The 63,838-nt window shown below is 42.5% G+C and overlaps 3 protein-coding genes and 1 long non-coding RNA gene across 4 annotated transcripts in view; 1 reads left to right on the top strand and 3 right to left on the bottom strand.

The window, feature by feature from the left end:
* Positions 1 to 642, bottom strand: part of LOC128137401 (uncharacterized) — a 7,750-nt gene extending 7,108 nt beyond the window's left edge. Inside the window, exon 1 of the long non-coding RNA XR_008233686.1 lies at positions 562 to 642. This is a non-coding gene — a long non-coding RNA (uncharacterized LOC128137401). The remainder of the gene's footprint in view (positions 1 to 561) is intronic.
* Positions 643 to 7,163: 6,521 nt separating this feature from the next.
* CTSL (cathepsin L) lies at positions 7,164 to 12,537 on the top strand. Its single transcript, XM_052778290.1, has 8 exons — positions 7,164 to 7,249; positions 7,739 to 7,874; positions 8,199 to 8,321; positions 8,401 to 8,556; positions 8,910 to 9,134; positions 10,691 to 10,859; positions 11,204 to 11,321; positions 12,118 to 12,537. The coding sequence occupies exons 2-8, from the start codon at positions 7,749 to 7,751 to the stop codon at positions 12,215 to 12,217; spliced, it is 1,017 nt and encodes a 338-aa protein (XP_052634250.1). The 5' UTR covers positions 7,164 to 7,249; positions 7,739 to 7,748; the 3' UTR covers positions 12,218 to 12,537.
* Positions 12,538 to 24,369: 11,832 nt separating this feature from the next.
* On the bottom strand, positions 24,370 to 46,569 carry LOC128137398 (fructose-1,6-bisphosphatase isozyme 2). The gene is made up of 7 exons (XM_052778288.1): positions 46,198 to 46,569; positions 43,311 to 43,473; positions 42,305 to 42,397; positions 36,470 to 36,610; positions 35,114 to 35,251; positions 28,927 to 29,046; positions 24,370 to 25,103 (listed from the first exon to the last, which is right to left on the bottom strand). The coding sequence occupies exons 1-7, from the start codon at positions 46,368 to 46,370 to the stop codon at positions 24,909 to 24,911; spliced, it is 1,023 nt and encodes a 340-aa protein (XP_052634248.1). The 5' UTR covers positions 46,371 to 46,569; the 3' UTR covers positions 24,370 to 24,908.
* Positions 46,570 to 52,127: 5,558 nt separating this feature from the next.
* On the bottom strand, positions 52,128 to 62,607 carry LOC128137399 (fructose-1,6-bisphosphatase 1). The gene is made up of 7 exons (XM_052778289.1): positions 62,373 to 62,607; positions 59,853 to 60,015; positions 58,050 to 58,142; positions 56,292 to 56,435; positions 54,918 to 55,055; positions 53,555 to 53,674; positions 52,128 to 52,553 (listed from the first exon to the last, which is right to left on the bottom strand). The coding sequence occupies exons 1-7, from the start codon at positions 62,540 to 62,542 to the stop codon at positions 52,362 to 52,364; spliced, it is 1,020 nt and encodes a 339-aa protein (XP_052634249.1). The 5' UTR covers positions 62,543 to 62,607; the 3' UTR covers positions 52,128 to 52,361.
* Positions 62,608 to 63,838: the final 1,231 nt, after the last annotated feature.

The raw sequence follows: 63,838 nt of genomic DNA, 5'->3' as shown, positions 1-63,838 counted from the left end.
GCTCCATGGGTTGAGGGTGATCAAAGAGGGAGAGATCAAAAGAAACTCTGCTCTACTGATAGTGAGAAGATTCCAGTCAAGCCGGTCCTTGGTGGCCAGAAAGGCCCTATAAAAGACCTGGTGTAGTGTGTGTCTGCCACAGTGATTAAACAATTATTAAAGTATTTGAAAGGATTATGTAAATCGGACAGCAATTACCAGCATCCTGGTAACTGGGCTGAGTATGCTTCAACTGGCTCTCAGAGACAGGCAAGTCAATGCGTATTGCACTGATTTATATCACGTCTGTTCACGTTCCCAAAATGAGCTAACCCTTGCATTTATTTTGATTAGCAGAAGAGGGAAAAAAGACGCATTATGATTTACCATGGCCAACCTCTGCACTGAAGAGCCTAGAGTGATCTAACCACGGGTCACTCATTTGATTTCAGTGGCCACAACGGCGTGGTACTGCTTCTTTTTGCTTCAGTCTTCCCATTTGTAAAGCGGGAATAACAGGAATTGTAAGTCACCACTGCTCTTACCCAAAAAGCACATGCACGGGTCTCTTTTTCCTCTTACCTGATTTTCAGGAAAACAAACTTTAAACCAGTATTTGATTGTTTAAATTGCCTCTCTCCTCTTCTGCCAGCAGCTTTTGTTTAACCATCCCTCACATGATCTGTTAATGAAGCCCAGCCTGTAACTTCCAAGTTTAAAAATAATTCCTCACATCACTCACAGTCTCTAACCTTATCATGGGAAATGCTTTCCAGCATGTCAGCTTGCCCTTTAGACACCACTGCTCCAAGAACAACAGCAGACAGACAAACAGATTTTTCTTTTATGCTCTGCAACTGTTTACAACAGCTTGCAGAAGCACAAACATTGCACTCGAGCACCTGAAGATTTGTACTTCTCTGAGCTTTATTACTGCTTCTGTTTCAAAACAGAAATGTTGGATCATTGTTTTTTTAAATCAAAATGTGATTTCAAATATTAAATAGTATATGAAATACTCCCCAAAGCCTTCTTTGAATTCTGTTAAAATGCCTTTACTGTGATCTCTAGAGTAGAGATGGGCAGTAAAAAATTCATCTCGGTCAGAGGAACTTTACAATACAGACAGGATTTGCAACTTCCAAGTTGTTACAATAAAATTTTAAATTAAGGGAGTCAGGAAATAGTAACTACTCTTGTATAAAAATTGAAAAAAATATCCTTTTTAGTATAAGGGAAAAAAACCACCAATGTCCTTTAAATTTTAGAGAAACGTCAACACAATGTGGAAATTATTCTATATTTGTGAACTTCTGCATCACCAGTTTAATATGATACTTCCCCACATCCTCCCACTATTTCCCCAGGTTAGCTTTTAAAATCACAAATCTCCCCAGACTCAGAAATTACTATCTGACAGAAATCAGGAGGAGACACTGAGTAAGTAAAGAATGAGGAATCAATCAAATTGAGGTTCGAAATCAAATCAATCAAATTGAGATACGTGAGTTACACCGTGGTCAAAGCTTCAAAGCTGACTTCAGGTATGACTCAGGACTCAGTATTTAGCCTCCCTAAAAAAAATACAAGTCAAGGTAAAAGAAAAAAGAAACCAAAACAACTGATTTTTTCCATGTGTACAAAAATAACTTCATCAGGAAACCTCACAGGAAAATAATAGTGCTTTTGGGAAACCCTAACCCTGAAGCAGTGGCAATACTTAGGACCCCCACCCAGTCTTTCTCGGAAGGCAAGCAGTCCCTTGCATCATTTCCCAACTCCTGTGACCAGGTAAGACATTGAGATGCAAACGAAGTCGCCTTTGCCTCGTGGGCCAGCAGAGAAGCTGGAATGCAGTTTCTTATCTGGCACTTGGGTGAGGAAATGATGGTTCTGGGAGATCACAAGACCGCTGAAAACAATGAGGTGTTTCAGAAGGGTTGTGTCTGCTCCCCAGCCATCTCCCCAGGTCTTCAGAAAACTCTCAGAACCCTATCTATGTTCCCTTGAAGCAGATGCTGCTTCCTTTTCTAACCTAATAATGATGCAACTAACTTCATTACGGGTGCTCCAGCTGAAGCACTGTTTGAACCTTTTTTTTTCTTACCACGGAGAATCCAAAACAAAGATTCTTAAGTGGGTACTTATGAACGTCGTTAACGCTAGAGGGACATTATGAACTCCAGAGCCACCTCAGATCTTCGGTAAGGAATGCCCAAGTTGGGGAGGAAGGCTGGTTACTTTTCGTGGAGCTGCAAGGAAGAAGGGAAACGGCTCATGCTTTTTTGGTAGCCTTTTTACCAGCCATGTTCAAATCAAGTTAGGTAAAAAAGTATCTGCAGTTCCTAAAACTTTTCTGAAACTGGCAGTAAAAATAAGTCTTAAAGTGAGTAGCATTTCTTAAGATGGCATGGGGATATCTGTTCTGTAATTGTCTTCTCACATCCTCCTAGCTTTCTGAAACAGTCACTCTGGTGTTGGAAATTCACTGTGCTTTTTTTCCGTAAGCAGAATCTTTACCGCAAAATAGAAGAAAAACATGATTATGTTTCTGAAAAGAAAGTTGACCTGTTTTTTTGAAGTTTCATTTTCCTAAACACAAATATGACCCTGGCATTTCTTACATATAAACCAGATTCTGGCATGTAAAATCAGCACAGTGCTCACTGCAATATACCTGTGCTTTTCTAAACTGGATCAATGTTTGGGTGAACAGAAGCACATGAGATTGGATTTTTTTTTTTTTTTTTTTAGTAAATCTAATAAAGATTGGTCGGTGAAAGCTTGCTCTGAAATACAGTAATTTGCATCTGAGAGCAGACAACACTTTAAGATACACCTTGACTAAGAGCATGCTGCTGTAGAAGTCCATTCTTAAGTCATGGTGCAGTAAGCTAAAATGACAGAAACCAGATTTAAGCCAGAGGACTTTAACCTGATATAAACAAACATATTCACAGTCATAGCTTTTTAAGTAAGCCAGTCCAGTTTTTTTTTATTCCAGGAATGAAGATCCTGAATTTAGTCTTCATAGTAATAATGCAAAAATCGATGTTTACCTAAATAAAATGTCCTTCCTTTGCTGTTTGGATAAATGGCATCCAAACAAACCACTTGTTTTTATTTCAGTAAGGATCATGGCACTTGGGTTACCTTGAGATAGCTGGTCTGTGGGAGCTGCTGGTGCACACACTCTTGTCACAGTTAAGTGTGACCTAGCTTATTCTGTTTACATTGCACATACGTTTTTGATACACTGCCAGCCTGCTGTAGCTTTGCAACTCAACTACCATTACAAAGGAGCTTTGCTTTTCTGATTTCTGGGTCTTTTCTTGGCAGATACAGGTTGGCCCTTTCCTCTGCACATTTGTACTAGTAGAACAAAGAAGAAAAAGCATTTAAAAGTACAAAACAAGTTTCAGAAATCCTGGGTTCAAATAAGTAGAGTGGTTCCAGAGGGGGAGGATTGTGCTGCACACCTGGGATGCACAGTGGCAGCTGAGTTCATGTTGATGAGATGCTTCCCTGGAGATCAATGCAGAGTTCACCCCTCCAACTGGAGAGGCAACACACTGCTATGCGAGCTCTTGAGACTATTGAGAAATGCACGGCCTCTGTCATCTGGTAACTTGTAGGGCCAGATAAGCTACAGGGCGGTTGGCAATCTTTTGGCTGTTGCAATGAAAACATGACCAGTTATTAAAAAGTGTTGTTCCTGCATCTTAGAAGAGTGGTACACCTTTGGCAAAATAGTTGGAGTTTCACATATATAGAGTTCCTCAAAAGCTGGGTTTTTTTCAAAGCAATTTGGAAAGTTACCCTCCAAAAAGGAGAGATTCAATTTAATGGACAAGGGTCTTCTTCCTTCAAAGTTTTGATCTTTAGGTTATTGCAGAAAGGACTGTGACTACTGTGATTAGCATGGCTATCTAGGTCTCCTCTGGACCAGATGGCATGACTTCAGTTGAGCTTTTGAGCAGAGGGACTGAAGGAGCTCTTGACTTCACCCCTTCTCTCTGCTCACCTGGAAGGAGTGCTTTGCACACAAGACCCCCACGCAGCTGCTAGTCCCCACAGAGATGTTTTCAATAGAGCAAAGACTGCTGTGGCTGGTGTGACTGCAGCAGAGTGTCACAAGGTTGCACAGTTTGATGGAAAGCGATTTCTAGAAGTACCTGCCCAGTTAATACCTCTAACTGCTGCCACTGACCCTCTGTTCACTTCAACAGACCACTACCACGCTGGGCTTGCAGTTTGGCATGTGAACACAACATAGTGCACAGACAGTAGCAGTAGGAACAGTGCTGGGACAGAGGGATGTCTAGTAGCTGTGCACTATGGCATTTTTAACTTGGCTGAAATCATGAACAGTCTCTGCAGCATGGCTGGCAGTCTTCACAGTGATGACAAGATAATACAACTCTCGGAGAGTAAATGTTTGTCCAGGAGTTGGAGGTACTCCTAGGCCAGCTTCCTATCACAGGTTTCTAAATGGCACTCTTGTGATGACCAGGTTCTGACCATAGCTGTTGCCATGCTGACTTCCCTTGCATATGCTTATGTTTCTGCACCTGGGCTCCCAGTCTTCCTTCCCAAAATACCTGGGGAACTGATACGTCCATGCAACAGTTATGACTCAGTGCAAGCTGAAGTCAATGTGCTGAAAGTATTCCTGTCTCCTTCAAGAATTTCAACAAACTCTCAGTTAAGATTTCCTTGTGTATGGTAGTTAAATAAACTTGTAGGGTGAACTTACCTTCTTAGTAAAAATGGTGTCTGGCCTTTGTGTGTGGATACATGCACTAAGAGCATTCACAAGAAGAGGCAATGCACTGGTATCATGTTAGCTGACTACACGGTAACTTCCCCAAAGAGACAGGACCTCATACCATCTGGAAAAACATTGGTTTGTCTTGGTGCATCTCAGGGCACATTACAGAGCAATAGACATGTGATTTATGGTGCAAGACCTTCTGTAATTTTGACCTTACCTCCTATCATGCCAGCTAAACATCTTGCCCTTTTTGAACACAAGCCCTTGTCCATAGTTGATTGAGAACTTAATTGTAGCCTTTAAATGCTTAGTTGATACCAGATACAATTGCAGAAACAAAGCTAACCTAAACAGGACTAAGAAGTCCCATTGCACAGAAAATATCAGCAAAAAGCTGTTGAGTAAAAACTTTTCAAATCTTGCACAACTCAAAAAAAACCCAACCAAAAAACCTAACTATGAGTTAATCAAACTACACGAAGTTCATCTAACTCTCCCGAGGTACTTACTTGTGAATTGGTTAGGTAGTGAAAAGTTTCATGCTGGAAAGATACAGACACACAGTCTTACTCAGTGCATGCATTTTCATTTTCCTTTACAAATAAGGAAATGGGTCATTTTCTTTAGAAAAGGCTGGTCTGGAAACTGTTGTTTGACAACTGGAGATACAAATGGTTGAACAGAACACACAAGGATATCTAGCTTAATTTTTCAACCCCCCCCCCCCCAATTATTCAAACTTGTGCAAGCGTGCAATGTTGATTGTTGCCGTGTATGTCACACTCTTTTTCTTCCTTTCAGAAGATGTTTCCATGATGACTGGACAGTCAGTCACTAGCCATATAACACCTTAAGGCAAAACAAGAACTTTCAGAAATTTCAGCCACAAACACCACTAGAAATTTGATAACACAGCTTTGCAAAACAAGTAAATACTAAAATGATGAGCAAGTAATTCCTAAAAATTGTAATGCATCCAGTGTGCCTTTGCTGCAGTCCTATTTTGAAGGAGTCCTTTCCATGTTTTACATTCCTGCTCAAAGTGGCATGGCTGCACGTGTATAAACCATCCTGATAGATCAGTCCTGAGTGTTTATGTGCAAGCTTTCACTTAAGTAAGTAGTTTAGCTTTTAAATACCTTCTTTTCTCAGAGGTTTTACGAGGCTCGCTTATGATTACTTAACTAATCAAGAAGCACCATTGTTAGGTGTATTTACACATTTTTTGTGGAATCAGGACACTAGTTCGGTGGCAGAAGACTCACACGGGTGCTTTGAAAAGACAGGACAACCCCTCCAACTTCTTTTTATGTGTTTGGCTCTGTGGTGCTTCCTTGGGCCAAAGATTGCTCCTGGGATAATCTGGGTAAGGAAACATGTATCGCTTGTTTTAACAACACACTGCGTGTCTTAAGGCATCAAAAAAGGGAGAAGCACGTATCATATGATTTCTTCCTTTTTGCTGTTGCGCAACAGTCTACAAACCCTGTTTTTTACTCTAAATACGTGCTTTCAAGTTTGCAAGCTAAGGCCTTCGGCAACGCTGGCTTTACAACAGTTTAAGGGGGAACCTTGCACAGGTCTTGCAGTTATTCTACTACTAGGGGCACGGTCCCTCTTAAAAATCAAAGTCTGTCTACTGCTGGTTAGATGCGGACGAAATCCACGTGTAAATCTTTTAGTATCTCACCAGTGCTGCAGCTCTCGGTGTTACAAGCAGTGTTTTCCAGTAGACACTGCGGGGTGCTGCGCACATAAACACTAGCCACGCTGGTGGTGAAACACCAGAGAGTCACTCTCACCAGGCTCGGGTCCAAAGGCAGGAAAAAGCAGGTTTCGGGTATTAAATCAGGAGAGAGTAAAAAGGGCTTCCCTGGAAACGTTTCTCGTACCGGTGCAACCGCCACGCCGCTGGGACCCTGCCCGGGGGGAGATGCTGCCTCATACCTGCCCGGTGCCAGCCTGAGGGAAGTTTCCCTTCCAGCCGTGTCTCACCAAACCCGCAGCGCGCTGGCGACGGCCGCAGCAGCGGCTCTCCCAGCTGGCAGCTGGCTTGCGGCACGGCCTGCCACCCCTCCGAGGGGGCACGGGGTGCCGAGGCACGCACTCCCGGCCGCTGGGCGCCCGGGAGCGGACGGCACGGCAGCCGCCTCACCGAGCCGGCCCCAGCGACAGCCACCGGGCGGCAACATGGCGACGGGGCTGGGTCGGCTACCGCGAACGCCTCCCCATTTTTCTCCAGATCTTGGTTTTCTTTAGTCTGACAGTTGCCAGCCCCTCCGAGGCCTCTCGCCCCGGCGCAGACCCCCGCCCTCGGCCGCGGCCCGGGCCCCCGCGGGAGGCGCGGCGCGGCGGGGCGAGGCGAGGCGAGGCCCGGCGCGGCCACCAATCGGCGCGGCGGGGCGGGCACGGCGGCGGCGGGTATAAGAAGGGCCGCGGGGGCCGAGAGCGGCCGGGCCGGGGACTCTGGGGGAAAAGCTGCGGGGGTCGAGCGAGGTGAGCGGGGCAGGGCGGGGGCTGCGAGGCGGGGACGGGCGGGCGTCCCGCGGGCCTCGGCTCCGTCCTTGTTCTGCGGCGGGGCGGCTCCCGGCGGGAAGGGGTCGCCGTTCCGGCCCCTTCCCCGCGAGGCTCCTGGCCTGGCCGCCCCAGCTTGTTTACGGCCGCGGCCGAGGGCCCCGCTCCCCGGATGGGGGCAGGCAGAGGCCGGGTCAGTTCGTGGGGCCTCCGGGAAACGCTCGGCGGGGGTGGGGGGGCGGCCGGCCGGCCTCCCTGCGCGTCCGCCCGGAGGACTTCGTTCGGGGTCCGCGGCTTAGCTTTCTCCCCTCCCGTGACCGGCTTACGAAGGAGTCGGGGGACACGCGGTGCGTCGGCGAACGGGCTCGTTTCGGGCCCGGCATCCCCCTCCGCGCTCAGGGCTGTGAAGCAGAGGGCGGCGGCCTGCCGGCGCGCTGCTCTGCCTGACGGCCGCTCCTCCGTTCCCGGCAGATCTGCCAGCATGAGCCTGTGTCTGACCGCCCTCAGCCTCTGCTTGGGACTGGCCTTCGGTGCTCCGAGAGTGGACCCCGAGCTGGACGGCCACTGGCAGTTGTGGAAGTCGTGGCACAACAAGGACTACCATGAGGTGAGCGCCCAGTGCGCTCCGCTGGGCCCTGCCCGCTGAGTCACGTCTGCTTTGTCTTAACGCGGGCCGTGGTCCGCGCTGGGGAGGGATAACCCCCCTCTGCCTCGGTCCCCTTGCTGTGTCGGTGCGTCGACACAGCTGGTCCGGGCTCTTTGTTTTTTTTACGGGGGTGGCGAAAAGACCTTATCATGAACGGCGTTCGGGCTTCCCATTCGAGTAGTCTACGCTTGCCCAAGTATACAAGCCGTAACAAAGCGCATTATCGTGCCAGTGAACTTTTGTTTGAACAGCCTCCTTGAAGCATGTTGTTTTCTGGCTCTTCAGAGAGAGGAAAGCTGGAGGAGAGTGGTGTGGGAGAAGAATCTGAAAATGATTGAGCTCCATAATCTGGATCACACACTAGGAAAACACAGCTACAAGTTGGGAATGAATCAGTTTGGTGACATGGTATGTATAAAGGCGTGAAACACAGTTCTAAACAGCGGTGCGTAATAGATGGTGACTATGTGTCCTGAATTTTCTTCAGACAACCGAGGAGTTCAGACAGCTGATGAATGGCTATGCACACAAGAAGTCAGAAAGGAAGTACAGGGGATCCCAGTTTCTTGAGCCCAGCTTCCTGGAAGCGCCGCGATCAGTAGACTGGAGAGAGAAGGGATATGTAACTCCAGTTAAAGACCAGGTATTCTCTGATGGTGGATATTTACCCAGTTACAGGTCCAGTTTCCTGAATGCTACCTCAACTTCCACAGAGGAAAAACACTTTGGACTTCTTTAACGAAGCCTAGTGCAAGCTTACTAAATTAAGTGCCATTTTGATAAAACTGCTGGACCCCTTTAGGACCTTTCAGGAGTTCTGTACTAAATGTCCAAGAACTGAAAAGGCTGTAGTATCTTCATTTGTACAAGCTAGAAATCTGAAACTGAAGTTGGTCTTGTGGCCTTTGCATTTTTCATGTTCAGATCAGTGGTAAGGGAACTGTAATTGCCTAATCTGTCCGGATTTGTAACTTGTGATTTCATTTCTCGCTTCAGGGTCAGTGTGGCTCTTGCTGGGCATTCAGCACAACAGGAGCTCTTGAAGGGCAGCACTTCAGAAAAACGGGCAGACTTGTTTCGCTGAGTGAACAGAATCTGGTGGACTGCTCTCGCCCTGAAGGGAATCAAGGCTGCAATGGTGGTCTCATGGACCAGGCTTTCCAGTACGTGCAGGATAATGGGGGAATTGATTCAGAGGAATCCTACCCGTACACTGCAAAGGTAAGTGTAATAGCTGAACTTGTATTGCAGGTGTCACGTCTTTTGTGTGGACAAACTATGTGTTGGGGAAGCTCATACCTGGAAAGGAAGATGTCTAAGCAGTAATCAGTACATCTGTTCTTCCTGTTGCATCTTTCCTAAGAAAACTAGAATGACTGCTAGCCCCAGTAGGCATCACATGCTGCACTGGTCTCTGAGGTCAAAATTGTACCAGACCAGCTGGAAAAACTAGAGCAAATATTTTTATTCCTCCCTGTCATTGCTGCCCTCCTGTTGGACATCATGCCTTATCTTGGTTGACACACTAAACCAGGACCCAGCCCTTGTCAATGGTACTACTTAATTGTGGGGGTGCAATTCGGCTTCCCATAACTGAGATATTATGGAGTTGCTACCCATAGACCAGCTAGTTCTTGCAGCTAACATGATTTGGTTTTTAATAATAGTGTTTGGCAGTGCTTTATTTAAGTTCTGCTTCTGGACAACATGTGCAAAAATGCAGATAATGAGCAGACTTTTAAAATAACTCTAATGATCTACCAAAAGTTAAACAGACAGGAGAGAACAAAAGAGCAGTAGTAAATTGTGGTATCACTTGAGAGCCCGTGGTTTGGGCTTTTCACCACTTGGAGTTCTGCTCACTATAGAGCATCTTTCCTTGCAGCTTATTTTGTGTTGACTGAATGTGCAATAGCACTGCCATTTGTTGTGAGCAACATGGAAGCCTTTGGATTTGAGTTCCTGTTCACCTGTATCCCTGTAATCTCAATTTTTTTCCTGATCTTGGCTCTTCCAGAGATCCCAGTTGGTTATAGGAAGTGCCGAACTTGCTGAGTACAGTAAGCAACTGAGGTGTACTCTGTGTTCATTTAGTTGAGGGGAGGCAACTTAAGCACTAACCTTACCACACAGGTAAGGGCGGGATGTGCTTACTTCAGTCTGTTTCAATTTTACATGGCCTGACTTCCAAACTAGGCCTGCCTCCTGAGGTAAATGCTTGTGGCACTAACCGTTCAGGCTTTATTGAAAAAAAAAAAGTGAAGAAGCACAAAATACATGAAAGCTGTATATAAGGTCATGTAATACAAATGACTAACTTTCAAATCATTCTGTACAGTTTTTCAAACTATGACAGACTAAAATTTGTGAATTTTAAGTGCTTGCTCAATGAGCAGTTTCTGGATTGCTTTGTAATTAATGAATACTTGGTGCTCTTCCAGTGCCCATTAATGCACTCTGGGCTTCTTTCCTCCCTGAAAAGAGATTTGTCCTCCCCACCAAAGAAGGCAGGGTTCCAGGATGTGATAGTGCTTTGCATCCCAGTAAAACTTTCCTTTTGGGCTCCACTATCCTTTGGTTTTTCTGTACCTTTGAGAAACTCAAAAGCAGCTTCTGTGTTCTCCCTCTGCTCTTCTTTCAAAGCACTGCTGAGGCAATTGGATCCTCTTCAGTCCCTTGTTTTCAAGGCAGCAAAGTCACAGAATGTCTGGTAGTTCCTGTGCTCACCTGTGTGTTAAGTGGAGAACTATGTAATAACTAGGGCTTTCTTTATTTAGGATGATGAAGACTGTCGCTACAAGGCAGAGTACAATGCTGCTAATGACACTGGCTTTGTTGACATCCCTCAAGGACATGAAAGAGCTCTCATGAAAGCAGTAGCAGCTGTGGGTCCAGTGTCTGTTGCTATTGATGCAGGCCACTCTTCATTCCAGTTCTATCAGTCAGGTGGGGATTTGTTAGCAACTTGCATGCAGAGAACTCTTTTTTTTTTTCTGGATACTCAGTATTCATTACTGTTCAGTTTAATAGGTGAAAAAACACCAACTATGGTCTTGTGACATAGGACGCAATCACGAGTCCTTTTAATTCTAGTCCAGGTTCTCCATGCTTTGTACTTCTCTTGCATATGTGTGTACTTGTCCTTCAGTTTCTGCCATGATACACTGAAGACTCCTTTCTCTGACTCTCAAGAGGCTGTGCAACACTTAATTTGAAATACACAGCTTCTGGTGAGGGAGAAGGGTTTCCTGCAGATGAGCTTGTTCATGTGTGAACTTATGCCTCTGCAGGTGTCTACTATGAACCAGAGTGCAGCAGCGAAGACCTGGACCATGGTGTTCTGGTTGTAGGTTATGGCTTTGAGGGGGAAGATGTAGATGGGAAGAAATACTGGATTGTTAAGAACAGGTAAGATCTATCTCTGTGCCTTGTACCCTTTGGGGGTAGGGGAGAAGGGGAGGTAGTTTGTCACTTGTAGCGGGGGGTGGGAAGACAGCAATGATGAAAATCTGCATGTGGAAAATCTGGAGACTGTTCTCAGATTGTATTGTATGACAAAAGTTAAACCTGACTCATGCTGCTGCAGCCTAATAAAGTAGGCCCAAAGCAGCAAACTCATCCTCCTGCTTTTTCAGTTAATTCAAGGAAGCTCAGCACTGGAACAGCCCATGAAGATAGTAGATGTTAAAGTGGTGGAGCAGAGGGGAGCAGGAGGAAACCAGGTTGTGGGGGTGTAATGGATTTTTTTTGGAAGCAGAGCACTGCTGACTTGTGTGAAATGGGGTAACACGAACTTTAAAGATGGAGTTACCTCCTAGGTTGGAGGGAAAACAATAAATGCCAAAGGGCATGTCACATGAGCTTGTCTCATGTTCTCGGCATTACTGGGGCACCACCCTCATGCTGCTTGCAGTCTTGGTCTTCCTCTAAAGTTGGCTGGGAGCAGTGTCTGAGCTTCAGGCACTTGTAATCGAGGATTGCACATCAAGGTCTCCACCTAGTGAGAGGATGCCTGCACCCTTTATTTCTGTGAGCTTGGGGTACCTCTCCTGTAACACGCACTTAATTGCTGGAAAGCACTTTAGTTTGGCTGCAGCTATCTTGATTTTTCTCCACAAATGTGGATGGCAGCAGTTTACCTGTGAGGGGGAGGTAAATAAGTCTTTTCTGAACATGAAAACAAACCCTTTACTTCTGTTTTCAGCTGGGGTGAGAAGTGGGGTGACAAAGGATATATCTACATGGCCAAGGACAGGAAGAACCACTGTGGAATAGCAACAGCTGCTAGCTATCCACTTGTATAATTTGAAGACTGAACATTTCAGTGAATGAGGGGTTTTAAACTGAATGACCAAACCCATGCTCACACATGTGGTAGACTTGTATCCTTCAAAAGTCAACCTGATTTTTTTTAAGCTTTTGAAGTATGTTTTACATGTTGGCAACATGCCACATGTTTTAAATTGATGTAAATGTTGGTATGTAAACAGCTTGTAATATTGCTGGCTTTTAACTCTTAATCTAATAGATTCTTCTTTGTATTTTTTCCTTTTTTTTTTTAAATTGCGATGTGCCCAAAGGTTTACTTTTTAAATAAACACTTGAATTCCAGTGTGTACAGATGGCTTGGCTTTTTGGTCTGCATTTTTTCCACTTGGGACTTTTATGAAACAGGCATTTATAAACTGAAGCCTATATATGTGCCTCTTCATCAGTTACTAAAATGCAGCCCTAGCTGGGAATGGCTAACAGCTGTTATAAAATGGGGTGTAGTATTTGTAACAACTTATTTAAAATGGGGAGTGGAAAAATATCTTAACTAAAAAAGTGACTGAAAATCTGACCCTTATTCTTTGAAACTACTTGCTCCCCAGAATGTGTCTGTAAATGAATTTTGGCTTAGTATTGCCTCTAGGTCACAGGACTATCTCTGGTTCTTTGTATTTCAAAACAAAGGTCTTCAATCTTTTCATGTCCTGCATGCAGCATCTGATCTTCACTTAGCTTTAATACCATCAGTGTTTTCTTAATGGCATTTCAAAGTACCACAGTTCTGTAGTTAGAGCAGTTGTCCCCTTTTGAGCACTATAGGGTATAGGAACACCCCAAGCACCTGGGCTGTTCAAAGAGACAGCTTGTTTCTTGAGATATGTGGGACACTTAATACTGTCTTCTCCCTACATGAGCTTTGGCTGGGGAAAGAAGGGGGTGGGGGGAAGGAATGCTGTTCTCTGGAAAGTGAAGTTGGGCTACTGTGTTAATCCCTGTGTACTTAATCCCTGTGTACTTGATGGCTGAGTGGACTGTGGTGACTTACGCTGTGCCCTGTACCTCCTCCTCTGAGAGGACTTTTCTCCTCTGCAGGTGTCTGTGCTGCTGAAACATAATTACTAGTAACATACTGTTGTTTAGATGTGGTTTGGGTACCAGTAGTTTCTGCAGACTAGGATGAATTGGTAATACCAAAAAGAGCTGGGGGGGGAAGACTTGCCTTGTTTTTTTGGATGCTGACTGATTCCCTCTTGCATTTGGGCTGGAGGGGAAGGAAGCTAGTTCTGCAGCTTAACCAGCACCAATTCAGAATTTACAGACCCATAGGTTTTTATGCACAGTGTCTTTAATGAGTCTGATAGCTATGCACACAAGGGAACACTTGGACTAAAAGTTATGGAAGCAGAGTTTCATTATTGCAGGTAAAACAAGTTTTAAGCTTGCATTTCATAAATACTTCTGGAAAGAAAAACAAGCTGAGGTATCTAGAATAATCAAAATGTTAACTGCTGTTCATTTGTGAGTCTGTACATGTGCTGGTTGCAGATTAATTCTTTCAACCTGAATCTCCCTACAAGCTGGGGTTTTTTTGTTTGTTTTTTTAAAAGGAAGAGCCTCCCTCAGCCCAGTGGCTATTTAACAAACCACAGCAGAAATACCGGTTAGAATTTAGCTATTGAGTTGACTTGCTAAGCCTGTTATGGAGAGCATCCACGCTGCTTGGTGGAAGCTATGGAGGAAATGAATATGGAGCTCAACTAGTGGTCCTCCAAAGATCAAAATGCTGCCAGGGAATTGACTGCATAAACTCCTTGCACAGTAACTGCTTTTCATTCTTGCTGCCCCAGAATTAGGGGTGGACAGAGACCTGTCTCTCTGAATGCTTTTTAATCCTGGAAGCTGACATTACTGTGAGCTTAGTAGCACTTAAGGTGCTACTGGTTTTCTGTATTGATTAAAACAAGACAGTGAGAACATGCAGTGGAGGGTGAGACCAGTACAAAGCCTGCTAGGACTTGAACTGCTGCAAAAAAATGGGCAGTAGGGAAAGGTGTTTGCTTACAAAGGCCAAGGTTAATAAGAGTTGCTAAGAAAATGATATTTCTTTTATGAACAGATGGGGAAGTGAAAAGGAAGTAACTTTCCAAAGCATATGCACATGAATGGGAATGTGGCTCACAAAAGAGGCATCAGCCTCTGACTTTTTTAGAAATATGTGATAATACAGCTGTTTGTCTGCATTAAAACTTTCTGACTTCTGGCTGAACATCCTCTCTTCTGAGTGGAATAATCAGGAAGGGGACAGGGTAAGTCAGGTCATGCAGATAACTCTATTTACACAGTCGTCTTAAGTAACAGCTTTACCCAGAATTGCCTTACACGACACTATAAACATTAAAATTTTGTGTAAGTTGCAGTTAGGCGCACTGGTAGAAATTTAAAACCTGGTACATTTCAAGAATTACATTAAATCTGGATTTGTGATTCCACTGCTGTGGCCCTATCTTCTATAGAGCTGTTTCATTTAGTTTAGAAGGACTATTACAAAGTAGCAAATTATTCCATAATGGTATATGTCCTGTTGGGGAAAGCATCATCTCTCTTCAAAGTTGTTCCTTTCTGAAGATACAGCAAATGCACATTATGCATGCACACAGAAAGCTCCTGAGTTGCTCCCAGAAAATCTGTGGGTAGTTAAAGCTCTTGATGACTGTGTTGCAATATTTTTTTTCCAGGCTTTCTTTGGTTTTATATTCCTGCTGACAGATGAAGTTGCGTTTATTACAAGATGTATTATTTTTAAAGGTAGTAGTGCACATGTGTTATCAGTAAAACATCCTATCTAGGCTGCCCTGTTTAGGGCCTGTCTAAATTAGAGCTACTGTTGTTGTTAATGGGGTCTTGATGCGTATCTAAATATGTGATTTGGTCACTATGTTACATGCATGGTAGATGGCAGTTCTGTACAGCGATAAAGCTCTGCAGTCATTGCTTGCTTTCATCTTCATTGTGAAAATTAACTTTTATTTAAATCTGGGAACAAAAAAGATTTTGCATTTGGTTTCTGTGTGCTGGTGGTTCTTGGATAGACTGTGCTTGTCCTAAAGGTCTCATAAGAGTAACAGTTCCTCCAGCCTGCCTGGTGAATGACTGTATTTATCAGTAGTTGGTCATGAGTTTCTAAAGACAAGTACTCTTGAGGCAAGGAAAACCATGAAAAGAAATTATTCCACTTACACATGAAGTGCTTATTCTTTAAACTCCAGTGAGAAATGAAAGTAACTGTCATGTAGGAAACTATTTTCCCTTTAAAAACAGTCATTTTCTCATCCTCTCTGTGGCTGCTAAGTAGAATGGAAATTTGGGTTTTTCTAATGTGCGTTGTTTTTCATCTTTGCTAATGTTAAATCTATTTCCAAATATTAACAGTGGAATAAATCAGCTTATTATCCCCCTACACAATCCATTCAGGAAAGTAATTTTTAAAATATTTTGAAGGACTACACTGACAAAATATTTGTCATCTCACCCTGTTGAAATGTTACTGGGAAGCCAAACATGATGAGTTGTATCAGTGAATGTACGTAGTGAGTGATTAACTGGTGATCTGCATACGGGCACTCGGCAAACAACATTCTGAGACAACCGGAGGTATAGGAAAATGGGAATATCCACTTAAAAAAACAAGACGACAGAAACTCTAGCTTCTGAACATCACTTATGCAGTGTTTGCTCTTTAACTAGTCTCCTTGATGAAATAAATGATCTTGCCATGTATCTCTTAAGCTTAATACCAGTTAATCAGTTTTTACATATTAGAGATTAACTGCAGTTTCTGGCTATTAACCAGGGAATTGAGCATACCCTGATGGCTGTGGTAATGTAAGCTGATGCCTCAGCTTTCTAGCTCTCTTTGCACTTTATTAAGGTTTATGACAGATTCAGAGCCTATTTTTAATTGCAGTCTGTCCCTATACCCTTCACTTTTTTTGCTGGGAAGTTATAGCAGGAAAAGCTAAGACTTAACTAATAACGCTGTTTTGAAGAAAGAATGTTTAAGATGAAATCACTAATGGGGATGTTTTCTCTCATTCTGTAATCAGGGCTTTATCAAATCATTCGTGAAATTTCAAGTAAGTTCAGGGGCACCTAAAGCATTTGGAAGAAAGGATATAATCAGACACAAAATTTCATTTGCAAAGACTCAGTTCACAAAACCAAACCTGGATGATGTTCAGTAAGGCTCATCTGAAAACAGACAAGGAGCCCAACCTGAAACTTCGCTTTGGGGAGGAGAAAGGTTGGCCACATGGTGGAGACCTGATCCATGGATTGATTAGTTCAGATATATTGGGGGCCTCAGAAGAAGCCACCTTCACTTGTGTTCACAGAGAACTTGACTGCTTTTTTTCGTGCAAAGTTGCACGGAGATTTATTTTCCGGTGGTCTTAAAATATGGTTGCTGCAGCAGTTTTTGTTTCCATCAGGCTAGTGTCTGTTGAAGAGCTACCGCCAACCTTTGTGAGTAAAGGGGCAAAGAAACCGTGAAGACAGGCATTTATAGAATACATACTGGGTTCTTTTTAAAATGCTTCTTCCTTGTTTTGTTCACTTAACAGTTCTCACCACCTCCAGGAGATCCAAAACCTACTTCTGAGTGAAACTTAATAGCCTTTCCCAATAAAGTGATGCTGGGAAACACATGTTTTAGAAATACCAATGTGTGTTGTCAGGTGTGGTGCTGCAGCTCTGATACCTGCTACCTTACCTTCTGCAGTCCTTCTGCTTTGGGAAGAAGTGGTCAAAGATGGAGCAAAGTCAGAGAGTGAGCTATTCCCCTCCCCAGCCACCTTCAGAGGATGGTTCTGGATAAGGCTGGATTTTTGAGAGCCTCCAGGGAAAGGTTGTGGTTGGTCTGAGATCTGAGCAAGAAAGAGATGATTTTCCAGCCTGGTAGGGGTTGTCCATATGCTTAGTGACATCTGATCCGCTTCAGACATTCATTTGGAATTAACTTTGTGTTTCAGAGTTCTTTGTCTATGTTAATGCGTGTTCCTCCAGGGTGAGGGTGGTTTAGGTGTGCTCTCCTGGGGTGCCACTGGGGGCCCTCTGCAGCTATTACAGCTATTACTTTGTGCATCTACTAGGGAAAATTGCAATCTCAGGAACCACTGTGGAAATATTCTAAGTTCTGGTTTTAAAGATTAAGTTGATTTTTTTTTTAATTACTAGTGAAAGCTTCCTGCACAGCAGTGAGTGACATAAAACTGTTTAAAGTAAATGCTGGCCTGTTAGACACTTAAACTGGCTTAGGGTGTCTGGGAAGTTGATGCTGAAATGGGATGTTGAGAACTCCTTGAGGCTGTAGCACATGTCTTGGAACACATTTGATTTTGCTTAAAATCCAAAAGTCAAATGAAATAAAGGTGGCTTCAGAGCTGCTGAGTCACAGGTGGTTTTTCCCACTTATAAAGTAAGTATATCTCTAAATACATTTCTGTAATATATCAGTTTATGAGGCTGGTAACAAGTCGTGGGAAAAACCTAGATAGGGCTGCCCACAAAACTCTCAAAACAGTTCATTGCTGTGTCTGCAGGTGCCCAGTTTTGCTAGATATGTGTATAGCCAAGCGCATACCACAGTCTTTCACCATAGTGGCACAGCAGTGCAAGAATTGTGAATGCAAGTTCTTCTCAATAGCCCTCTTAACATTCCTTCTGCTCAGCCATGTTTACTAGATTGAAGTTTGCTTTCCTCATTCAAGCATGAAGCACTGGCTGACAGCAGGGTTTTTTTGGAATAGGAGATATATACTGAAAACATCAGCTGTGATGTGAAATTGCATTGGCTTCTGGAGATTTATGATAATACTCTCCTGCAGTTGAAAGAAACCTCTCTGTGTTTCTATAGAAATTAGTGCCTTGTGCAAAGGTTAAGAATAAATACTGCTGCTGTTTTGCTGTTAGTTGCTTGCTAGTCACAGGAAAAATTGGAGGGGACCTGTGTTTTCTGATTCAGTGCTGTTAAGAGGTTTGATCACATTTGTCTCACAATATAATAGAGCATTTCAGAAGCAAACTGGTGGTCACAGGAAGTCCGTTAGGAATTATTATGAAGGGTTATTTCAGTTGCAGTATTTCCAGACATTTCAACAAACTTTATAGTCCCATTTTGTTAGGTGCTCTGTAAACCGAAAAGCAAGAGAACCTCCCTCCCCACCAAGTTTCTAATCTAAACTGACACGCAGCTGGGGAGCGGGAGAGGAAAAAGGCTGAAAGCAGTGAGGCTGCCGGCCAGGGGCTGTGCAGCTGATGAGCAGCTGTGCATGTACATCTGAGAGAAAGCTGGCCTCCTCCTTTGGCTTTGTTTTCTCCCGGTGTAGCTTCAACAGGGCTAAAAGGTAAACATCTCCGTTCTTTTTCTGAGTTTAAATTTCAGATCTACGTTTGCCTGCATGGCCCTCTCCCTTCCATTTATGCTCCCTGCTTTCTTTTCATTCAAGCAGTCTCCTTTTTCTCTTCCTGTGCTGGAATAATAAATCATGCTGAGTTGTTAAAAAGAGGGAGAAAATTGCCCATGCAGGAGCAAAACAGGAAACCAGGCAATCAGAAGGGCAAAACGCAGATAGCGCGTCACCTGGTAAGTAAGCACTGGGCACGCTGGTGTCTCAGAGTTTGGACTTTTTGCAGCACGCAATCACGAGGCCAGTGCTGCAGCAGCTGGGCGTGGGGAGAAGTTGACTTCTTTCTTTCCCTGGCATGTGCTGACAGTGCATTTGAGCATAATGGTGAAACGATGAGACATCGCAAATGGTCATGCCCCGGGCTGGGATTAGGCTGGCCTCGAACATTCAGCCCGAGCACAGATGACCGGGTAGTGAAGTGGGTGTATTATCTCCTCCATGGAGGCATCTCTTCAAAAGTGATAAAATATTCACTGGGTGATCTGCTCAGCAGCTGACAAAAACGCTTAGGCCAAGCTCCGTTTATTGACATGAGAGTACATAGCTGTCCTGGCCAACACCCTCTGCAAGCTGGCTCACTGAACTCCCTTCGTCAATCGTCGTGGCCAGAACTGCAAAAGCTAGTACCAGAAGCCTGCTCAGCTCCTGATGAACAGGATCCTGCAAAACTATGATGCAAGTCATTGCCTAGAGTGAGAGCAACCCCCCCAGGGCGGATCTCAGTGGGAAAACCTATCTGTCACCTATCTCCATAAAGTATTAAAATCAATTCAGTGGAATCAGATCACGTGCTTGGTTTGTGATTTTTATTTTTCTGTTTTCTGAAACCACATCTGTATTTGCAGAAAGCTAGGAACAAAACCTGAAAGTGTTTTCAGTGGCAATGCATGGGGTTTGTGAGTATTGTCCATGATGATATGAAGCCTGAATGACAGGGACTGTCTCCTCAAAACTTCTGGGGTTCCGTACCTCTGGGTAACTGTGTGCAGATCCACTACCTCTGTGTTCATTTTGTTCCCCGCTTTACCCACATGTGGGCCTTGGATATCTCTGGAAAACAGATACTTTTATCTTTGCAGTCTTGCAGGAGTTAATGATTTTATCATCTTTCCTCTTGTTAATCCCTCTCTCCTCTTCCATAGGTACCAACCACCCTTTTCTCACAATGAGCCTAAGTGGGTAGTATAATTTATGTAAACTAAGAGCTCTTTCTTGTTCTCTGTCTGTAATTAGCCTGAAGCATACTGCTTCCATTTTATAAATGAAGAAAGGTCTTGCCTGATTTTTCCAGAAATATCAGTTGGCTTTATTAAAAACCCAACAAAACTCCCTGTGCGTACGTTTTGTGGAAAACGGAATAAGGTACCGACTTTTGATACCAATGCTCAAAGACGCATTTCAGCCAATGTTTCAAACAGCATCTCCGTTTCTCCGTTTCAGCTGCCTCGCTTTCTCAGGGAACGGTGAGCTCCCGCTGCAGGGGGGCCGGGATCAGCTCCCTGCGGCGCTGGGCTGGCAGGGCAGCAGCACAGGCAGGCTGGGCGCCGGGACACTGGCGGGAAGCCTGCCAGCCCCAACCTGTTCTCTGATCCCCCATCTTGTGATTGCAGTCACAAGGCCAGCTCTCTGCAGCTAGCAGTTCAGACTAACTTAATTTCCAGTCAAAGTAATTAGCGAACAACTGCTCATTTATTAGAGACTGGTGGGGTTTCTGTGTTTTCTTGTGTTACTGGATACCACCAGGTTTAGGTAGTTTGCTTTTATTTTGCTTCTGAAATAGGTGCAAAGGTGCCCTGATTTGGAAATAAGAATTAGGTTTGGCAACAAGTCTGAAACCAGTGCTTTAAGAACAGTCACGTTTGTTATATACCTGGTACAATACAACTGGAATACTTTCCTTTCCACATCCTCCTCCAAAAGTAATAGGAAATCAAGCTGGCCCTGGTTTATATAAAATTTTATGTCAAGAAACCATTAAATACTCATACAAAGGCACATGTGTGAACTAATATTTAAACCCATGTCTGTTCATTCATGTACTTGATGTTTCCATGTATTTTCAATTTTGTATCAACCTGATGAGTATCTGAGGAATAATATCAGGCGTCACCTTCTGTAAGCAGAGGCAGAGTCATGACTGCTGGTCCATGCCAGCTTCCCTGCTCCTCCCGGCAGTGTTGATGGCAGCTCATGGTGCATCCCCTTTCTCACTGCTCCAACCACTAAATACAGTCTCTGGATTCTTAAAAAAATATAAAAAATGCTATGTCTTGTTTTCTCAGCTGTCTGAATGCCCTCAGACACCCAGGCAGCTGACCATGAAGGGAAGTTGTTGCCCAGTATCACAAGAGCTTCATAGGTGGTGACCCTCCACCACAGACACCCTGCAGTTTGTGTTAGACAGCTCTGGAGTAATGGTCTGAAATGGTGTTGCACTGGGAAGGGAAACTTTAAACTTGACCTGAGGCTTTAAGAAGGCCTTCTACAACAGGGTTACAGCGCTGGTGGATAAGGGTAGAGCAACTGATGTCGTCTATCTGGAGTTGGACAAAGCAGTTGCCACTGTCCTGCACGACATCCTTGCCTCTAAATTGGCAAGACATGGATTTGACAGATGGACCACTCAGTGGATAAGGAATTGGCTGGGTGGTCACACTCGGAGAGTTGTGGTCAATGGCTCCATGTCCAAGTGGAGACCAGTGACGAGTGGCGTTCCTCAGGGGTCGGTATTGGGACCGGCTCTGTTTAACATCTTTGTTAGCGACATGGACAGTGGGGTTGTGTGCGTCCTCAGCAAGTTTGCCAATGACGCCAAGCTGTGTGGTGCAGTTGACATGCTGGAGGGAAGGGATGCCATCCAGAGGGACCTTGACAGGCTTGAGAGGTGGGCCCATGCAAATGTCACGAAGTTCAACAAGGCCAAGTACAAGGTCCTGCACGTGGGTTGGGGCAATCCCAAGTATATAAATACAGGCTGAGTGATAAGTGGATTGAGAGCAGCCCTGTGGAGAAGGACTTGGGGGTGTTGGTTGACAAGAAGCTCAACATGACCCAGCAATGAGTGTTTGCAGCCCAGAAAGCCAATTGCATCCTGGGCTGCATCAAAAGAAGCATAACCAGCAAGTTTAGGGAGGTGATTCTCCCCCTCTACTCTGCTCTCGTGAGACCCCACCTGGAGTCCTGTGTTCAGCTCAGGGGCCCCCTGTGAAAGAAGGACTTGGACCTGTTGGAGCGGGTCCAGAGGAGGGCCATGAAGATGATCAGAGGGCTGGAGCACCTTCCCTATGAGGACAGGCTGAGAGAGTTGGGGTTGTTCAGCCTGGAGAAGAGAAGGCTCCGGGGACACCTTATAGCGGACTTCCAGTACCTAAAGGGGGCCTGCAAGAAAGCTGGAGAGGGACTTTTTACACGGGCATGCAGTGATAGAACAATGGTTAATGGCTTTAAACTGAAAGAGGGTAGATTTAGATTAGATGTAAGGAGGAAATTCTTCACTATGAGGGTGGTGAGGCACTGGCACAGGTTGCCCGGAGAGGTTGTGGATGCCCCATCCCTGGAAGTGTTCAAGGCCAGGTTGGATGGGGCTTTGAGCACCCTGGTCTAGTGGAAGGTGTCCCTGCCCATGGCAGGGGGGTTGGAACTAGATGATCTTTAAGGTCCCTTCCAACCCAAACCTTTCTATGATTCTATAACTCTGTAGAGCAGTCCATTTGCAGGGTTGTGCTAGATGTAGCAGAGAACATAGTCCTTAGGAAAAGAGTGTAGGTGCAGTAGGTCAAAGTGGGACTCCAGTGAAGGAAATCCACATTTCACACTAAAGAAAGTCACTGCTTTCTTAATCTGCATTTGGGGTTTGCATGGGTTGTTTATACAGGGAAGATACTGATCTCTTTGTAGATACCAGCCACCCAGCGGTCCACAAACAGTGAGCGTTATCATTTAAGAATCAACAGCCACCCAAGCTGCAGTTACTTGTCAGATCAGTGACCCAGTGCTAGCTCGTTGACTAACAGGTGCTTCTGGTGCAAACTCAGGAAAAAAAAATCATGGAAAGTCTAACAGCTGGGATTATATGCAGGTTTTGCTGTGAAATCATACTTAAATGAAAGCAACTCAGGTGCTGTTATGCTGGCGCTAGGGCACTGAATGACTGACACGTTGCAATACGCAGATACATAGCTTAACTGGCAGCACAGTAACAGAGATCTTAGTCACTAGAGCATGTATACCCACTGCAATACAAAATTTAAGTATTTTCCTAAAAAGTGGTTGGTTTTAGAGGCACTGGGGAGTACCAAGTCCCTGTTCCTGCTCTGTCCTTAATCATATCTCGTGGCCCCTTGGAAGCAGGACCAGGTTACAAGTGATCTTTGTTCTGCTGCAGTAGTGGTATTGTTAGCTTACTAGACTAGCCTTAATTATGCTTGGGTTTAGGTTACCAGTTTAAAAAATGCAGTAGTTTCTCAATAAATTGGTGACATCAATAGCTATTTGTTTTCTTATATGGAGATTATGAGGGAGAGAGAGAGCACATGACTATACATGTATAAAATATATGTATAAACATATATATATTTATATGCACACATGCACTGTGTGCCTATTTTGTTTGCAGGAAACCTGATTTACTCACTTTCATAGACAGAGTGCAAAATTGCATTCTCCAGTATAAAGTTGGCTATTACCTAAACCCTCACAATTTTCCCTGCTTCCTCTTCATTCTCCAGGATTTAAGTGTTGCTTGTTTTTTGCTGTTGATAGCAGAGATTTGGGAAGCACATGACGAGGAACAGAATAAACAAGTACACGCTGTACTTGCTGATCCTGGGCAGTTGTCACTGTTACAGCTTTAAAGACTGTCAGATAAAGACCTGCAGAAAGAGTGCTCTGATACCTGAAGCAGTACTGAAATCACATCCTTGCCCCTGGAATAACAATACCTAAGGGTCAATACCTGTCCTGTATAATTTTCTGTCTGCCTTTATTCAACCTGCCTCTTCTTTACAAATAATAGAACACAGTTGTAAGTTTAAAGATAACCATTGGAGTTTCTTGGCAGGAGTATTTTTAACTCCTATCTATGTCCTAATGTAATTCACAGACTGTTCTTAATAAAGTCTTGTACCAGCATGGCTGGGGGCATGGAGTAGGGGTGAAAATGAGCAGATGGGGCAGGAGTTGCTTAGGACAAGATGGTTGCCAAAAGAAACGTCCATATAATGAGACAGGAGGGTTATAAAGGTATCGGGATGCCTAATACTTAAAGTGACCTAAAGCCCAGTTTTCACACCTTTATCACTTAACTTAATCACACATTTCTTTTAATCAATAATTTTTGCTCTCGTTAGTCAATGAATGCCTGCTAGTTTCAGAGCTGATTCCTGATCTCCTTAGGCAGTGTCAACTCTGAGACATGGCACTAGGGCACCAACAGGACGAGTGTGCTGGAAGTGGCTAGGAACAGCAGTATAATGTATATAAAAGGGCAAGCTTCAATCTGAAATGAGAACCTTTCTAAGTAGAAAAAAAAGGAGATGTAGCAGTTGCATTGCGGCAATAGCTCATCTTCTGTTGCAGAGGGCAAGGGATAAACAGGAAATAGGCATGATTTGAGTGTCGCATCCATAGGAATGGCTTATTGTAATTTGTGCCATTAAAGCTTACCTGTCTAAATAGCACAAGGCATTTTCCTGTTCTTATAAGAATTGAAATACCCTGGCAACATTGCAGCCTTTTTATCTTTATTAATTACCGAAGACATATATAATTTGGAGCTTAAAACCACTGTTTCAGACAGCATGAGACTTTTGGTCTTCTCAGGGCTGTCAAGATAAAAAGCAACTGCAACAACACCTCTCACAGAAAATCCAGATAATGGCATTGCAAATGTTGATGTGATAATCCTGTGTCAAACAATGCCAACCATGTAGTATCAGATGTAAAGCTTCAGATCAAATGGGGGTACTGACACAATCCACTTCCTTTTGTTAATATTATATAAAATAAGTCACTTCTGTTTAATAATCAGGCCTCTGTCTCTACTTTTGCACTGCATAAATCAGAGTTAAAGGATTTTTACATTTGTCTGCAAATGAAAATTTTGGTTTTACCATCAATCATTCTCACTATTTTTCTAGTTCTCATAAAGTAGGATTTTCACTGAGAGATGGGTGCTAATTGCTAGAATCCACCATCTTGAAAGGTACAGCTTTTCCTGTAGATTGAAGACGAATGAGCAAGGTCTGATGTGGAAAAGCCTTTAGCTGCTCTTCTGGTGTTTCTGTACACAAGCAAGGTATTCTTGCACGTCGTCTGGAGAACCAAGGATAAGAGGGACTCTCTGGTGAATACTCTCAGGTTTCACATCCAACACCGCCTCAGTCCCTGTAGTCGCCACCCCACCTGCCTGCTCAATGATGAAAGCCATAGGGTTGCACTCGTAGAGAAGTCGGAGCTAAAAAGAAAGAGGGAACACATGATTGCCTTTGGGGGAAATTACACCAAAGGACTTACCAGAACCTACCCTTCCTTTTGTGATTTTGGAAAATTTTTACCAAACATCAATTGACCTAGATAGCAATGTCTCTCAATCTGCCCCTCCTTCTTCCCTCTCCTCCTCTCACCTCCCTTAACACCTTCTGTTTTGAGGAAGAGTGTACTGACCCTGCATCCAAGCATCACCACCATTGTTTCCAAGCTGACATACTGATGTGCAGCACCAGCGAAGCTGTATGTTGTCAAAAAAGTCAAAAGTAGCTGTTGGGCCCACAGACATCAGCAAAACAGTTAAGACAGCTAAGTTAACAGTACCGGGAAAGAAAAGCCCAAATCTCTTCTCATGTACAGGCTTTATGTGTTACCTCAAAGCTTGGGGTAATTGCATTGTGTTTGGTCAGGATATTTTGGAGTTTGAAACTTGATGCTCCCAGTTTCACATTTCAGGATTTGATTGCTGCTCTTCAGAAACGTGCATAGATATTAGTGGCCTGAACTGCTCCGGATGGTGACTGTTTTCAGAAGTAACTGCAGTAACTATTAAAAGCAAATTTTCCCTTTTGGTATGGAGGCAGTTTTGGTTTGGACCTGATATCTGTTCACATCTTTAAAAATGTTTTCTCTGGGGTGCCTATGGTCCGGTGGAATGCAGACTTATTTGGGAAATGCCAAATATTTCTACATTTAAAAGCACACAGATGATAGCTGGTTATTTTTTAACAGACATTGTTTCTGTACGTTTAGTTGAATCTTTGATGGTCTATGAAGCGCTCATGTGCGACAATGTTAGTACACAGTATGTTTAAAGGGCTTTTCACAGGTGCAAAAGGAGAGACTGTTTTCTGGGGAAAAGGAAACGTGACGGAATGCAACTGTATATAGACAAAGAAATGGGTCGGTGTCCTGGTTTTGGCTGGGATAGAGCTAATTGTCTTCCTAGTAGCTGGTATAGTGCTATGTTTTGGGTTCAGTATGAGAAGAATGCTGATAACACACTGTTGTTTTCAGTCTGCTAAGTAATGTTTAGACTAGAAGTCAAGGATTTTTCAACTTCTCATGCCCAGCCAGCAAGAAGGCTGGAAGGGCACAAGAAGTTGGGAAGGGACACAGCCAGGGCAGCTGACCCAACCTGGCCAAAGGGGTATTCCATACCATGTGATGTCATGCCCAGTATATAAACTGGGAGGAGTTGGCCTGGGAGGAATTGCCACTCGGGAACTAACTGGGCATAGGTCGGCAGGTGGTGAGCAATTGCATTGTACATCACTTGTATATTCCAACCCTTTTATTATTATTATTATTGTCATTTTTTTATTGTCATTATTATCATTATTAGTTTCTTCCTTTCTGTTCTATTAAACTGTTCTTATCTCAACACAGGAGTTTCACTTTTTTTTCCTAATTCTCTCCCCCATCCCACTGGGTGGGAGGGAATTGAGTGAGTGGCTGTGTGGTGCTTAGTTGCTGGCTGGGGTTAAACTATGACAGTCAGACACAGGACTTTACTACCCATCATTCCTTTATCACGCTGTTTGTAATAAAAACATGATGTATCACAAACTTAAATAGTGCATATTACCTTCATTCTTATCTTTAAAGCCCACTGAAGTGCTACTTCAGGTACAAGGACTCCATCTGGCAGGCAACATAGGACCAATAGCCTTCATTGTTCCCCTTAGTGCGTGGCCAACTTTTGGATCATGAGCCAGAAAACAGCAGTGGTACCACTGTGGAACCATGTGCTGAGTTTCTTCTTGCTTAACTGTGACTACATGGCTTAAGGAAAGCAGTTTTCCTTCAGGTAGTAGTGCAATTGCACTCAGGGGTCTTCAGATGGTCTCTGTCTTCAGATAGGTTTTAACATTCTTCACCTAATAGAGAACTATAAGCCTTAAGTTCATAAAAAATATTATTTAACATATCTGATTTGAAAAGAGGATCTATTTGGCTGGTTCTGCATTGCTTATTAAGCATTTTGTTCTCTTTCTTTAACTTAAAGAAGGAGCGCTATATGCTGGGGCCTACATGCATGTCATTTACATTTGCTTGAAAGCCTTTGAATCAATTCCAGTGACATTTGGTTCCTCTCAGCTCTCTATCCAAGTGCATAGACTGTCTTTCAAGGGGATGATGTTCAGGGCACCTGCCGCAAAGGCATTATCTCTCCAACAAGAAGAGTTTTGTGTGAAAAGAACTGTATACACGTGCACTCTGAGAAGGAAAGAAGAAAACTTTTATTTGTAATGATAGTACAGTTTTGCTTCTTTCATTGCTTTCTATACTATGGGAGTGCACGATAGATGAATCCAGTAGTCAGTGTAGGCTAACTCTTGCAGAAATCTTGATTTCTATAAAATTATATAAGTACTTTGTACATTTGTTCTTTTGTCTTATTTCTCATCTTTTCTCTTCAACAATGGTTTAACACAGATTTCAAAACAAAAAGTTTAATTTGAAGAAGCCAGTCAGCAAACCCCCTTCTCTCACACACAGCAAATTCCTTTTTTGTATCTTGCTCTGCTACACAAACAGATCCAGACCATTTAATGGCGGTTTGGTTGGTTGGGTTTTTTGGTTGTTGGTTTGGTTTTTTTTGGGGGTGGGGGTGGTTCTGGGATGATGTATCAAATATTTAAACAAATTTGCCTGGACAAACATGTAGATATTTTCTGTTGTGTATTCTGAAGAGAGTTCTTTTCCTGTTCTCCTTGTTTCACAGACCACTTGGATCTGCTGTGTTTATGATAAATACGTGCTCACCAGGATGGAATCAGTAGTCCTCTGTCCCTAGACATCAGGATGTTCTGATACCAGTGTGGGAGATAGGGCAAGTAGTTTTATGAGGGCAGATTCCTGTACATACCAGCCAAGGATACAAAAACATTTGAGTAGAAGGTTTTAAGTATGGTATTGACCAGGAAAGAAGAAGGTCTTGAAGTCAGAACAACATGACTAATATATTATGCATTGAGCCAATCATTTCCTAATGATGACCTGCAGGTTACTGGTGGTCCATATATTCCATAGATCAGCTGTATAACCAGATCTCTTTTAAAATATATTTGTTAAGAAGTTTGATAATAAGGGTATCTGGTGTTGCAGGAGAAAAGTTGAGGTTGACTGTGGTCCATGGCCCAGCAGATTCGGGGATTCATTGCATTGCATTGCATTAAGTCACAGTCTGTTTTGTACAGGCATCCAAACAGGAGATGGTCTTTTCCCAGAATACTGATCTCAGCATGCCGGAAACTCACTATCCACCGACAGAGTTTTTCAGATCAGTTAGTAGAAGCTTGTGTTTGCAGGGTTCATGATAGCAAGCTCAGTACCTTTTGGAAACATTAGGTAGGCAAACTTGGTTGTCTAACGTTGGACAAAACCCTGTCTGGAGTTCAGCATATCCCACCTGGACTCTAGTTGCCAGTATAAAGTGCAGAGGTCTTCCATAGGCCTGTGTTATATCTGCCAGTTGTGCTTAGGTATCTGAATGGGTTTCTATGGTACTGGAATGTTTCTCTTTAGATAAATGAATAAAGCCCTTGCAGTGAAAACCATTTGAGTAGTTTGTAATATAAAAGCACACAGGAAAATTTCTGGCCTAAATTGGCAATTGGCTGAATTTCTTGCCAATTCGATTGCTGACGATCACGTCCATTAATAATTTTCTCCAGGGGTGGAAAATTGTTATCTGTTTATATATCTAAACTATTCCTTTACATCTCCAGGAAAACCAGAGGTATTAGGTTGACTAAGTTCACCAGAGAGTAAGTCAAAAGATTTACCTTTCCTTTAGGACTCTTCTGATTAGCAGGGTACATGAAGATCCCACCATACATCAATGTACGGTGAACATCAGCTACCATGGAGCCCACGTACCTGGCACCATATGGGGAACTGCCATCCTGAAAAACATAAAGCATTATATCTACCAGGCTAGACAGCTAGTAGCATGGCAAAATGTAATTTTGTTATAAAACAGGAATCAAAGCTGCTTAAATCAATGGCTGCTTATGGACACTGTAATGCCTAAACCAGCCTGAAGCTTAGCCTTTTGTAAGATGTAGTGATTGTCTATGGGGTTCTAAAATAAGCACTTTAAAGAGCTGCACTCACAGTATGGAAACCAGGGTGCCTGTAATTTAAGTGGACAATTTCGTGTCAACCCCCAGCCTGTGAAAAAAGCAAGGGCTGCAAACAGTGCGCGAAAACTTCTTCACATTATCAGAACAATGTACCCATTTGATTGCTGATCCTTCACTGGTTCCTAAGCCAGGTCATGAGGAGGGGTGTCACTTTTTGCTACACGTCCCAGAGGACATTCCCAGAGGACTCCAGCTTTTTCCTTCTAGCTTATTTGTCAAGTTGTAAAATTGGTCATAGCATTCGTTCTGCAGCTTAGTTTGGGAGATAGTAATTCATTAATGAATGTAGTTTTCCTTGCTTGCAGCTTAGAAATTAATGTTGTTGAAGGAGAGGTCATTTTAGTGAGAGCAATCAGGGAAGTATTCATATCAGTCTCAGGTTTGCTGATCATAAAAATGGTAAGGTAGGAAACATAGAAGACAAGCAAGGTGTCTTGCACAAATAGAAGTTATATACACCAAATAAGTTCCACCTGAGAAAAGCGACGTGTCACCGTACTTTTGTGAAAGAGAGATACACAATACAAATGTAAACTGAAGGAAAGCTTTTTGAAGCTACTATGCCAAGAAGTCTGTTGGTCTTTTAAAATCTCTCACTCTGTCTTCAATGAAGTAGAGGAGGAATTTGCGCCTTCCCAGAAAATTAATAGAGGATGGGACTTCATGCACATTTAGTACACATATATATTTGTGTATTGCAATGCTACAAGTTTGAAAAGATCTCTGCATGTTTTTTCTGCCTGGATCAGTTGTCTAATAAAAGATCTTAGTGCTTTCTGTAAAGCTCGCCTTGTGCTGATACTAGATCCAGAGAAATACATAGAAAACTTGTTCAGCAATGCCAGCTCCAAGACCTTCAGACATCACAAGTTAGTCACCCTTCCCAGCAAAATCATGAGGTTAGCTGGGAGAAAAAAAACCACAAGTGGGAGGAAAAAACACAGATAGAGAAAAACATCATTATATTTTGAAATCACTTTTTCAAACTCTTCCGTGCAACTGTGAGGTTTTGATGTTTACTCTCTTTTAAAATGGGAAGAGATTCTCTACACAGTATAACGCAACACAACACTAGGAAGTTGAGTCCTAAGCCACTAAATGTAAGACTTGGATATTTGATACAGCTGGTAGTAAAACAGAGAACTGTTCCAGCTAAGGTAATAATCCTTGTTCAACTGTAGTTGTGCTGTTTTCCACGCTTCTTTCTTCTTGTACGCATTAGGAGAACTATTGAAAATTCAGAGGAAAACAATACAAAGTATGAAAGACTCAATGGGTAAGACACAGCCTGGAGCTTTTATATTTAGTTTTGTTTAAACCTGGGCCTATTATTTCCAGGGACAACTGAACAATACTTTTAAGTATTTAATCCCCTTTTTTTCACGGCTTACCATCAAATAATTACATATTTAGACTTCAAATGATAGCTTTTGCATCTCACAGCTGTTTGCACTTGTGACTTTGCAACTGTGAAAATCTGAGTTCAGAACAAAACACCTTAAGAAGTGTTAAAGAGAGACCAAAGCAAGTTTGCAGTTTAATAAAAGACAATTTTCAGGGAAAGATGTGATTATAGTCTAAAATTACCTTCAAAAATACAGTCAAAGGAAGAGCTCTCTTTTATGGTTTCAGAAGGTGATGAAGCAAGTCTTAAGAAAAGTTTGTTAAACATTAAGAAAAGTCATAGCATTTCAACCATAAGCAGGCCCTGAAACAGACTGCTAAGGACAGCTTCTATGACATTATCACATAAGGAGTCTGCAACCCACATGCATAAAATTTACTGACCATGAGGTGCACAGCTGAGCCACCTGTGTACAAGTCATCAGATACATTTGGGACATGCTAGATTTCCTATTCACGTGCAGGTCTTTTACACAATTTATGTGTACATGGACAGTGTTATGTGAAGCTGATGAGATGCCACTGACAGTTTTAGTTGCTTCTTACCCTAATAGAAATTCACCTGCTAGAAATACAATGCTGAGACTGTGCTGAGAAAAATACAGAAGAGAAAATCCTCCATTCTGGTACAATTATCACTTGAACCACAGACTGAAATAAAGTTTTCACTTCCCTTCTTAGCATCCAGCTACCTGCATGGGAGGAATAAATAGTCCTTTCAGTTACTAGAAATGTTACTTCTTGTTTCTCTAGTTTGGTCACTCATGTATTTTTCTTACAGATGAGAAAGTTAATAGGTGTTGCATGTGTGTTGGCATATTGCCCAGGCTTTCTTCTCAAACAAAATAACAGAGCATGAATGCTAGGGATATTCATCCTGAGTTCTGAGTAATGATAATCTGTGTGTTTGCCCAGTGAGCACTTTGCAGTGGTTCAGCTGATGCTAATGAAACAGTTGGAGAACCTTGATGTTCCCTTGGTCAGTGTCCATGGTGTTTGCGTAAACTTGTGATTGCTCTTATATTCACCCTTTCTGCTGCTTTTCTTTGCTTAACCCAAAGGAACAAAAATGTCTTATAACAGATAGGTCCTGTGATTTTTTTCTTCACAATGTGATAGAAGTCACTTTTTCACTTCTTTATTCTACTCATTTCTGACAGCTATGTTCCTCCACAGCAGAACAGGACCATGTTTTTCTTGCATAACTATGATGACTAGGCGAGTGGGGGGAAAAAAGTCTTTACTACAGACTACAGCAGCAACACCCTGCATCCCTCGCTCCACATACAGATACAGTGACAAAAACACAGTGTTTTTATTAGCTTTTTTATGTCTCTTGGGCACAGCCGGGCTGGCTGGCAGGAGAATGCTTCATGCTGAAATGTGCTGTTGATGATAAGTTTTTGATGGCATTGCTAATACAAATCCTTAACCAGGGAGTCTCCATTGCATGACTCTCAACTTCTCTTGTGGCCGTAGGAAGCAAAGATAAAAATAAGTGGAAAAGCAAAGTACGACAATGCCCACAGCATGTTTCTGAGTTCTACCATCAGTGAACCAGTGCCAGCTAAAGGCTAGGGCCCTGCAAGCATTACTGGAATAAAAACCCACTTTGGGAAGGAGTTAGAGTCAAATTTGTGCAGAAACAATTTCTGGCCCAGCAGTGCCCATTACACAGGGCAGACTGGAGTAAATGTGTTGCATTACAGGCAGCCTTGCAAACAGCAGCTTGCTCTTCAAGATGGTTAAGCAGCAGGATATTTTGTGATGCTTAACAAAAAATCAGCTTTACTCTGGACTCTCGTTCCAGAAAAGACGTGTCTAGACAAACATTTCCCACTAAGATCCGTATAACAATGGTAGGAGGTTTACAGCTGACCTGCAGAACAGCAACAATTTTCCGGTGTTTTTAATTTGGAATTGATGCCTTAGGTGAATAATGGTCCACAAGAAACTTTGATGGTCAACATGGCTTTGTAGTCTAGACTGCCTGATCTAGGATGCTGTTGTTAGATAGTAAGGGAAAATCTCTCCTCTCCACATAAACAGTTGATTTGTAATATTTGGTCGCCAATGACAGTGATACAGTACTTGGGACATGTTGTGGAGAACATCCTACTTTGTTTGCCTGTTTTATTTTTAACTTTTCAGTTTTCTGTGGCAATGTTAGAGAGTCATCTGAACAGTCTGTTGACCAAGAACCACAGGAAGGAGGAAATAGAAGTAGGATCAAAGGAAAAAAGGGATAAGAAAGTGGCAAGTAGCTGAGATTAATGCTGAGTCTCTTGGCTTCTAGTGGCCAGAAGGCCATAGGGTGAGAGGCCTGCCTGAGTAAGAAGGGGTCCCCCATGCCCCACATGTCAGTTCCTCCTCAAGTCACAGGCAGAGGGTATCCAGCAGATACCCCCCACTGCCCTTCTGTGTGCTGAAGAGAGGAAGACAAAAGACCAAAGCTGTCTAATGGTCCACCTGGGCACTGCAGGGAAGGAAGGTGGGAGCATCACCAGTGTAGCTGGCAAGGCTTACAGATGATGCCAGGAAGCAGGTTTCATGCTATAGAAGAGTGGCAACACCTTCTTTCTCTTGTCCTCTCACAATGCAAATATAATGTCCTTTTTAAATCAAGGAACTGAGTTATGCTGTTTCCAAAACTCGGGTTCATAACAAGCTTTCAGATGGGCAGGGCACTTCCTTGTGCTTTGTGGCCATAACATTGGTGCCTTGTCTCTTCTCACGCAGACAACCCTACATCTCAGAGCAGCAAAGCAATGTGCTTGCTCAGCATCCCTGAGGAGGCTTCCCCTGCCCCAAATAACCCATGCAGTACTGTGCCCCTTGCTTTAAAGTAACAAAAACATGTTTTGCCAACTTCTGTTGCTTTAGTGCACCAACACTTTCAATAGGTTTTCTTCAAATGAAGCACAGATTTGAGATAAAATAATGTTTGCAAATGAGGTTTCTCCTGTATGTCCTAACCTACAGGATTTAGTGAATCACATGATAGAGCTGTCCTCACCGAGCCTGTGGTGAAATAACTCTGGTCTTTCCTCTGAGTTTGAAATCTCTACAGTGTTTTTATAGTTGCCTGGGGTTAACTATTTGTTTAAGAGTTTTACTTTAAACCACTTTGGTGGTTTGCAAAAACACAAATTAATAAATCCAGTGTCAGTGCATTATACTGAACACATAGCTCAGCAGCATAATGTGAGCAGAGTGAGAAGCACAGATCTCCTTCTCTTTCCCAGCTGGAGGAGTTTTCTGCTTCTCTCACAGCTGGACTGAAAGCAGTCTTCGAAGTTCCAAAATAATTTCAAATATTCAAAATGAAGATATTTAAAATGCTGTGATATGACACCCTCTGTAGCTACAATCTTGATAATGTGGAAAAGAGATTTTTGATAAGAGGTCAGCATTGTAGCTATATCCAATGTAGTAAATTCATATTTTTCAGCTCAGAAGCAGCTTCTCACAGGACTATGGTTTAAACTCTTACTTGGTACAGCACCCTGAAGTTTTCTGCTGGATACATTGATTTTTACATGAGCCCTGTGTAAGTATTCTTGACAACTTACAGTTTAAAAAATAATCCTATGTCTTTTTTTTAACAGGAAGAGCATTAAAACCAGTTTCCTGGGCAAATTCAGTCCTGAGCTATTCTAAATCATGATATTTCGTTATGACTTACTGGTCACATAACCACACTTTCTAGAGAGCTTCCAGCTTTCCACATTGAGAGCTTGTGTTGTGTCCTCCTAGCATTGACTAGAAGTCATCCAGAGCTGTATGTCCACATGAGGAGGTTCATCAGACATTGGATCCTCTCAGCTTTACGTCTCTGAGGGATACAGTATAATCCCCTTAACAACAGAATGTAGTGAAATTGTGCCTCACACCATTGGCTCTTGTCAGTCTATGGGTTGGTTTGTGCTCCATATGATGCAAGTAGACAGTGCAAGAGTGATACTGCATTTCTCAGATGCAAGCATGTACAGGAAGGAGAAGGTGATGCCACCCAGACCCCTGCAAGCACCTTCTGGGCAGTATGTGGAATCTAGCCCCAAATGCCTAGCTGCACATATGACTGAGCTGCATATTCAGATAAGCTAGAGAACAAGGGTACCCCCACATGTTGGTGGCACAGTTTCAGAGCTTTGTTGAAGAACCTGGTTCTTCATGTACAGCACATTTTCTTCCACACAGTGACAAACAAGCTATGAATTTACTTACTGAAGTCTTAAGTTATAAAAGACATCAGGGCACTGGAAAAAACCAGACATATACCTGAAATGGACCTGATGGCACGAAAGGCTTACATGGGGCTGAACTCAGTGAGGCCTTCAAATCCTTTTCCATCGGCCAGGACTCTGTGCTTGCTAGCGTGCCAGCACACAGTACATTGGGTACAGTGCTAATATTTTCTTACCTCAGGGAATTTCTTCTTTTGTAAATATTCTGTCATTGCAGGATCAAAATACTTTGCATAACCTTCATTGAGACTATATACTTTCCCTTTCTTCTTGATTTTAACATCTCTGTCCACCAAAATAAATTCACCAAGAGCCTACAGAAGAACAAGATAGACCAGCTATTAGCAAGCAGCAGAAAATTTTGTTGACTTTCCGTAACAGTTGTCACACTAGACAAGGCAGAAACACTAGCACAGCTTGGTCCTTTCAGCACTAGTCTTGTGTATAACTTCACAGTATTTCAAAGAGAGCAGCAAGCACAGAATCTGCATTAAGTTCATGAAAACTTGTCATATTATTACTATAAACAAAACCCAATTTGACTCTATTAGCATATCAAAAGAACACTAGTCAGCCCTGAAAGCAGATGGATTGTGAATCTCTATCCACAAATCATAAGGTTACAAATTAAGAATGGCCATCTGATCTTTGAACTTTTCTTGCCTGTCTTGTCTAAATATCTTAAAGTGAATGTGGTCGGCTACCCCCAGGTGTTGATGTCCGCAGGCTGAGTGCAACTTCCACCTTCTCTTCCTCTATCTCTAATCAGAGCAGTTCAGCTCCCAGTTCTTCCCACTTGGAATGAGACTATTTATAAAGGTTAAAAGGAGTTTTGATAATAATGCATCCTTTCATCACCACCCCCCCCACCCCAGCCCCCCACCCCCACCCCCCCCTCCATGTTATTGCCCACATCTAATGCTGGTTTCTTAAATGAGCAGTGTTATTCCTGCATTCCTCCAGCAATGCTTGTTGGGCTCCTGGTCTGGGCACCGAAGGGTGGCACATGTCCAATTGTATGGGTATGGTTGTTCTTTTGCAAATTGTTGGGTATGCAACTTAGAGGACTTAGACATAAAACTGAATTGCACTCAGGAAAGAAGACATCACTTTGCATGAACTGTATCAAAAAATGGTCCTTGCCGCAGGCTAAACACTTAACATGCTAAGGTTCTTCTACAGACAGAAAATGGAAGAACAAGAAAAAAGCAGAGTCCTTTAAGTGGAGGCAAAGACACTGTTCAGAGTAAATTTTCTTAAGTGTTTGTAAAAACCAGCAGTGTGGTTTGAATGAACAGGGTTTCAAACGCTGTTTAACTCTCACTGAGTAGAAAAATCAGAGGTATTGCAACCCACATACTCATGTATTATTAAATACTTGTAAGGTGGAGGTGGGATGCTCCAGGATGTGGGTGAAAAAAAGAATTGTGTATACTGCCTAGATTACAGAGACAAGGAGTAAAGAAACGAGTAAACCCATGCATGGAAAGGTCTAAAAGGTAGTGGCAATGTGATTAACACCGTGACTGTACCGGATCGAGCATGAAGCAGTCCACTCCTTGCCCCGTGGAGAGGGCTACCAGTGTAGCACTGCCATACAAGGCATAGCCTGCAGCAACAATATTGCGTCCGGGCTGCAAAGCATCTTTTTCAGAGGGCTCGTTGTCTGTTTCCTGAGGAAAAATTATCATTGGACTGAAGGTTAAATTCTTATGAGAAACAATAAAAACAACACTTCAATAATAATGTGGGGCAGATTTCCTTTTTGTATCTACACAGGCCTTTGAAACAACCGAAATAGAGATTGTTCCCACTAGTTCAGAGCAAGTTTGGTACAAGTACATATTCATGCTGGGACAGGACATTGAGAGTTTGTTATTTTATACATGTCATGCAATCAATATGATACCTGCAACAAAGCTGATACCTTAGCATTACAGCCCAGTCTATTAATTCAAGATCATCAGAAATCTGAGACAGAACAGAGGTACTAATTTTCTGTCAATGTAAACATAAGCTATCATACTGACACCCCTCAGAGGGAATAACTGTGAGGTGAATGCAGTTATTAACATTACAGAAAAGTTGCTTCCAGTAATGCAGAATAAAAGGTAGATGGTGCAACGCGATGGAACCAAGATTGTGCATTTGTCTCTGCTGGTGAACAGATGTGTAACTGAAATGATATAAATGTTCATATTATATATAAAAGAACAACTGCATTTGCATATGTAATGTGTGAGTATGTGCAGGTATGTGTATATAACTACACAGAACATTCACACGGCATTTTACTTCATGCTTTTAATCAATTTCTGACTTGCGTTTTGATTTGGCACTTTGGTTATCAGTGAACAACAATAGCCCAAGCAGACCTTATGCAAATATTTCCAGCCAGCTCTGGGGGTGTGCCTCAGCCACGGCTTACAAGAGTTTGACTGATGGGGTAAGAAAGGAGAACAGCCAAGAGTATTTGGGAGGACTGGCTCCAGCCTTCACCTCCTGGGACTACAAAGGAGGTAGGGAATGCTTGATACTAATGTTTCTTTAAAAGCTTGTCTGTTGTGGGGGGTCTTCTGTGGATGTTTTGGTGGTTGCTCACGAGGAATTAAAATGAGAACCCCCTCAGATCCTTTCTTCAGAACCTGGCTTAGCATTTTATTGTTCCAAACTCAGACAATTCCTCAGTGATTGCATGGGCTTAATTAGATTGAGTAGCAGCTAAATAGAAATAGCAGGTCTAGCCAAAAATATCTGGTTAAAAAAATAAAAATCAGTGGAGACTCCTTTGTGTAGGAAATAAAATATTTTATGAATATTGAGTAAATTCCTTAAATTCAAGAATGCTTTCCACAGGTATTTTCCAAAGGAAAACACCTCTCCTCCAACAAACAGAGAAATCCTCTGCTGTGCTGTGTGGCAAGGCGCTTTCCAGGTGCCCATCACGGTCCTAGCAAGGTGGAAAGCTAAGGGTAACCTGAGGATCCTGTTCATTGATGTATACCAACATCTAGAGGAAACTGAGATGTGGGACACCAAAACTACATCTTTCTTGGCATATGAAGATAGTAATTCCGCATCAAAATGTTTTCATTTTCAGCTGGAAGATTTTATTACTTGTATTACTTTCGCTTACAGTTTTTAGCTGTATTTTGCTCAAAATTTTTTATTATTATTATTTTGCGAAGTTATTCTGTGGAAGAAAATCCAGCTGCCAACCAGCTTTTCATGGGAGCTGAAATATAGCATGTACAAATACATCTGGTATGCAGTCTTTTGGAATTATGCTATGTCAAGCTTCTTATTCAGAGAGGTTATAATGCACATAATGAAGGAAGACTAGTTAAACCCCCTGTTTGTATATTCCAGAGCTTTGAATACTGACTGTTAGTGGCTAATCCTTTGCTAAACAATCTTTTACAGAACCAACTATTATGCTGTACATAGCACCTCCTCTTTCAAAAATGTATTGCCATGGTACATACATCTCAGCATCAAAAGCAATGGTTGCCTATAGTAGACAAATTATTTGCAACAGTAAATGCAGAATTAAACATACATTTACACAACTAGTTGCAAACATATTATAGTTCTCCTAGCTTTTTGTATGCTTTCCTCATTAAATAAAGAATAATTTTGTATAAATACAGTGAAGAGGTTTGTTTTATAGAACATGGTGTATATACAGTACACGTAACTGCTGGTTACACATGTTACTGATTTAAAATACATTTTTCTGAGATGAGCTTTTCAGTCCTATCTCTTAAATACATTTTCTATGTTTATATGGCTGAGAAACCACATATTTGTTGACTATTCTGAAAAAAATAGGGGAATTCCTCCCTTGGGAGACAGACAGTTGGGCAGAATTCACTTGTTTTTCCATCTGTGTTTCCAAGAGCCAGCTTCCAAAAGGAAGGAAAAAAGCTCAGCCTCAAACAAACATTTTGCAGAGCTTGTCAGAATGCAAAAAAGCTAGAGATCAGCTGATAATTCTTTGTTAGGACTGCAGGAGTTTTGTCCTGCCAAGTACCATGTACTGTGAAACAAACCAGGGAATTAAGCTGGCCGGCAGACTCTGATAGCTGCTGAATATTTTCACTTCTTTCTGGTGCACAGATGGATTTCCTTTCTATTATATTTTGACTATGAGATGGCGGTAGTGAAAGCTCTTTAGAAGTCCTTATGCAAGGCACTGAAATAGGCAGAGGAACTGCAGAGAAGCTCTGACAAGCATTGACACAGTCACTTTGGCTCGTTGTTGGTGTGAAGCAGATGAAACAAGGTCTACAGAGTCTGGCTATAGGGGTGGCCTCAGGTGATAGCTGAGTGTGAAAATTTTTGCATGTATGATTTGCCCACATCACATGAAGGGGTTCTCATCGGCACTGGGAGCAGCTCTGGAGGGACATGGTTTCCAGGTCTCCATTTGTATCATGTATTTCATGAGTATCTTTTGCATTTGCCCTGAATTTTTACACCTTCTCCACAAGGGACTACATGGAGGGGAGGACATTGTCCTCATGACAGTGCGGGGGAGGAAGTAAAATACACTTGAGGCATTGGGCAAAGTTACAAATTAAAACCAGAATGAAACAAAGCAGCAGAGTTTCATAGCGTATATGTGCAGTATGAGTTGAGAGTTGTAGATTCAGCTCAGTGGCATGAAAAACTGGGAAGAATCCAAGCAAAAAATATTTAATGCCACAACATCCCGACACACCAGCAGCTGAGAGCCCCTCAGCGGCAGTGACTGTCAAGGTCTTATCCCTTGCTCTGACTTCTGTTGATTCAGCAAGGCTCATCCCTCAGCCCCACTTTTCTGACTTTTCTTGTCTTTTTAACAATACCACCCATGCTTCAGAATGCAAAAGCCAGGTGGAAAATTTAATAAACCTAATATGGTATTTATTTCCCGGTGGTTTTTGCTAAGAAACTGATGTCGTGCTTTTCTGGCAGGAGGTAATGGTACCTGCCACCATGGTGGTGGCTCTGGATTGGGAGCAGCCAGAGAACGATTTTTCAGGTTTGAAATGTATTGGCCAAGTCTGGCCTTTGTAGAAAAGTGCTGATTACCTTTTTTTTTCCTAAAATGAGACAAATATTTCAGTTCTGGAGGGTGTGCCTTTGGAAATTAAATTAAGGTGCTGACATGGTGAGGAAATTAGTCATGCAGTCATCTGAGAATTGGAAGGTACCAAGTATCAGACAGGTGCTAAGGGTAATCCTTTGCAATTACATTTTTTCTAGCTTTTCCAGAATGATGTTAATGAACCTTAAATGGCTTGAAATTATATTTTTTTCTTAAGTGATTCTCATCGATTGGATAAACATCTCACTTTTATTCCTTTCACACTACCCTTCAGTAACAATCAATAAAGGACTTATTTCATTATTTCAAAGGTTTCGAAGTTAATAGTGTTTAAAGTTAATAGCGTTACTATGAAATTGCCTTGTCTGAGAGGAGAATGTGTTAATTAGTGTGTACTTTGGAATTAACATTTTAATGGAAAGAATTATACAAGTGAAAGTCTGTGAATTCAACATTGTTTCTAACTTACCAGGGAAAACTAGCAAGTTGCCCTTGTAATTGACAAACTGTGCTTCATCCTAGCAGCAGGGTTTTCATTTGGATATGAAGCATTTGTACAAAGTAATATAATTTTCTTTTTATGAAGCACTGAAGGGTATCCACCCACATGAAATCCAGTAACTTAGAAACAGTATTTACAACAAATATATTAATATATATTAGAACAACAAGAAGTATGGGAAGATCAGAAAATGAACTGAAAACTTGAGTATTTGGGAATGACAATTGTTATTTGGGAAATGTTTCTATTCTGAAGCAGAATCCTAGGGAAGACTGGGCAGTCTATGGTCTTTACACATTAGCAGGTGAGTTAAAGATGGTAGAGAAATCTAACCTGCATTTCACCAACAACCTGCTAAGCTATGTTAATCACACTGAGCACTTGCTTTTACAGCCAGGCAGAGTAACTTAACACAACACTTCTAAAGAGAAAGCTAATGCTTAGTATTTGTAGGATGGTGCTTACCACCTTTAAGAATAGTGGACAATGCAGCTGTTGCCTACTCTAAATGTTGGGAGGTGCTGTAGTCTTTTAGGCTATCTTTAGAGAGATAAATGAAAAGGGTAGGGCCCCTTTGCTTACCATAAGGGCATGGGGCATGGATTGCATCCATACAGCTAAGCTCTCATCCCTGCAAAAACCAAGGCAGTAGATGGTACTGGAGGTAGTCCCTGGGCTGCTCGTTCCACAAGCCATACCCAGGCATCATCTCAATGTTGTCTGGCCTGGGCTGCATCTGTGATGTGGGTTTGCACTAACCATTAACAGTGTGGACAGCCATATGCCAGCACTTGGCTTGTGCCATGACCCTGTTGAGATTGTGCCATAACTATTTGGTTTACTAGTAGATTAATATTCTCAACAGTGATGATTAGTGTATAGCCTACCAGAAATGTAAAAGAAAGAGGACTAGCCAGTTGAAAATGATGAGTTAAAAGATGAGAGTATACTTTAAAAACGTATCTTCATATGTTTGAATTGTATCACCTGAATCTGCAAAGGCTTCTTTGCAGTCACAAGAACAGTAAGTGTTACTTCACAATAGTAATGGCTGAGGGTCTCCCATAGTCATATGACTGTGAGCTCAGGCTTTAGGAGAAACACCAACTACTGGGAGATTAGCAGTCGAATCACAAGACTTGGCATGACTCTCACTATTAACGTTTGTTAGTTGGCTGCGCAGTTGCTGTTCTGTGCAGCCCCACGGGAGCAGACGTGCTGGCAGGGCTCCGGCGGCTGCAGGTGACTGCTTCCTTCAGCCTCAGGTGGCCTCCATCGGTTAGCCGGCTTATAAACTCCCATCCGTAACAGGCATAGCAACTCGCACCGGGAGGCCACCACACTGCTAACCATGACACAGTCCAGGCAGTGACTGTCAGCCCTCCCCAGTCTGTACCCAGGAAGGCAAATTACTGTGATTCGCAGGCACCGCGACACCCCTCAGCTCTCCTGCAGCAAGTAAAGCATCATTTGAAGGAGCTAACCGGCTGCCTGATGGTGAGAGGGTTCTATTTAAGCACCTGTGTGTCTGGAGAGGGGGGAGTGCTGCCACCTAACAATTTCATGGGGCTAAGTGTCCCCTTCCTGGGAATTTAGGCAGCATTTTAGCACTTGTGAATCTCAAGTGTTACCTCTTCTACTGTTTCCAAAGCTCTGTTGATCCCAAAGACACTTAAAGGACCTAGGAAAGAAACTGAGCAAGTTGATATACCCAAGACATTTTGCTTTCACCAAGTGAATCATGCCATGTGCACTTCGTTCGTAATGGCTTACCTTTTTGTAGACAGCAAATATTGTTCCTATTGGTGCCAAGCAGTCTATGTTGGATGAGCCATCGAGGGGGTCAAAGCACACCACATATTTACCCTACAACAGAAGTGGCAAGGGAAGCATTAAACGATATGTAGTCTTGTGCTATTATTTCTTTTTGCTTGACAAAACCCATGTTTTATGACTGCGTTTATCCCTCCAGGCATGCCTGACACGGCTTGTCAGAGAAGGCTGCACTGTTGGCCCAGCTGGCCCTGCAGCACAACACCCACTCCCTGCAGGGCCTGCCAGAGAAATAGGAGAGGGCACATTTCTGCTCAGACAGCACAAAATCTGATGATAAGAGAGGAGCAGCCATCTGCTGCCAAGCAATGCAAGAAATCGCTTGAAAGAAAAAGAAGTCACTCGTTCTGGAAGCCAGCATCTTCCTCAAGTAAATATGTTTTGTTTTGTTCAGAATGAAAGGATTTGCCTGTGATGTGAGATTTGATGATAAGAAGGCAGAAAGAAGATATCTTGGGGAAAGGGTAGGTTACATCAGCATGACTAGTATCTTGCTGCAACAGGATCCCTCCTGGGGCAAGCCTGATGAAGCAGTCAGGTGTTTCCTCTGGACGTGCAACATAAAACCCAGTTTGGCCAGCCTCTTATCTCATTTTATCTTGCCTAAATATTAATGTAATCCAAAACCGTTACACAGGCAGTCAGGGAATGTAATAGTACACTTACACCTGGGATCTGGGGTGTGTTAACAATCTCCAAAATAATTATTTCCCCTCACCTTCACAAAACTTTAATAATAATTTTACCCTCCACATCTCCTTTAGCTGTTGAAACCATGCCATCCACCACAGTTACTAATCAAAACAATGCAGTAATGGTGCAAATTTCCTGAATTCCCCCGGGAAGGGTTGGTTTTGGGGCCAGCCCCAGGTTTCATACTTGAAACAAGAGTGCCACCTGCTGCTGCCTGAGCCGATAACCCCCTGAAGGCAGGAGCTGCACAGACCCGCTTCTCTTTCGGGGTGATGATGGCCTCCTTGTTCTCCTCCGTGACCAGGACGCAGGTGCTGTAGGAAGACTGGAGCATATTAATCACCAGGGAGTTGGATAATACGTCCAGCTTCTTCACTTCGTCACCAGTCACGTTCACAGTGCCAGCTATACCAAACCTACAGAAAAGTAAAAATGTCAAGAAACCTGAGGGAAGCCAATGTTAAAGGTTTTTACGAAAAAAAAAAACCACCCTCAGGGTGGCTCCTTCCTCTCATCTTCCCACACCTCTAACCTTTGGATTAAACTGCTAAGATGCATTAGGAGACAGTTGCTGCTGCTGCTGGAACATAAAAGCGTGCACAAGAAAGACAAAGGGTGATGGCATTAATTTTTGGGCTTTACCTGCATCCTTTTGCTCCTGCTTGGATGGTCTCCAGGCCAGGACCAGGGCCCACAGCCTGGCTGGTGGGTGCCAGGCTTCCCTAGCAGCCCCACAAAGCAGCTGGCAGCAGCTTTGAGGAAGGAGAAGGGCCAGTTAGCATCTGCATTGTTTTCTGCCACTGGCTGCTCAGAGCTTTGTAGTGGTCCTTTAACCCACATCCACTCAGTCCCCAGCCACGCCAAAATCAGAAGTTTTAAAGACACCCACAGATAATTCCCCATGCTGAACTGTATCTCAGGATCAAGGTCTGTTTTATTTTGTGATCCTCAGCTGAATTAGAATGACGCTTCCATTCCCTATACTGATTTTAGCAATATACTAATGATGTACTATATCGTAGTGCATAGTACTATATATAGTAGTACACATATTTCTGAGATTGCTAGTTGATGAAGCACTGTTTAGACCTAATGTACATGGTCTGGGCATCTTAGAAGTATAAGGAATCATACAGGGAATAGATACCTCATTTTTATTCATTGCGGGGGGGGGGGGGGGGAGAAGGGGAAAGGGGTAACTAATTACTCCCTAGGATACTGGTCAGCAGCAGGACTTAGTTGGGGGCAGGATAGGGTTTTTTTGTCTTACTCAAAGCTCAAAGCTGCCCGAGCTTTTCAGAATTACTGAGCATTTTGAGCACTCTATTTTGGAGTGCCAAGTTTGAGATACTGGAAAGGACCATGATTTTCAGGGAGTGCTAAGCACCCATTCTCCAGTTAGTGCATTTTCAGGCACATTCCCAGCTTAAGTCTATGGCTTGGAAAAAGGTCCTCCTTTACTTTTGAATGGCAAATTTGTTAAAAATATATGCTGAGCTCTTTAACATTAAACTAGTCACTTCACAGTCTCCTGTTTAGAGGGGCTAGAAAAATCAGAGCTCTCTAACTTCACAGATGCAGATGTAGGCAAGCCAGTCACCGTGGTTGAAAGTTTACCATGGGCATTTCTGAAATTTCATGGTTAGTTGCAGTAATTTGAATCGTGCAAGTTACTCACTTTTGTGTATGGATACTTTAGATATTTCTGGTTCATCACCTGAAGCTTTAGTTTATAGAAAGAGACATTTGCTCCTTAACATAATGGATGTTTTCTTTCTGAAGGGAAGATTCATCAAGCACAGTAGCTGTGTGTTCTGGCAGCTAGTTGGCTATTCCACCTCTAGTCTATCAAACAGAGGTTCTCCCCACTTACTAAGTACTTCTGATATTGCATACTGAAAGATTAAAATGAGATAAAAGCAACTGTTTCTCTAAAAGTCAGGGAGGCGAAACAGCCCAGCTTCACCTAGTAAGTACGAAGTATAGTTTAACAGTTAGGGCATAGGAGCCTGATGCTGCTGTTAACTTTGAGTATGTCTCATGTCCTCTCTACATATTATGGTCCCTGCCTGTAAAGTGAGGGTGATATAGTACCGAGACATTGAATTCATGATTTACAAAGATCATTGAGGACTTCAACCAAATAGTTGACAGAAGCACAAAAAGAACCAGAGTGTCATACATTTTGGTGTTTCCATGGCAAAAAAAAAAAAAAAAAAATTACAAATGTTGTCTTTCTTACACAAATATATTCCCTGTCTTTTTTATGTATGTATACATATGTACATACACAGGTATGTACAGAAACATATCTTTCAATACATAACAAAACCTGTATATTTTAAATGCATAGTTTTATTAGGACGTTCCAGCTCTCTGAACAGTTTCAGATAGATCACCATTAAAAGAATGACACTGATGTCCATTTCACCTTGCTGTGTGAGGAACAGCTCGGTTCATCCCAGGCTTTGCTAAGGCAATTCTTTATTCCATTTGCTAAACCACTAGATGTCAAATTGCTATGTTTGTTTTTCATATGGGGCCTTTTAAAACTCCCCACCTGTAACCCTACTACTACTTGAGGAAGGAAGGGGAAATGCACTCGTGCATGGTAGTGTATGTCATTTCTCACAGGGCTGTAGCTTTAGACCATTACTTATACTGCAGTCAGGCAGAACATCAGCTTCCCAAGATAAGTCAAGCCCTGATTTGCACAGCTCAGCACCAGGCTTGGATGTTAGCAGACAATATCATGGTGTGATACTCTGCATTAAAAATACCATGTTGTGATATTTTGCAAATTCACAGTAGATTTAAGAATAGATCAGTATCAACATTTACAAGGGATAGCAAGGTGAGCAGTGCATTGAAGTTCTGACTTACATTTTTAGATTAAAATATTACAGAACAGCAGTTAGTTTAAATGCCTATCTTGCACCCAATATCAAAATACTCCAGAAAGAGAAATCTCCCGCTTCCCACTCTTGATAATCCAGGCTCTGACCTCACGCCTACAGTCACTTGGCTTAAAAAAGACATTTTGAATGTATTTATGAATCCCTGCCCACTCCCCAGCCTTGCTGTGCAAGCAGCTGTCTCTCTACCTCCTCTTCCTCCCCGTATCGCTAGGTAGGACTCACATGTGGGCAAGGCCTGCCTTTCTGACTGCAGAGGAAATGGCCTTTATGGCAGTCAGCATGGAGTTGAGCAGCTGTGTCAGCTCCCCTGTCGCTCCTTTAACGCGGCGTCCCTTCTCCATAACAAATCGCGTGAGCGTCAGCATATCCGTTTCGAAGGGGGTTTTGTCGGACATTTTTCCTGGGTACCAGAGTTCCTATATTCTCGGCTGGACGAGAGGCTTTCTTGCCACACTGAGATCCTGGGTAGCTGTTTTATTTTGAGGCGAAGCTGTTGGCTGCGTTGCCGGGCAGAGTTTATTAAGATGTTTCTGAGACCATGTGATTGAGTGCTCAGAATAACTGCACCCCAGGCTGGCTCCACCGCCCCTCCGGGATGCAGGAAAGGAGCCTGAGATGGGACTACAGCTGAGCAACCCTTGCTCATCTGTCCTCCCCACACACTGAAATTAGTGATGTGCAGATCTAGTAACATATTCTAATTGTGCGTTATACTGCTTATAATGCAAAGCTCGCGCTGGCCGCCTAGCTGGAAACTGCTTTCCTGTAGTTGCCACTCAGCAACAAGCTCAGCATAGCCAAGGGAAAGCACGCAATTTGCAAGGCACCAGAAATGAAGGCATGGGGCATCAGTAACCACGCGTGCCATCGTGCCCCGCGGCAGAGGACACACCATGCTGTGACGCTGGGCGTTGAAGTTCCCTTCCCATATCACCTTCGTCCCTGCTTGCTCACCCTCTTTTGGCCTGTTCCATGGAGGAGGGTTTTGAAGGTGTATGGCACATCCCAGGGGAATCAACAGGAGATGCAGCGTGCATCTAGACATGCATTTATTTAAGATGTTTTATGTTGCTAGTTAGTCTGCTGCAATCCCATTTTAATGACTTCATTCTTAGTTTGGGCTACTTGTAATATTACAGGGCTTGCATGAATGAGAAGTACTGGTGAGCTGTGGCTTGATTGGTTACAAAGTAATTGTGTCTTCAATAATTTACAAATGAAGCTTATCTGATTTAAGCATATCTGTGTCATGACTCACAAAATGAAATTTTACATCGGCTTTGGTATTGTAGTGCACCATGTAAATAAAGGTATGTCCAAGTTTGCAATTATACTGCCAGTAACTCCTTACAAGCAATATACTTGGATCATATGGTGCTAATGTGAAGGTAGATGGGAATGTCAGTAAACTAGGTACCTGCTATCTGGAACACCGGAATTACAGATTTTAATTACAGCACTATCTTCCCACTCAGATAAAGCAGTAAGAACAATTATATGTTGTAGCCTTCATTTGACTTATTAGCAGCACTGTCTTGTTTTTAAGCAGAAGATCTGGAAAGCCCACAAGCAAAACAAGAAACTCTGGAGTTAAAGAAGAAAAGTTTCATTGAATTTCATTGTTATCATTCACTTAACCCAAATTACTGCACTAAAATCATGCCAGGAAGACAGAAACAAAATTCAGTAACAAAACATACACCTAGCTTTGTTTTTGTTAAGAGGAACTGCAGCTGTAGGCAGAGGTTTTATTTCCTTCTGCATTCCCTTTTTAATCTTTAGCATTTCTTTGGATTTTCCTAAAAGCATCTTTTCACCTATGAACAATACATTTCTTGGAGAGTTGTAAAGGGATTTGAATGCTAAGGTTTTCTACTTTGAAACCAGCCTCAAACAACGGTCTTAGAAACTGACAGCACTGAACACTAGCAACAAGTACAAAGACACAGTTCAGTGCTGCTTGCATCCCATGTGCTTAGCTGTGGGGATGTTTCTCAAGTGTCATTCTAGGGAGGAGGAGGGACTGGTGAGCAGAACTCCTCAGGTGGAGCAACCGGCAGATTTTGCGTCCTCTAAGTGAATGGTGGAAGAAGAAAGTGAGCTTGAAGATTTCTTTTTCTCTTTTCTACCACTGTGATCTAGCTGAAAGTATACAATACCACTCATGTCACGGGACAAATATTCCAGAGCACTTTTTGCCAGGTTAGGAGACTTTCTTTCTTTGAACAGACTTTGTACAAAACCAAAATATAACATATTTAGGAAGCTGTGGGATAGCACATGGTGCTATTAATAAAAGAAGGGGACAGGTTTCACATTATACATGCAAACAGATCTGCTGGTTTAAAGTACAGCCATTACATTCTGCACATTATTTCGTCATCATGGCAGTTGTCAGCCTGGCCAGTACTAAAATGCTTTCAATGCAAAATCTGTCTGCTATGTAACTAGAATACCATCAGGATACCCAATCAATTTAGCAAATAAGAAATGGGGTGGGGGTGGGCCTATCGCTTCTAACATTTATCAAGGCATCACATGCAGATCTTCTCTACTGTTGATTCCAAGTGATCTTTTACACTGGCCAAAAAGACAAAGTTCAGATCATCTTCTAACAGAAAGTTAGTTTGTTTTGGAGTTAGTGGTTCAAAGGGTGTTCTTAGAGCTAATAAGTTCATTATTTGCCTCTTTCTTTTTTTTTTTTTTTAAACTGAAAAATCCCCAAATGCTTTTTACAGGTACTGGATACTTTTTAGTATGTATAAAGCACAATGCTTTGAGGTGCAGCTCAAATAACACTCCTTCAGTAAGAACTTAACTTACACTAATATGTAAAGAACACAGACTCTACACCCAAGCTTTCTAGAAATATTGCAGCCAACAGTGGAGCAAGAAGAGAAAAAAAGAATAAAACTTGGGTAAAGGCACAAGACTGGGTTGCATGAAAACTTTACCCTGTTTTGATAAATACTGTGATCCCACTGTATCATAAAACCCTGGATGATTAAACTGAATGATTAAGCTATAGAAATAATTACCATTTAAGGGGGGAGGGAGAAACCAGATTGTTTCAAAAATGTGTGATGATTCTTTATAAGCCCGAGAACCGTTCAGTAATATGGGTTGGAACAGCATAGAAAGGTTAAAAAAATAAACAAACACCTCAATTTGACAGATCCATGGGAAATTTGCCCTCTTATATAAAGATTACACAAGAGCTCTCAAGGATTGTTCACACTTCCACTGGCATATAGGCTAGCCCTGTGCCTTAAAGGTGACACCTTGTCTAACTGATTTGAAATGTAAGTCGCCTGGATGGTGCCGGCTGAAATTGGAGCCAGCGACCTTTCACCAAATGCCACAGTTCAGCCTCTGAGTGGGGCAGTGGGTAGTACCGCAATGGGGACTGAAGGTGGACACTGCAACAAACCAACCCTGGTGCAGGGCAAGCTCTGGAAAGGGGGCTGTGGAAGGAGACGACTGAACAGTTCTCACCTGCTGGTGGCTACACGGGGATGCCATTCAAATGTGGGCTTATGTATTACAGATAGAAAGCTAAAAACCCAGCTCAGAATGTGAAAAATGCTAACTATAAAATGTCAGCCTACAGGCAAAACCGAAACACTGGAAACTGACCTAGCAAATATGGGTGGTATTGCCTTTCCTTCTATAACCTTTACCTGCTGCCAGTATGGTGTCTTAAAAATAGATATATGCAGCCCCAGAATTCCTGAAGGGGTTGAGGACAGAATACAGCCGAGAAATTACTATAACTAGACAAAAGTGGCTGCTGTGGATACCGTCTGTCAAGTTGTACCAACAGACTAGTGAGGCACTGCAATCCAAGCTGATACACAGAAAGCCAGAAAAAAGCTGTAAGGGCTTCTGACTATTCTCTGCTCAGTGTATTAAATAAAAAATTGCATCCAGCTATAGCTCTGGGGACAGGTGAAATTAAAAACTTAAGATCTAAAAGAGTCGTGCATGACAACAACAGTCACGCACTTTCCTCTAGGAGTAGCATCCAGAACCTCAGAGAGGCTTAGAGTCCTTCTCAGCATGCTGCCTGCTGTAGCTGATTTAGTGAGCTTGGAGCCTTTTAAAGTGTGATGGGGTATGTGCCAGAGCCAGCAAGAAAGGAAATGCTCTGGATAGGAATATGCAATTCCTTTGGGAAGTGTTTCAGTGTGTGAGGTAGGAACTCCAGCTGCTCTTAGCACCTTCACTTGTCAAAACTGAGACAGACTTGCTGTTTCTTTTGAAATCACAATGAAAAGACAAAACAGCTGCAAGGATTGCATTTTTTTTTCTTTTACAAAAGCGAGAGCATGGCCTTATCCAAGCGGTTGGCTGCTCACACGAAGAGGCAGAGAAAGCAGCATTGGCCCTAGCCCAAGAAAGAGCAGCCCATGAAGAAAAGCCTGGGCCACAGGAGTCCCCCAGCACACGGCTGTCCCACTCGCTGTCTGGTCACATGAAGTCGTCTCCCATGTCACGGCACAAGACTCACAGGTCGGGGTAGTAAACCCTCTTTTTCCAGGCTGGCACCCAGAATGACAACAAGGGCATCTCGCTGGGAGATGTGGGTTTGAGCCTTCTCCCAGAGGGGAATTAATCAGAAATTAGACAGCATACCCCATGGTCGCTGTTTGTGGGTGCCTGATTTTGCAGGTGCATATCAGGCAAAGTACATAAGCCATGATCTGCTTCTTTCCCAGAGTAGAGTTTGGCCTACAGAGGAGCCAGATCCTGTGCAGGGATAGACTTAGGCCTCACAAGCATGAAAAGCTTGTGCACAAACAGAACGAGAGCTCAGTGGAGATTTCCAGGATTGTCCCAATCCTTTAAGGGCTCAGGTCCCTGAAAGCCCTGTCTTCACTAACAAAGCCTCATCAGAAACAGCATTTTCAGCAGAAACTAGGCCATTCTGTCCCTGCCAGAAACACCTTGTCCTCTATCGCTTTGGAGAACAGATGCGTATATATATACACCCATCTAAGGTTTGTCAGTATGCCTCCAACTGCCCGAAACACAACCTCTGTCAGAACAAAGGCCCCCATTTTTTTGTGTGTGTGAGCCCTCACAGAGCATGCCTTCACACCTTGGCCTCCAGGTTCCCCCCCACTCTTTTCTTCTTGTTTTGCAAGAAGAAGCAAGCCTAGGCAGGCTATCCCCACTGGTGTGTGCAAAATCCTCAGACAGGCAGGTTTATAGCTCATTGCACCCATAGACAGGGGCTCCCAGACCGCGGCTTGAGCGAATGTTCAGTGGCAGTCTACCCAACAGCAACATCCACATGTCCTTTAGTTTGAGTTTGGCGAAGGCAAGTGGGCAGTGAGAAATGTCAGATTTGGACTGATTCAAAAAGCTTGTGAGCCACATCCATAAACTGTACCCAGACAGGTGGACAGCCCATCTAGCTTCCAAGCACTAACATCGTGTTCCCAGCAGCATGCTCTGAATCAGCATATTAAATGTCAGTATGCTTTGTGGGGATCTTCGCAACTTACTTCTGCTTGCGCAGCAGAATCCTTTTCCGTGGTAATGCACACTCCCAAAATAACACAAAGAACACCTGGTGGGGGTTGCTAGCACCACGCATGTTCATTTTTTTCATCAAGAAAGCAGGTTAATTTCTGGCAAAGATAGCCAGCTCATCACAGCAGAATGGCACCAAGCTGTCTACACATGCTCCTTATCCGATTCAAAATCCACCTCCAAAATGTCATTTTCCATCCTTGTGTAACTGGATCTGATACAGTGCCAACTGGCAATATTAACAGTATGTGTCAGAATTAACATGCACTAATGTACATATTTCACAAATGTTAATTCTCGATCAGAATAAGCCCACACTGAAGTACAGTCAGTAACTTCTGGGGCCTAAAAACAACATGTGAAGGTGTCCACGTTAGCATTTATATTTATTGCCAAAGAACTAGAGACTGGTCTAGGAAAGGTCACTCACAGTAAGAGGCTGCAGAGTCTTCCCCCCAAGATTTTTGGGAGAGGACAGAGTCAGATACTCTGGTGATAGACTGTAGCTTGTCTGAGGAAGTTGAATCTTTCCCTAGTTACTGAATGTAACACACTATTTCCTTGTAGCACAGTGGCTTTAGTGTTATCACAAATGATAAAAGAAAAAGCAAACATATTTTTCCCTTGCTTTTACTTTTATTGCTTCCTTTAATGCAATCTTTTAATGCCTTTCATTGCCCAATGCAATTGCACAAGATTTCACTTTAAAAAAATCCTATGAAAATATGGCTTATTTGCTCTCTTGGTACAGAGGTCAGACAGTTCAATCTTGCAGTGCTGCAGTGTGTTCTTTGGTTCAGCTGTAAGGCATTTCTTCCCATCTGCACAGTGACTCCAGCAAGCTTTCTTTACTTAGCCGAATGCTTCTTGACTATCTCAAGGTACTCCTTCACATCATCAGGAGATCCCAAGACAATGGGCACTCTTTGGTGGATATCCTCAGGCACTATATCTAGTATTGCTTGATGCCCAGTTGTTGCTATTCCCCCAGCCTTCTCAATAACAAAAGCCATAGGATTGCATTCATAGAGCAGTCTCAGCTAGAAGACAAAACCCAAAATGGCAATGGTCAGCCCAGGCAATGCCGAGAATCATGAAATGTAAATATATTTGGCATTTGATTTAAAACCAATCAACACTCCAAGCACTCCATATTTCATACCAACTTTGACTCAGGAATGAAACTGTGCAGATTTTTCTTTTAAACAAAACAGTGAATGCTGGATTTGCCCAATTTGAGTGGTTTCTCCATAGCTCATGTTTGCATTGTGCTCTTTACATAGAGATAAAGCTCACATGTAAGACACAACCTTTAACAAGGCAGCAGACCATGTAGGCCGGTGTGAAAAGAAAGAAAAACACTGGCCCCGAGTGTTCCATTAGGTTTCTCTAATGAGTAACTGCATCTTATCTGCAACCTGAAGCAATAATTTATGGACAATTACAAAACAGATGAAAGGTCTTTGTTGAATAAACAGTCCCCTTGTCAGCCTGTAAGTGTGTGATCTCCTCTGACTGACTGTCATCCTGGCAGAGGCAGCCAGGCATAGTTCCTCCTGATGAGGCAGTGTCACCAAGTACAAGATGCAGACGGTTTTCTCTTTGGCAGAGCTTCTCCTAAGGGGCACGCTACATTTAGGCTTCTTACATACTGCCTTGTAATAGGAATCTCAGGGTAATGTGGATTGTTTACTGTGCTTTGTAATGTTTTGCTTGGTTGAGGCTAGCAAGGTTTGGGCTGAGATGGTACAGAGAAGCCTCTTTGAACAGCACGTCCCCTGGTACGTTCCATAATCTGGATATGTTTGGGGATAAAGAGGAGTCAGTGCAGTTGAAACAGGTTAGCACCAGCCCTAAAATTGGTGTCTGACAACAGGCTGCTGTCACTCATAACAGAGTGTGGGGGGTGGCTGTACTCACACACCAGAGGTGCAAGCTACCAAGTCATAAAACGCATGTTCTGCAATCAAAATACTGATCTGTGATAGTGAAATATCTGGATAATGTAACATTTTCTGTAATTGGGCTTATTCAGGTTTACCTTTCCTTTGGGACTTTTGGAGTTAGCAGGATACAAAAAGATTCCTCCATACACCAGTGTGCGATGCACATCAGCCACCATGGATCCTATGTACCTCCCACCATATGGTGAACTGCCATCCTACAGAAAGACATTTAAATAACTGTAACTTTCAAGACCATCAGGTTAATCTTTTTTTTTTCTTCCCCTCTCTTAGTGGTCCTAACATCTAACTCCTCCAAATTGTGCTCCATTGACAATATTCAAGGTAGTTTTGGAGAAAATTCCAGTTTCCTCCTCATTTTCTAATTGGGAAAATCCAAGGAAAAGGACTGACAGAAGATTTCAGGACAGATGAGTGGTAGCACCAACAACAGAAAATGCATCCCAGCTCTCCATCAGTGCTCTAACCCTTGGAAAATACTGCATTTCTAGTAGCAAAAACATCAAGTGCTAGGAATTGATGTTGGTTTTTTTTCTTTTGTAGCAGAAAAAATTCTCAAGCAATAAAAGAAGTAATCCTTCCTACTTCTACACATTTTTGCCAGCTTCTACAACTTTCTTAGTAAGAAAAAGTTAATAGTTGACTACTGATATTATTTCTTTATTATAGTTCAGAGAGTATATTTTAATATCAAATAAACAACACCTTAAGCCTGGCAAGATGCCAGATGAAAATGCCAGTCTTTGTTCAAAGCAAGATCAGGAAGTCAAGAAGGAACACTTAACAATAGTAAATGTTTACGCTTCATTGTCGATGTAATAACTCCGGTGATGACAGTTGTAAGGCACAAGAACAGACATGATTTTTATGGGCACTTCTGAGAGCTTCAGGCCTCCTCCAGGAAGCTGCACGACCACAAAGTAGACCCTGAAACTACACTAGCTTTTCAAGTGAGAGGCCCCCTCAGGACCCAGCTTGTGTTACCACTAAGCAATGACCTACTGCCATCCCCAATCACCTCTCCTTCTACTCGGATACTGCAGTGAGGAAGTAGCAATCTAACACACAGGTTGATCTAATTTCTTCATCACCAGATGAGATTTCCTCTCTACTTGACTACCAAATGCCTAGTTTTGCCTCCAGCACTGTTACTCAGGGTCCCAGCCAGGAAGGAAAATTAAAAAAAAAAAAAAAGAAAAAGAAAAAAGAAAGAAAGAAAGGAAAAAAAATAATAGAGGTGCAGTGCAGTACTGAAGGATGGTGAATTATCTGGCACATCAACTGCTGCTCTAATTATCACTCCTACATGAAGATACATTTTAAATAGACAAGAAAGGAAAACAAGCTCTGAACAGTGCATGAGACAGCAACTGATCATGAAGTTGGAATTCATGAGTGTTGCTTGTCATCAGAAAGTTTCTCTGAAATAGGATCTTTTACCTCAGGGAATTTTTTCTTTTTGAGATACTCTGTGACTGCAGGATCGAAGTATTTAGCATAGCCTTCATTAAGACTGTAGATATTTCCCTTCTTTTTGATTTTCACATCCCTATCCACCAAAATGAATTCCCCAATTGCCTAACAGTAAGAAAGAAAAACAATTTGTTAATGTTAATTGTCTTGGTTCGTAAATAAATGAGCAAAAACAAATCATACACACCATTTAGGAAAAATTTACTACTTCTGCCACTTTCTTGAATAATTCAGTACCTATGAAAAAGTGGTATTTGCAGTCTAGATAAGCAGTGTTCTGTTTATCCATAAAACACAAACAGACCATGAATCCTGGGGCCATGCAAGCTTCTTCATACTACCATTCCCAGGTCTCTATCACTTTTCTATGCCAAAAAATGCTGTTGCCTGTAGATTTATTTAGCTCTCCACTCTTTTGCTAGACTTGCAATAAAAGTACAGTTCTGAGGAGTTTGGAAACTGAGAGTCTGGTTGAAGCAATGAATAAACAACTTCAAATATCTGTAGATATTAATAAATTCCAGTTCGTCTTAGCTTGGCCTAACTGGAAGCCTGGAGTCAAGAGAGCAAATCTCTGTAACCAAGGGCTGGTCTGTTTAGTTTTCACTAAAGTAAATTTCCAAGTTAGTGCTAAAAATAAACAAAATAACATGCATGCATGCTCAAAGTTAAATCTGCTATCTGAATATAGACAAAAATACGTGCAGCTACTTAAGCTGTTACTTAACAGGGAGCTCCAAGTTATATTTGCTTGACCACAGCAGGTTCTAAAAATTTAATACTGGCAGGTGGCACAGGCTGACTAACTGATTAAAAAAAATGGGTCACTAAAGCAAACTGCTTTCTGCTATGATCAATATGACTTTTATTTTAAAACTCGTATGGTCAAAGCATGCTAGAACATCAAACGCACCCACACGCATCACTTACTCATTTACACACCATGGTGGGATCTGAAAACATAGAAGAGGGTTAAATATTTCTGCTTCTCTGGTTTACTAAGGTCCTAGCATTAAGGAAAAGACAAACAAGTCTTAAAGGGCATTCTGCATTGCTGAAACCAGCTCATTTTAAATACCACATGATTTGGCACATGCTGCATCTTTGTTTCACTGACTCGGCTGTCTTCCCGTTGTTGAATCACACATAGCACTGCTGCAGAGGGCAGGCAGAACACAAAAATCTCTTGACATTATTGCTGATGGGTTATTAAGCATATTTCATTTCTCCATGTTAGCTTGAAAATTGCTCCTTTGTTTGATTTTGAGGGGGACAAACAGTTCTTATAAACAGTACCTTGTTATCCCTAATAAAGAAAAAAGAAACAGAAGACATTCTCACCGGATCCAGCATGAAACAGTTGACACCTCCAGCAGAAGTGGCCAGTACCAGCATTGTGGCACTCCCATAGAGAGCATAACCAGCTGCCACAAGATTACGCCCGGGTTGTAAAGCATCTTTCCCAGAAGGTTCATCAGGGGACACCTAGAATAAGAAGCACAGTCAACTTTACTTCATTTCTATTGCTGGTACATAACTGGACTCTCTGGGACAGGGACGATCTTCTACTTCATATCCATGCACAAGGTGGCACAAATGCTTCCATGATCCACAACTGAGATTCCTACTGGATGTGCTAATACAAATTATACTGAGGAGACAAACACATTGATCTAGAAATGCTCTTGTATAAGCCTAGTTGGAATGCAGGAAGCAGGAAAGGATTAGGAGATAATATAGAGCTGTGTGCCTTGTTGTAGGTGATGATGAACACAGCTTGGAGGAAGACTCCGAGGCACAGTTAACAAGCAAGCAATGAAACATGACCCACAGAGTCCACAGCTGATAAAAAGTACTTGAGATTTTTTTTGTTTTCTTCTGCTTCATACAAAAAATGAAGTTGAAAATAACTACTTTGGGATGTATGACAACATACAAAAGATGATTAAAATGGAGAGTCAGGTGTGTTTTATGGGACTTACCTTTTCCCCCATCTTGTGACATGTAAATCCAGTATTTCAAGCTCCTTCAGACAAGGTTTCTGCCTTTCAGAGTGAATTAGACACTTCAAATGCACATGCCATGTTTCGGCTCTGGTTTGTGTTTGAAGCCTGTCCTCAGGCTAACAGGACTATTAGTACAGAGAACAAGAAAACCTGAAACCACATTCCCCAAGTAGATGACAACCACGTGGTATTTTGTCTCAATACAAATATTCATGAAATCTAAGACCTAATTTGTTTGTGAGGGGTAATTCCTTTAGCTGGCTAATAAAATACCAGCCAGGCTTCCACGTGCATATAGGTACCTGTCCTGGTTTCAGCTGGGATAGAGTTAATTGTCTTCCTAGTAGCTGGTACAGTGCTGTGTTTTGAGTTCAGTATGAGAAGAATGTTGATAACACTGATGTTTTCAGTTGTTGCTAAGTAGCGTTTAGTCTAATGTCAAGGATTTTTCAGCTTCTCATGCCCAGCCAGCGAGAAAGCTGGAGGGGCACAAGAAGTTGGCACAGGACACAGCCAGGGCACCTGACCCAAACTGGCCAACGGGGTATTCCATACCATGTGACGTCATGTCTAGTACAGGAACGTGGGGGAGTGGGGGAGGAGGGAATCGCCGCTCAGGGACTGACTGGGTGTCGGTTGGCGGGTGGTGAGCAATTGCACTGTGTATCATTTGTATATTCCAATCCTTTTATTATTGCTGTTGTCATTTTATTAGTGTTATCATTGTCATTATTAGTTTCTTCTTTTCTGTTCTATTAAACCTTTCTTATCTCAACCCACGAGTTTTACTTCTTTTACCGATTTTCTCCCCCATCCCACTGCGGGGGGGGGAGTGAGTGAGCAGCTGTGTGGTGCTCAGTTGCTGGCTGGGGTTAAACCACGACAGTACCTCATCTTCTAAGAGACTAATGCAAATCCCTCACAAATGTTTTATACAAGTGTCTGTGAAACAGCAGATTTAACTTAAAGCTGGTCCTGAAAATCTCTTTCACAAACAAGTTTAGTTAGATTTTATTAAGTCTTCACATGCAATTATATTTCATCAAAAGGTGCACAATAATAGTGTTTCCTATCCTACATGAAAGCATTTTACCTTTCTATAGATGGCAAAGATGGTCCCAATGGAAACAAGACAGTCTATGTTCGATGAGCCATCTAGAGGGTCTATGCAGACTATGTATTTACCCTAGAAAATACAAAAGAGGGAACAACTAGATTAGTGACATTATTTACCCAATTCCCCCAAATAAAAATACTTTAGTAGGTAGATTTTCTCAGAGACTTTCAAAGAAATATAAACTAAAAGGCTTTTATAGATTATGAAGGAACTGAATTCAAATGTTAGAAATTCTTTGGCCCGGATTTCATTCTTGATTACAACTGTGTGATTTGTGCCAGAGCAGAAGCTGGGTAATCTTTGAAGTAAGTAATAGATGATGACACTGGAAAGGTGAAGTTTTCCTACAATTGTTTTAATATATATATAATATATATATATATAAAGAATACTTTTTAATTATTAGTTTAGCTTCATCTCTTTAAATAATGCCAATCCATTTTGATAGACATCCTGTAATATCTACCATTTAGGCTATACTTTCTCATCTCTAGCAAAATGGCTTTCTGAATTATAAGGAAAAAGACAAATGAAGAAGATCAGCCTTTTTCATGTAGAGCTAAAATTAGAGACATTAAAAAGGCTGTTAACACCTGACATTCATAAACTATACATTTCAATTTATCTGTGCTCTGAATGGACAGATGCTCAGAAATTACCTTAGCCAGTCTGTGGTCTTATCCTGGTTTGGGTTTTTTTCCCCCCCAAAGAAAAGAATGGTGTCTGCCTATTAAGGATTCCTGTAGGTACAGAAAATTGCCAGTACAGGAGAAACAGCTGAATCAACTGTACCTTTTAAATAGCTTGTTTTCCCCTTATTTTATCCACAGTCATTTTAATAATCATGTATAACAACAATAAGCGTTTATTCGTTTTTCATTTGATTTCACCCTGCATGCCAGAAACTTATTTAAGTCCAGTAATGCTCTACTCTGCAGGTAGGAATTCTGATAAAAACACCATATTAGCTCACATTAAGTTTAGAAAAGCGTTAACACTGAGCCTCCCTCAGTGATCTTTGAGGATGTAAAATTGTGTTTGTTCAGATCTAAAGAAATCTTTGTTCATCCAATGCCTATCAAATCAATTTTGAAGATTTCTCAATAGGGAGAGAAAAAGAGAACTGCTTCGACAAAGCAAACATTATTATACTTTATAAATTATGTTTTAGTTGTTTGTTTTCACTAAAATTTTACTCAGATTTTTACATGATCACACCAAAATATTAGCTAGAAAAAAGGAACTGTTACTGAACAAGTGCATGCAGGCTTGTGAATATAAGTAATAAAAAATAGTAAATAAGTAAAAATCATTTTTGTTTCATTTTTGCTAAGTCTTTCATGGGCTTCAAGGAAAATTCGCATGAATTAAAGAACTCGAGGTTTGACCTGAACAGAACAGTTCCTCAGTGTGCTAATGACAAATCTACCTTACAAAAGGGCTTGACTGAGTCAGAGAAAAGTTCCAGAGATGAGGTAGGATAAACAAGAAATAAGTTTCCTCCACAATTAGGAAAAGGGGGGGGGGAGAAGGTGGGAAGGAACAACAGAGAAAAAAAAGATAAAACAACAAACATCAGTCTGGAGAACAGAAATAACAGAGAGGACAAATGTTGACTGACCAACACTCTCTCCACCCAGCCCCTCCCCCCATTTTCCAGCATGGAAAAGTACCTATTTTCTGAAATTTTTAGCTCAGTTTCAGTTTCTCAAATCTGAAATAATACACCTGTAAAGGCTGATTTGAAATCAAGCAGGGAGAACTTTTAAAGCTACTAACCCGTTTTTCAGTTTCCACTATCACAGCATCTTTGTTTTCTTCTGACACGATAACACATGTACTGAAGGATGACTTGAGCATGTTAATCACCAGGTCATTGGAAAGGATGTCCAACTTCTTTACCTGATCTCCTGTCACATTGGTAGACCCAGCAATTCCATAGCTAAAGCAATGGCAAGAGAGAGCATTTTGTGAGAACGGGGCACTACATCTTCCAAAGAGCCCTGTTTCTGGCAACCTTATGCTTGTGAAGTGTCTTGTAAAACAAATAGCACTTTTGGATGATATCTCAGTTCTCTAAGCCTGTTTTTTACTTACTGTCCAGTGGATTCTTGCTGCGACCTGCTAACATTAGCTGTGGTGGCAAATCTAGAAGACGCTAAACTGTGAGGAACACAAAACAAGGAATCACCTTTCAATAGCCTGTAAACTATAGGCAAACATAGCCAGAGCAGGCTGTGAAGGCTTAATTACAATAATTATGTTGTTTAATGAGCTCTTAACTTTAAGACCTAAATATTGCCCCTGAATCCTAGCCTCCAATAATATAGCTCCACAGCCTAAAAGCTAAGACTTCATTAGAAAACTTATACTTAAAAAGTTAACAACACATCTGACGGCACTAGTTACACCATAACTTCTGTATGTAATTTGCTCCTGGCTAGCAATATGATGTACAAATAGCAGTAGAAACACTTTGCTCACAGATAAATCAACATTTTTATGGTTCAATGTTTTCAGTTTTGATTTTAAGTAGTAAATATTTCATTGGGAATAAAACTGAGAAATACAAATACGAAACACAAATAAAACCCTGCGAGCTAATCAGAATCAAACCATCTGGCATGAGGAAGTACCAGGAGACCTTGTGATAGGTGATTTTGAAAGTATGCAAAAGAGAGAGAGGGGAAGTTCAGCTCTTAGAAGAGAAAAACAATAGCCAGCTCTGCACACATTCTGATGACTCTTACGTACTTCAGCTACGATTCATTGATTAGGCTGAATACTGGTATTTCAGGTTTTTTGTAATAATGCTGAACACACTACTTTAGGAATGTACTGCATTTCTTCAGTTTAATGCATGAGACAAAGAAAAAGACCTGGCATAATTCTCTTTATATCTCTCTCTACTACAGTGGCTTGAACATTTTTCTGCAAGTGCGAAAGTGCTTTTAGAAAACAATGTACTTTGAACACCACACTTGCAAGCGGAGGCACAAGTCCTCATCCTCAGAGCAAATACTCCATACAGCCAGCAGCTACAGCTCTCACACATTGTCTGTCGGGGACTCCTGGGAGGGGATGGCAGGGTGTATCCTGCGAGGAGCCTGCAGCTGGGAAGGGACTGTGGCTTCCCCAGCTGTTCTGCACCTCCGCTGCATCTCAGCTGTCAACAGACACACGTGTAGGACAGACAAGGAATGGGACCTTAGACTGTCATAAATCAGGTCACAGATGGGAAACATTGGTCTTTACTGATAGACGTAGGAGGCAAATGAAAGGGCTAGCGCATAGTGATTAAAAAACTGCCACAGTTATATCAAGTCTGAAGTCAAAACAGAGAAAAATAGTTCAATCATACGTAAAGTGGAGGATTTTTATTCTCTCTTGCAGTTGCTTCTATTTTATTAACTTCTATCACCAAATTTTTCAGCTCTTTGATACATTTTGTAATAAATGTTACTCTGTATTGCCAGAGGCCTTTTGCTTATTATTTTTTCCACTACATGGTTTGCAGCAGCAAGTTCATTTTCTCTCTACTACATTTTCCATTCAGTAATGAAGCAGCCCATGTCTAAAGCCCTGATCAGCATACAATTTGGCTTATCAACAATATGTAAAATTCTTAGGGGGATTAGTTGCCTACAACCAGTTTCAGTTATTTAACACTTCACAAGCTCTAATTTCCTTCTGATGCATCTCCAGAGCAACTCCCCTCTGGCTGACTACAGACACTACTGTTCCTAACCAGTGCTTTTTCTAAAAGCTTTAGACATCCAAAGCTTCATAGAGGAACTCAAGTTGCTATGATGCAATATGAAAAAACCCAACCGAATTTGATTAAACGCCTCATAGCATAAAACAGTGCTTTGATATTAAGCTACTGACTACAATGAGCAATAATCCAGCCGTATTTTGGCAGGCTTTGTCTTTCAGTCTGTTCGTTTGGTCTTCTGGTTCAAAGCACCCAAACCTGCTGAAAGTTTGCATGACGGTCTATCAGCAGCAGACATCTGTCAAAGACTGCATGCCTTGTATTATGAAAAAGTCTTAGGATCCATTCCACTTGAGAAAATCAGAAGTCCAAGACACTAAAGGAGTTACTGACGGCTCTGTGCAAGGGCGGTTGGGGGTGTGGATGCAACCCCCCTCACACGCCTTTCGGGTGACACTCCCCATCCCCACCACCCCGGAGGGGGCAGGATCCCGGACCCGCGGGGATGCGGGGAGGTGCGGGATGCTACCGGCGCTCCTACCACCCCCCCCCTACCCCCCCTTCCCGGGCATCCCGGGACTCACAGGTTGGCGATGCCCGCTTTACGGACGGCCGTGGAGATGGCTTTGATGGCCGTGCAGAGGGAATTGAGGAGCTGCGTGAACTCCCCGGTGCCTTTCGCCCGCCTGCCTTCCTCCATCACGAAGCGGGTCATGGTGATGACATTGGTGTCGAAGGCGGAGCGGTCCGTCATGGTGGCGGCGAGGGGAGAGTGGAGCCGCAGCCGTTCACGCCGCCACTAGCTTCAGTGGGGCGTGGCGCGGGTGGGGCGCGGCGTGGGGGAGGCGTGGCGTGGGGGAGGCGTGGCGTGGGGGAGGCGTGGCGTGGGGGAGGCGGGGAGAGCTCTCCCCGCCTCCCCCACGCCACGACCCCCCGCATCCCTCCGGGCTGGAGGAAGACAGGGATGCGGATGAGGATGCGGATGAGGATGAGGATGGAGGGGCCCCACCCCACCTTCCCCCCGTCCCCCCCCCCCCCGAAAATAACGGCAGCGGGGAAACCCCGCCAGCATCCTTTTTTTTTTTTTTTTTCCCCACCCAAGCGTGTCTCATTCCCATGCATTGTGGGGGAACCGATGCTTGAGGCCATCCGGTCTGTGAATGGCACAGAAAGTGAATGCAACTTCAATGCTCACGCTCCTGAAAGCGCGCTCAAAAATTCAGAAGTCCGCTGTGTTTTCAGCACTTGATTGCAAAGCTCTGAGTGTGGCATGTGGGTTATGGTGAACTGCGCATAACCGGCAGACAAAGGTTAGCACCTTCTGCCTCACAGGAATGCTCTTAGCCTGACACAGCGGTACAGGAAAAACACATTTAGTAACCGATTCCACCAAGTATTAACTTCTGTTTAAAGAGATCATGCTAACCCCACGTGCACCAATATCTTCAACACCATAAAAAAGCTGCAAGGAAACAGCCATTGGCAGCTGGACCCGGCGAGATTTTTGTAACAAACTCTCCCAACTTCAGTAGAAAGATATAGGTCAAGTCCCACTCCAAAAGCTAGCAATTAATGCACCTCATACAAATGCTACTGCAAAATACACCTAGGAACATAGACCCTCCTGAATCTCACTCCTTTGACTCCAGCCTTCCTGACCATGCAGCAAAATCAAGCAATATGTTTTGTTGCTAATGTTTGATCAGAAAAATCCAGGTGCTAGTAAGTTAAACGAAGTTCACCCAACACCTGACCCTAGGTACACCCTTTCTTCACACAATAATTTGATGACTACAAATCTGGATATGGAGGATCTATTCTATACAGTGTAGATTTGTTGCACCCATTGTTTTATGTTTGCATTATCTAAGAAGATAAATCCAATAAATTTTCAGTAGAATACATCCATGAGTTCAATAAGCACTGTCTCAAATCCTAAAATTGAAACCACAGACTGAAATCATTCCAGGTGGTATCAAATGCAGGGCAAAAATCTTTCACAATGTGCACCTCTTTGCATATATATGTTCTTTCTTCATGCAAAGTACAT

Source organism: Harpia harpyja, chromosome Z (assembly GCF_026419915.1).
Source record: "Harpia harpyja isolate bHarHar1 chromosome Z, bHarHar1 primary haplotype, whole genome shotgun sequence".
Lineage (NCBI taxonomy): Eukaryota > Metazoa > Chordata > Aves > Accipitriformes > Accipitridae > Harpia > Harpia harpyja.
The sequence above is the reverse complement of the archived record's forward strand: the minus strand, read 5'-3'. Positions and strand labels throughout refer to the sequence as shown.

Coding starts and splice junctions, on each gene's coding strand:
- LOC128137399 (XM_052778289.1), bottom strand. CDS start 62,542: ATGACGGACCGCTCCGCCTTCGACACCAATGTCATCACCATGACCCGC. Junction 58,143..59,852: donor TAGTGGAAACTGAAAAACGG/GTTAGTAGCTTT, acceptor TGTATTTTCTAG/GGTAAATACATAGTCTGCAT. Junction 52,554..53,554: donor CCAAAAGTCCCAAAGGAAAG/GTAAACCTGAAT, acceptor TTTGTCTTCTAG/CTGAGACTGCTCTATGAATG.
- LOC128137398 (XM_052778288.1), bottom strand. CDS start 46,370: ATGTCCGACAAAACCCCCTTCGAAACGGATATGCTGACGCTCACGCGA. Junction 36,611..42,304: donor TATTTGCTGTCTACAAAAAG/GTAAGCCATTAC, acceptor ATTTTTCCTCAG/GAAACAGACAACGAGCCCTC. Junction 25,104..28,926: donor AGAAGAGTCCTAAAGGAAAG/GTAAATCTTTTG, acceptor CTTTCTTTTTAG/CTCCGACTTCTCTACGAGTG.
- CTSL (XM_052778290.1), top strand. CDS start 7,749: ATGAGCCTGTGTCTGACCGCCCTCAGCCTCTGCTTGGGACTGGCCTTC. Junction 7,875..8,198: donor ACAACAAGGACTACCATGAG/GTGAGCGCCCAG, acceptor CTGGCTCTTCAG/AGAGAGGAAAGCTGGAGGAG. Junction 9,135..10,690: donor CCTACCCGTACACTGCAAAG/GTAAGTGTAATA, acceptor TTCTTTATTTAG/GATGATGAAGACTGTCGCTA.